This window comes from Jatropha curcas, chromosome 10, assembly GCF_041381405.1.
Source record: "Jatropha curcas cultivar XTBG-Jc1 chromosome 10, XTBG_Jcur_1.0, whole genome shotgun sequence".
Classification (NCBI taxonomy): domain Eukaryota; kingdom Viridiplantae; phylum Streptophyta; class Magnoliopsida; order Malpighiales; family Euphorbiaceae; genus Jatropha; species Jatropha curcas.
This window is the reverse complement of record NC_143160.1, coordinates 22,453,245-22,525,333: the sequence shown is the minus strand read 5'-3', so window position 1 is coordinate 22,525,333 and position 72,089 is coordinate 22,453,245. Positions and strand designations below refer to the sequence as shown.

Sequence of the window (72,089 nt, the reverse complement as noted above, 5' to 3'; positions counted from 1 at the left end):
TTCGGGCATATCAAACTGGGCATCGAAGATACCTTTTCAAAACCGACTGGAGCCGACAAAGCCGATCAAACCGAGCTAAGTAGGTGGCCAGATTAAAATCCTTCAGGCCGATCAAACCGAGCCTCGGAGGTGTCTTCAAAGCCAATCAAACTGAGTTTTAAAGTCATTCACATCAATGGAAACTGACTGGAGCCGACAAAGCCGATCAAACCGAGCTGAATAGGTGGCCAGATTAAAATCCTTCAGGCCGATCAAACCGAGCATCGGAGGTGTCTTCAAAGCCAATCAAACCGAGTTTTGAAGTCATTCACATCAATGGAAACTGACTGGAGCCGACAAAGCCGATCAAACCGAGCTGAATAGGTGGCCAGATTAAAATCCTTCAGGCCGATCAAACCGAGCCTCGGAGGTGTCTTCAAAGCCAATCAAACCGAGTTTTGAGGTCGTTCACAGATCAATGGAAATCGACTGGAGCCGACAAAGCCGATCAAACCGAGCTAAGTAGGTGGCCAGATTAAAATCCTTCAGGCCGATCAAACCGAGCCTCGGAGGTGTCTTCAAAGCCAATCAAACCGAGTTTTGAAGTCATTCGTAGATCAATGGAAACCGACAAAGCCGACCAAACTGAGCTTAGGAGGTGACCGGATGATTGATTCAGCATTTTTTTGAGCCGATCAAACTGAGTTTCGAGAGAATTGCCAGATAGAAGGCGCGTCAATGGGCCACTTTAACATTAATTGTTTATACAATTAATGATAAAGTGGGGGGGCAAACTGTTGATGCGTAATTTTATGCCCCGCCTAACCCGGTGATGATATGAGGACAAGGGATAAAGTTTCACGGTTAACCAGGAATGTTTGAACCAAAAAACCTGAATCAAACCATCTAAAGGAGCCTGACCCACGTTAGGGCTGCGTCATGCAGCTACAACCCGCGTGACACCACTGTTAGCTGCGTCACGCAGCTCTAACGGGTCTGACACCCTTGGCGCTCCCGTGCAACGGCCTGCACTGTTTGTATGGATACGCGGCAACAGTACGAAAAGTAAGTCGCGTCACGCAGCTTCTACCTGCGTGATGTGACTGCCCTGTTGCCCTAGCCATATAAATACTACATTACACAGCAAAAACGGGACTTTTTGACATTTTTAAGATTTTTGCTCTCGTTTCCCTCTAAGACATAATTTTCTGAGTTTAGGTATCAAAAAACGACTAAAGCTCTTTCTCAAGAACTCATCTGAGTAAATTTGGGATAGATCGAGTCATAGATATCTAGATTTAAAATCAAAGAAAAATAACAAAAAAAAGAGAAGATAAAAAAAGAGGAAAAGAGAAGAAAATCGTTTTGTTTTCGTAGAAGAACCTAGTGATTACATTCCTGTGACTGTGAAACATTACTTCCAGATCAATACCAACGTATGCAATCTTCAAATCTGAGGGTTAGGTAACAATCTTAACCTTTCTCTTTCATTTCTAGTATTTTACCTCTTAAAATCCCATTTTCACACTATTTGATTGGACTGTTATTGATAAAACACAAGTTTGCCTATTGTTGAACCCTTCTGGGTTGGTTCTAATCGCTTAAAACAAAAAGAATACATAAAAAGGGTAGGTTTGAAAGGTAGTTGCGGACTAGAGCAGCCGCGTCATGCAGCTATCACCTGCGTGCGCGACTGTTCGTGTCCAAAAATCCCTTATCTTGGATTAGACTACCTGCGTGACGCAGCTATTCAAGTACACAGTTTTTATTTCTTTCTATACTTTGTTTAGTGTTTCACTGTAAATAAATAATCGAAGTGTCTACGTGTTTCGAATAAACTATGAGGAGTTCCGTCACGCGGCTAGAAGTTCCGTCACGCAACTGTTCTTCATAGAACAGCTGCGTGACGCGACTGTTCTAATCTACAAGGCTGTAACTAGAGTTCCGTCACGCAACTGTTCTTCATAGAACAGCTGCGTGGCGCAACTGTTGCAAGCTCCAGAATAAGAGACGAGAGTTGCGTCACGCGACTATTCTTTGTAGGACAGCTGCGTGACGCGACTGTTTCCCAGCTTCAATTTACTTTTGGTATTTTATTTAAATTCCATGTCAATTAAGTATGTTTTAACCCTAATCCAGGAGATAATCAATTATGGGCAAACTAAGTTTTAATCAATTAAAGTTAATCAATTATTGATGATTATGAGCTTTTGAGGGATTAATTTTTTGTTATTTACTATTAATTATATTTTCAGACTCGGTTTGTGGCCTGCCTTTAACCATAAGGCAAGAGCGAGTCTTTTATTTTATTTGATATGTATTATGGATGGATGGTGGATGATATACTTTATTTGTGATGAATGCAATGGATGGACCTAATTGGGACGGTTAATTAATTTTTCACATAGGAACTCGGTTCGATTTATTTGGGTTGGGTTTAAATAATTGGCTTTTCTAAAATAAAATCAAATTAGAAATCGTAGGTTAAAAGAGGCCGGTTTTTTCGGGCGTCGGCTTCCAACGGGCCGACGTACCCAATTCCCTTACCTAGAATCGTACTTGGTACGCCTGACCAGTTTTATCTCAAATAAAAGGCCTTAAATAATATGGGTTAAAAATGGAGTCACTTTTATAAAATTAAAAAACGAAAACGGTCCCATTGCCGAAATAATGGGTGGCGACTAAAAATAATTTATAGGACCGATTTATCGGCATTCGCATCCAAAAGGTTTTTTTGCCACCGCTTTTCTAAATAAATACTTAAGAACACCAAACAAATAAATTTCGATTTTTCTCCAGGGAGGAAACAGTTAGCAGTTGTGCATGTGAGTCAGGGTATGTTGGTTACTAATCCATTAGGAGATGTAGTAAAAACCCACACAGTGGTCAAAGGATGTTTAATTGTTATTCATGGAAAAGAGTTTCCAGGAGATCTTATGGAGTTGCCATTTAGAGAATTTGATGTTATTCTGGGTATGGATTGGCTATCCAAACATCAGGCTATAGTTGATTGTGCAAAGAAAAGGGTGACATTATATACACCAGCAGGGGAAGAGATTACAGTAGTCGGGAAGCGGCGAGATTTTCTGGGTAATGTGATATCAGCCATGGCAGCAAAGAGATTAATTCAGAAGGGTTATGAAGCATACTTGGTATGTGCATTACAAGCAGAGAAAGAAAAGTCAAAAGTGCAAGACATACCAACAGTGTGTGATTATCCAGACGTATTTCCAGAAGAGTTACCAGGGTTACCACCAAGGAGGGAAGTGGAGTTTACCATAGATGTCTATCCTGGAGCAGCACCAGTATCAATTGCACCTTATAGAATGGCACCAGCAGAGCTAAAAGAGTTAAAGATTCAACTGCAGGAGTTATTGGATAAAGGCTTTATCAGACCCAGTGTATCACCTTGGGGAGCACCGGTATTATTTGTAAAGAAGAAAGAGGGATCACTCAGACTGTGCATTGACTATAGACAACTGAACAAACTGACCATCAAGAATAAGTATCCATTGCCTCGAATCGATGATTTATTTGATCAGCTAAAGGGTGCCGGCATGTTTTCTAAGATCGACCTCAGGTCGGGATACCATCAGTTGCGGATAAAGGAAGAAGATATCTCTAAGACTGCATTCAGGACCCGCTATGGTCACTATGAATTTTTAGTCATGCCATTCGGTCTCACAAATGCACCAGCGGTTTTCATGGATCTCATGAACCGCGTGTTTCATTCATATCTGGATCAGTTTGTGGTGGTGTTTATAGATGACATTTTGGTCTACTCCAGAGACAGGGTTGAACATGATAAACATTTGCGGATTGTACTTCAGACACTGAGGGATAAACAGTTGTATGCCAAGCTCAGTAAGTGTGAGTTTTGGCTAGAAGAAGTTTCTTTCTTAGGACATGTGGTGTCATCGGAGGGTATCAGAGTGGACCCTAAGAAGATTGAAGCTATTGTTGATTGGAGACCACCTAGGAATGTCACAGAAGTCCGAAGTTTTCTGGGTTTAGCCGGTTATTACCGAAGGTTCGTAAAGGGATTCTCCATCATTGCATCACCTTTAACAAGATTATTGAAGAAAGCAGTTGTATTCCAATGGGATGATAGATGTCAGCAGAGTTTTGACACTTTGAAGAAAAAGTTGACTGAAGCACCAGTGTTAACCCAGCCAGTGTCAGGTAAAAACTTTGAGATTTACATTGATGCCTCTCATACTGGGTTAGGATGTGTACTCATGCAAGACAGAAAAGTGGTAGCTTATGTCTCCAGACAATTGAAGCCACATGAATTGAATTATCCAACCCATGATTTAGAATTGGCAGCCATTGTTCTAGCGTTCAAAGTATGGCAGCATTATCTGTACGGTGAAAAGTGTTACATTTACACAGATCATCAGAGTTTAAAGTATTTACCGACACAAAAGAACTTGAATTCAAGACAACGGAAGTGGATGCAGCTTCTGGCTAATTATGATTATGTCATTAATTACCATCTGGGCAAAGCTAATGTGGTAGCGGATGCCCTTAGCCGGAAATCATTGTTTGCTTTGAGAGCAATGAGAATCAGTGTGGAGTTGCAACAGCAGGGAGTTATTCTAGCACATATGCAAGTACAGCCATCTTGGGTTCAGGAAGTTGCAGAAGCACAGAAGAAAGATGCACAAATAGCACTATGGATTAAACAAGTACAGGAAGACCATGGTGGGAAATTCAGATTGGATAGCAGTGGAGTATTGTTTTATGAAGATAGAGTTGTTGTACCACAGACAGGGGAGATCAGACAGAAGATTCTATATGAAGCTCATAACAGTCCATATACAATGCATCCAAGTAGTACCAAGATGTATCAAGATTTGAAGAAAGGCTATTGGTGGCCGGGCATGAAGAAAGACATAGGAAATGTTGTAACAAGATGTTTAAAATGTCAACAAGTAAAAGCAGAACATCAACTGCCAGCTGGGTTACTTCATCCAATAACAGTGCCAACGTGGAAATGGGATCAGATCACGATGGATTTTGTTACTGGCTTACCTCAGACGTAGCAGAAGCATGATACAGTATGGGTAATTGTAGACAGATTAACCAAATCTGCACACTTTCTACCAGTTAGGATGGACTATTCTCTGGACAAGTTAGCAGAAATTTATGTTAGAGAAATAGTTCGACTACATGGAGTTCCATCATCCATTATATCTGATCGTGATCCAAGGTTTACATCGAAGTTCTGGGGTAAACTGCAGGAAGCATTAGGAACAAAATTGCATTTCAGCACTGCATTTCATCCTCAAACAGATGGCCAATCAGAGAGAGTCATTCAAATCCTGGAAGACATGATGAGAGCATGTGTTATAGAATTTGAAGGCAGTTGGGACAAATATGTACCTCTCATGGAATTTGCCTACAACAACAGCTACCAATCGAGCATTAAGATGACACCATATGAAGCATTGTATGGTAGACAATGCAGGAAACCTGTGTGTTGGACAGAACTTAGTGAGAAGAAGATTTTGGGTCCAGATTTGGTTAGAGAAATAGAAGAGAAAGTGGAAATCATCAGAAAACGACTAAAAGAAGCAATTGATCGACAGAAGTCCTATGTTGATTTAAAGAGAAAGGATATTGAGTACTCGATCGGTGATAAAGTATTTCTAAAAGTTTCACCATGGAAAAAGATCCTAAGGTTTGGACGAAAGGGTAAGCTTAGCCCTAGGTTCATTGGTCCATACGAGATTGTTGAACGTGTAGGACCATTAGCCTATCGCCTAGCGTTACCTTCAACCTTAGATCGGATTCATAATGTCTTTCATGTATCCATGTTAAGGAGATACAGATCAGACCCATCACACGTGTTATCAGTAGAAGAGATTGAAATTCAGCCGGATCTCACTTATGAAGAAGAACCAGTTCAGATCCTAGCCAGAGAAATTAAAGAATTGTGGAACAAGAAAATAGCATTGGTAAAAGTTCTTTGGAGGAATCATAAGACAGAAGAAGCAACTTGGGAATCTGAAGACACCATGCGACAACAGTATCCGCAATTGTTCACAACAGGTAAACTTCGGGACGAAGTTTTTATTAAGGAGGAGAGAACTGTGACATCCTACTGAGTCGAGTCATTTCATAGAGGTGAGTTGAGTCGGGTTGAACCAAACCCGGTTGGGGTAGAATGGGATTAGAAGTGGATTTATTTGCATGAAGTAAAAAGATCAAAGTTTAGGACTTGCTTGCATCAAAATATAAAGCTTGGGTATTAAGTTGTAACCTGTTGACAATTGAGGTACCATTTAGTAAGTTTCACATAAAAATTCCTTGATATTTTGATGGCCTACCCGTGATACTCATTTCACTTTCCCATTTTCATCTTTATCTTCATCTTCTTCATCTCCTTCCTTTCCCTTCCTTTCTCCATCCATTTTCATGGTAGTTAAGCATTAAGGCAACCTCAATTTTCTCTAAGTAAGTAGAATTTCTTGAAGCTTTATGTTATTCAACCTCTAATTAAGTTATATTGTAGATAATTTATAAGAATTCTTATGTGCAGGAGAAGTGAGTTCAAAGATTGTAGAAAAAGGAAGCTAAAGAAGAGCTCCAGCTTTTTGGAGTGAAGGTTTGATATCTCTTGTCATTTACCATTTTCTTTGCATGAGAACTTGTGTGGTGTGTTGATAATGAGACAATATATTGCTTAATGTTGAGTGAGAGGACTGGAAATGGTGAAAAAGCATGGGATGAACTGAATAAATGAAGTAGATATTGAGTTATGCTGAAATAGGTTTTGCTGGAAAAAGAACCAGTGACTTCACCTTGATTTTGAACCCATTTAATGATGGAATTAGGAAGTTTCATAGAAGAGTTATTTGTTCCTCTATGTGTTATCTTTACATTGGTTTTTGAATCACCCAAATCGGAGTTATATATTGAGAGATATGACTAAAAGAGTACAGACTACGTAGGCTGGAAAACACGTCGCACGCTCGCGAATTTCATTGCGCGCTCGCGAATTGTGCCTGTAAACTCTCTGACTCTCATTTGGGGCTTTTTGCGCTCGCGACTTTCATTGCGCGCTCACGAATTTGGCCTATAAACTCTCTGACCCTCTTGTGGGCTTCTCGCGCTCGCGACTTTGCATGGCGCGCTCGCGACTTATGTTTTGATGCTCTTTTGGACTTCATTTTCTATGCAATTGTATTCCTTTGCTCAACTTGTATGCCTCCAATCATTTTAAAACATAAGACAACATGAGAACATGTATCAAAACAACATGCAAGCATGCAAATGATGTAAACAAGGTAAACAATATGGTTTATGAAGTCATGAAAACATTAATATGCTTTTGTGTTATACTATTGACATACCGCTATTATGCTCCATTGAGGTTAGGTAGAAACCACGTAGATAAGGCTATGTTGCGACATAGGATAGCAGATCTGCACCCCATACAGTTTGGTACTCCGGCTATAGGCCGTTGAGTGGATATGATTATATATGGGCCATAGCAGCCAAGTCATACAGTTTCATCCAATTTCATACAGTTTTTCTTATCACTTCGGTTTCACTATAACCTTATGGAGCCATACAGATATCTTGACATAACATTGCATGAATCATACAGTATTATAAACAGTAAGAAAGATCATCAAGGTAAAATGAAAGTATCATGATATGTGTGCTTATATGTGCCATATGTGCCTACATGGTTCTATCTACACATGTATGTGCTTAATTGTTTCTTTCTATGTTGAGATATCCATTGAGCTTTATTTGCTCAGCGAGTTACCTGTTTAACTCGCAGGTTTTGAGACTGGACCGTAGAGAGTCAGCTTACAACTGCTGCAGTTCATCTGTAGAAGACTCAGTCTTCAGGGTAGCTAACCATTTTGATGTGTATCTTTTGTCTATCTTTTTCATGGCATGTACAGGGCACACAGTTGGGCCCATTCCATTTTGAAAACTAGTATCATGTCTTGTAAATATTAAGTACATTATTAATGTAAACGACATCAGCATGATATTATATTCAATATACATTATGATATCAGCATGACAGGCCATAAAGTCAACCAGTTTGTAGCGTCTCGGTTCGGTTCATTCGGGTTAACGGGTGGACCGGGAAGGGATGTTACAATCTCCTCCATGGAATCATACTTGTACAGCTCTATTGCATTAGCTATATCCTTGTTAAGACCTCCCAAGAATCGGGCCATAATCATCTCCTCATCCTCCTCTATGTGTGCTTTAGCCATGCACATCTCCATGTCCTTATAGTAGTCTTCCACTGATTTGGCTCCTTAGGTAAGCCTATGGAGCTTCTGTTGCAACTCCCTAAAATAGTAAGCAGGCAAAAAATGTTTCCTCATGATCTCCTTCATGTCCTCCCAGTTGTTTATAGGTCGCCTTCCCACTTTTCTTCTACTCTAACTAAGTTGATCCCACCAAAACAGAGCATAGTCTTAGAACTCTAAGGCTGCAATCTTCGCCTTTTTCTCCTCAGCGTATCTGTTGCGGTCAAATATCATCTCAACTTTTCTCTCCCATTCCAAGTATTCAACTGCATTATTTCGACCTTTGAAAGGTGGCAACTTGAGTTTGATGTTACCCAAGTTACCATCTAATGGTGTGTCGGTCTCTTCGTCATTCTCCTCATAGAAGGCATCATTTCTGTAGAGACGGCCTCTACCAATCCCTCTCCCTCTGCCTCTATTGTTTCGGCCCCCTCTTGTCAACAAGGGCTTTCTATGCCAGTCATCATCTTCATCATACTCCTCATGCCAAGTTTGTTTAGAGTGCTCTTTGGAAATGGTAGCACCCCTTTTTGTGGCATTAGAGTCATGTTTCTCTGTCTTTTGCTCTTGCTGCTCTAATCTGTCATTAAAGCTCTCCATAAGCCTAATAATCCGACCTATCTCTCTAGAGAAAGCTTCTAAAATGGCTTGCAGTTTCAGGTCTTCAACTTTAAGAGGGTTGTCATTTTTGTTTCCAAATGAATCAGACATCCTGAAATAAGACAGCAAACACAAAACTAAAGAAAATGGTCAATGTATCACTCCCTTACGTATTTCTCTCTTTATTTGGCTTTTCTCAACTGTGGATTTCACTCCAGCCTTTTACCACTCTTTCCACTTGAATAATTGCACTTCAGAATCCTAAAGTTGCTACAAAAGTCAAGAGAAAGTTAGGAAAGCAAAGAATATAACCAAATAATGTGCAAAAGCTCTGGTAAGAAGACACAACATTTTGGATGGCAATACAAGAACAAGAAAGGTGTATTGCTTTAAATTAATAAACTAAAGTGTAGGAACAAGCAAATAACACTTTAGCAATGTTAAGAGGCAATGCGCAGGTGTGCTGGAACGGCACAGGCAAGTTTTGAACTTCCAGAGGCTAGCACGGGCGTGCTGAAAATGGCACGGGCGTGTTTGGATTTCCAGAAGCTAGCACGGGCATACTAGTAGGTGGCACGGGCGTGCTTCTTCTTAGTTTGCAAAATAGCTTGGACTTCCAGAGGCTATCACGGGCATGCTAGAAAACGGCACGGGCATGCTCCTTAATTTTGTAGGTTCCAAAATTACTATATATTGAAGTTCTAATTGCTCCACATCCAACAAATAACAGGATACTAAAATTAACAAAATAGACAATTATGGATAAGATAAATGAAGTTAATTCACTACAAAGCAAATTAACTATGGGCCTAATTAATATAATTATCAAAGCAAGTATTCAAGGGAAGAAAAAAAATACCCCAAGAATAGAATTGTAACACAATAATTCTAGAGGGTCGAGTCACTCTAGTGCTCAAACATAGTTGACAAAGTCAATTCTCAAATGTTTGCATATGATAGTGTAAAAAGAATTGAACAAAGCAAAAGAATTATGAACAACAAGTTTTTTTTTTTTTTTTCAATTCCAATTTGGATTGTAGCTAACCCACAACAGGGAGATTTTTTTTTTGTTGAAAATTTCTAACCCTAGGATAGATTGAAATCCATAACCAGATGCTCTGATACCAGATAATGGGACCCTAGCTAATTGAACAAGTACTCTTGCAATCAACAAGGAGAATCCAGCGGAGAACATACAATCATGGAAGTACCCGTCAAACCCTAAACCCCCAAGTTCTCTTGAAGAGAGAAAGAAAGGAATTTAATTCAAGAAAACAGAAACTTACCTTCAAATACTCTTGAAAACAAATCTGGAATTCTTGGCGCAATTAATCTTGTAGAACTCACAATCTTAATTACTAAGGAAAATAACTGGTTTGCATTCATTCAATGCAGAATACGGTTTCTTTGAAAGAAAAATCACATTTTTGATAATGATGTTTGCTGTATAGAATTAGCAACATAAAGTACTTATAATCCTTAAGCTAAACCTAATGAGCCTCTAATTAAGCTAGCCTAGGCCGAACCCATTAGGGCTTAAATGGGCTTAATTAAATACAAAGCCCAAGCTAACTAAAACAAGCCTAGCTTAAATATTACAAATCTAGGGCAGGCCCAACTTTGGAATATAAGTTCAACCAGCCTTACATTAAATAATTAAGTCCACTATAAAATAAAATAAACAAAATAGGATAGATGGGCCCATAGGCCTTACACGGCCCATACTTAAGCTTACAATGAAAAATCATTCTTCTAAATTTGCCTAAGTATAAAACATGTACAATGCATCAAGGGGTAGCCTCTTTACACGCTTCAAGCACCAAAACAAACTTAGGTGCTTCTTCAAGTTCAATCTCACATCTTGCGTAGTTATGATCTTGAAGCTCCAATGTGACTTGTTCTTGAACAAATGCATTCAAGGCTGCTTGTAGCTTAGTTGCACGAGCTCTTCTGATTGGCCCGACAGGTAGAGCTAAAGGGTCCTTCGCCTTGCTTCCTTGATCTATATCATTAGTATTCGTAGAGTAGAGGCTTATATCATAGAAGAAGATATATCAAGAACAGTAATATACAGATTTAAGAATTAACATTAACAAGTGGCTAAATTTGTAACTCAAAATTGAATGTTTAGGAGTTGTAGGTCGTTATGGCAAGTGGTGATGTTTGTTTGGTGCAATGTAATGGAGTACAATGACAAACTACAAACGGATCATTGGGGAAGTGAGACAATTATTTATCTATGTGTGATCCATTAGTCAAAATTTTGGCCTACAATTTTGCACTCATTTTCCTTTTTATATGTTGCATTGCATATTATATTTCTTTTTGACTTCAAATGTAATATATTTGTCCCTTTCATCGATTTTTAGATTACATGGTTTTTGACCTTTGTAGATTATAGTTGTGCCCAAAGCAAGAATGTGAAGCTGTCAGGATCCAAAACCATCGGCCGGATCTACACTAAAGCCCAGGTAAGCTTAAGGCCCCCGAAGCCCGTAGTAAGCCTAACTCACATTAATCCACCTCCTTAAAGTCAATTTTAGGAACAATAAGCCCATAATATGATGATATTAAAATCATACCATCAAATCATGTCTCTAGCCCAGCTTCCATTTTTCAAATAGTTCATAGCTCAGGCGTGTATGTCATATACCATTCACGTCGTCCATAATAAGGGCAAATTAGGCCGATCGTACTTTTAGAGAGTTAATTAGAAAATTCCACAGGTTTATTAAACAACACACTGATAACTTTTATATGGTGAATTGTAATACATGACTCTCTATTTGCGGAGCTCAATATAAAGATGAATACAATCTTATACACAATACAGTATACTTAAATGTTATCAAAAATTGGAAATTTCTACTTTAACTTTGCGGAGAAAGAAGCATAGATTATTTGAACCAGCACAGTGTCTACCTCCTGGAAAAAATTTAAGGAGGGTGGTTGAGTTTCACAAACTCAGTGAATAATATAAATAATGAATAAGCCAAATGATCACACAGGATGCTTTTCACATTTTTTTATGATGAACTCTCGTCCAGTCGATCACATGTCACAACATCAGCACCCATAAACAATATCACCTTCAAGTAATCACATCAAATGGATGTTGGTCAGTGGCGTCACAAAACCCTCGACAAGCCGTCCTCGCACATGGCCTCTCCTCTCATATGTGTGCACTAGGGAGCCAATCCCCCATATATGGCCAACCGGTCTAATCCTCACTTGATCAGTCCTCTCATTATTTTTTCATTCTCTCTTTTCTTTTCATTACCAACAGGAGGCCACCCTATGGTTTAACTATATTATCCATATCATATTTCATCAGATGTACGTGGAGGCGCTGATCTCACATACATGGCCAATGGTCCCAAACCGTCCTCATAATCCCATAGTGAACCACTTCATCCCAATTCCACCCAGAAAGAAGGCACATCATTATCATATCACAAGTAGTCCAAACAATTCATTCAATATAATAGATCATATGGATAGTTAATATGCAACATATGTGTAATCATGGTATATGATTATATAACATTTGCATAGTTATAATATTATATACTTATATGGTAGTTAACAATAACAATAATTATATTTCAACAATATTATTTTAATATATGAAGATAAAAGCTGAGTACTGGATATATTTAGATAGTATAGGATGAATGATATATGTATGCAGATAATGCTATGCATCATTTATTATTACTCACAGTGATAAAAGAAGAAGCAAGCCTTCATTTGGATTTTGATTAGCAGGAGCGGTAGACAAACTCGGACGATCTAGATAAAACACAAATATAAAGAAAAGACTGTATTAAACAGATGACTTTTCTTAAATAATAATTAACCTAACATATATCTGCTTAGATATTGGACTACTTTAATTAATCTAAATCTTATCGATATTTCTGATAGTATTTTCCCTCAAATAGAACTTTCAATTTGCTCAAGTATTAACTATTTAATACACTTATCGATTATCACTCACATAGCCCATCCATTGGGCAATCAGTAATGCAATCATCATAAGTAATAATTTTACTTCATCGAATCCCAAGACATCCCCAAATATTTTTACTTCATCTCAAAATAATTTACTTCCTTAATCAGTCACAAAATAATAGTTCTCTTATACACACAATATAAACAATCCTTTACTTAATTAACCTTACTAGAAATATATTCTTCTTTAATTAAATCCAGATTACTAAAAATAAGACTTCCTTCAGATTATCATTTTAACTCATGTAATATAATTCTAATTCCAAAATAATTGATACTCATCCAACAATGAGTTTCTTTTTAACTTAAATCACTTTTCGTCCTCAAGATGATTTGTATAACACTTAAGTGTCGAATTTGCTTTCTCATTTAGTCTATAGTTCTTAATAATGCGTAGCTCAATTTAAATCAAGGGACCAATATAATTTAATTACATTTCCAATTCTTTTCCTTTTCAATAATCATATTTCTTATGACCAAGTATTTAATTTATATGCTTTACCTAATTCATCTAAAATCTACATTAATTTCATATTTATCAAAATTCCCAATTTATTCACATGGTAATAATTATAATTTGCTTATTTTATTCTTAACTCTTAATTCTTTTAATCAAAATTAATTCAACTCAATAACAATAATTTCTGAATTTAAAATTTATATTGAATTTAATAAACTGAAACTTAAACTATATCGATTCAAAATCGGATTTCGGATTCAGGCTCAGTGGGTAATACTAAAGTTTCTACCTCTTGGGGTCTTGCCAGCCAGTCGTCGGACCACCATTCAAGATGGCCGGTAAATTGTGGTTGCTCAGACTTTGTCGTGACCTAAAATTATAGGCTAGACCGGCACTAGGGCCCAAGTAAGCTTAAGGCCCCTGAGGCCTGTAGTAAGCCTTAACTACCAAACTCATACACGCCACGCAAAATCCTAGTAGCAGTAAGCACACACACACACACACACACACACACACACATATATATATATATATATATAGTAATCACATGATCCTGGTCCAATCTCAAACATCTCGAATAAAATATAGTTCGGGCCCATTAGTAAGACACCTCGTTCACAATATGGGCTACTGATTCATATGTATTTAGATAAATAATAAGGACATTCATAGATTAGCATACCTTTTTAAATACAAGATTAGAGATATATAAATCCTACAACTGCGGAGTTCAGCAATAGTTAGAAGTAGTGAAGTTTTTACATATAACAATACATAAATTAGCTAATTACAAAAATTAGGAATTTACTTTTATAACCCTGCGGAGAAGATTGCAGAGCTTTAGTCGGATCAATGGGCTTCTACTTCCTAACAACTTAAATAAAAAAGAGTGAGTTTTGCAACTCAGTGAATAATAATAAATAATTCATAACATAAGCATTCACGCGCAATGCATCCTAAGATACTAAAGTGAACATATAACCAGTCAAGCATATGGTACAACATCAGCACTCACAAGTAATTTCACCTTCAAATAATCAAACAAGTCGAAATCAGCCAGTGGCACACCGAAATCCTGACAAGCGTCCTCCCATATGGCCTGCCCTCTCAAACATGTGCACCAGGGAGCCGACCCCTCATAAATGGCCGACCGGTCTAATTCTCACTTGACCAGCCCTCTCTATGTTTTATTCTCTCTTTTCTTTTCCATACCAACAGGCGGCCACCCTATGATTTTCTATATCATATATCATCAAATGCACATGGGGGCGCTAATCTCCCCATACATGGCCAACGGTATCGAAGATCGCCCTCACAAACCCATGGTGACCCACTTCATCCCAATTCCACTCAAACAATGCACAATAATTTCACAGCACAAGTAATCAAACAATTCACCCAGTATAATGCACCAAATCAATAATTATTATGCAACATAAAAGAATATAATTAATATGTAAGGAAATGTATATAAACATAGTCATATATTAATAATAACATAGTAATATAATAAAATAAATGCTAAGTTATCTTTTAATTATTCCTTTATAAAGTAAATAATATATGCATACAAATGATAGTATGCACTATTTATTATTACTCACAATGATAGAGAAAAGAAGGTGCTCTATCTCGGATTTTGATTTGGAGGAGCAGGAGACAGGTCCAGACGATCTAAAGAATTTAAGAATATAAGGAAAGAATTGCATCAGACAAAGGACTAATTTAAATAAAGAATTAGGGAATTAATCTAATAAACTATCTACGTATCTAACTACTAAAACTAGACTGGATTCTACCGAAATTTCGGGAACATCTCCCCTAAAAATTGGACCTTCCACTTCTTTAAATATCAACAATTTCATTAACTATCCATCCAATCCACACAGCCCATCCGTCGGGCAATCAATCAAGTTAAATTCCCATCCTCTTTTAATAGTCATATGACCACACAACCATAATTTTTAAATTATAAAAACCCTCAATTATAACTTAAAAATAATCTTCCAACTTATTACGACAATATTATTAATTCCTCTTACCTTACATCAATATAATTAGCTTCTTTAGTTAACTACCAAATAAATAAAATCTTCTATAAATATAAATATAAATAAATCTTATACCAATATTCTTTAAACAATACCTGCGCGTTAAATATCTCAAGTTTAACCACTTTATATCCGCTTATATACATATATATGTCATAATCCAAACGTAAACTTCTGACATGCTTTGCTTTCTCTAAACCAACATAAGAACCATCCCTTGTAATAGCTACCATTATACAAAACTTTGAGTTTTCCTCCAAAACTCATGTTTCACGCTATAATCAATTCATTCTTAACATAATTATTTGTATAATACCATTCCTCCTAAAAAGATAGAACTCATATAAATAATTAAGTTAGTTGCTGCCATAGATAAAAGATCCTTGATTTCTTTGCAAACATTTGTAGTTTAAGCGGATAATCTACATATTTCTATATAAGAATTCAAATTGTATACCTATTTAAAGAGCAAAAATTGAAATTCCTAATCATATTCATATAAATGGTAACTGCATATCCAAATTTCTACAATAGCTCAATTATATTCCTCAAATCCTTAAACTAAGATCAAATAACTCTTGAATAAAATTTAAGAGTCATAATATGGTTTACTTAGCTGCAAAACGGGCTGGAAATTGAAATTTTCCTGTTAAAAAGACCGGCAGTAGCAACAAGGCACCAACACAGTCACTACCGCTGCTGACTTGACCAGAAATGAGTGGAAAGGCGATCGGAGGCACGCTGGATGCGAGGAGAGAGCGTAGTCCAAATGGTCCTTGGCTGGACTCGTTGAAAAATGGAACGAGAAGCGTTGAAGGTGGCTACCGATTGGAAAAATGAAGTGTAGCTCATTGTCCATCCTCTTTCTCATTGAATCGCGAGCTACCAGTGACCAGAGGTGGAGCAACGGCATTTGAGGGGTGCTTGAGATGAGGTGGTTGGCTGGCTATGGGCTGGTGTCACCAGAAAATCGAGGAGACAACTGCAACGCGGCTTCCAGATAGAGGCAAAGTCGCAGCTCCTCCTGCGACATTGCATTCACCAAAAACGAAGGAAGAGAGGGAAGTAGAGGCTAGAGACGTGCGGTGAGGAGGCAATGGCGGCAGGGAGTGGTGGCGGAGGCACTCTGGTGGTTGAAAACATGAAAGGAGAAGAGGGGGAGGGTGAGGTCGGCGCTGAAGGGGATAGGGGGTTTCTAGGATAGTTTGGGTTAGGTTCTTGACTGAATTGATTTTATTCGGGTTTGGTTAGGTACAAATCGTGATTTTTGTATGATTTTCGAATTTCAATCGGTTTTATTTGGGTTTTCATTTAATTGTGGGTTTAGTTCAACTATATAAATTATACGTTTGCATATAACTGGTTAAATAAATTCATATGGTGTTAATTTATTAAATTTTTAAATGATAAATTTTTGAAAATAAAGTTGTTTTAGAATCAAGCCCTCTTCATGCTGTTTTGTTCAAATTTTACTCAAGAATTCATATTTGGTGTCGGTTGGGCGAGATCAACCCTCTGATCCGCCGGAACGGGCTCAACAGGAGCCAAGTGTCACCGTTAACATCGCCGTTGATCGACGAAAAGAGATCATAGCTTTCCTGTGTTGCAGCTCTCGCCGAAGTCACGAGCGAGGAGAGGATGTGACATTCAGCAGTGACCGGAGGAGGATCGACTTTGAGCGGCGATCGAACATCGAGGTCGAAGCTGCTGTTGTGTTCTCCAGAAACAAAAACAAAGGAAGAGAAAGGGAAAGGCTGGTAGTGTGATGGCAAGGAGTGGTGGCATCGCCTGGCTCAAGTGGTCAGAGAAATGGAAGAGAGAGAAGGGGGGAGAGTGCCTGACTGCCGCTCAATCGATGGAGAAGAAAGAAGAAGAAGAAAAGAAAGAAAAGAAAAAGAAGAGAAAGAAGCTTTTAGCGTGTGCTAGGTCTTTCCGGTTTAATTTGAACCGATTTGCTCTAAATCAAGATTTAATCCAATTTTTACTTGGTTTTGAAGATTTCAAACTGGTTTACGGGTCTGATTAAGCAATAATAAAATGTTTTATCATACAATCTCATGGTTAATATTAAAATTTTATTTTTAAATAAGAAATCTATGAAAATCAATTTTTGGGTTATTTCAATTCACCCCTTCTTAGGAAAATTCATCCTCAAATTGAAAATTTACTGAAGGAAAGAGAAGAAAACACATTTATTGAAGACGTAGATATAATTCAATTATCACATCATCAAAAAGAATAGTGAAGTGCTTGTAATATTGACTAGAATAAAAGTAAAGTGCAATCATTACTTTTACTCTTAGACCATTACTTCAAATACTTCTGCTTATATCAGAAAGGTATCCACCATCGCTACAAAAAATCGAGTTTTTGCTACCGATATTTACGATCGACACAAATCAATCGCAATTTTGCTACCGATTGGGATGATTGTGATAGTGAATATGTTACGACTGAGTTGCGACCAAATGGCGACAGAATTTGCGACTGATACTCAATCTGTCGTTAATTGTAGCGCTAATAATTTTCGCCAGTTTGTTTTCTATTTTGTGACAAGTTTAATACGGATTTGCGACCGATTTTGCGACAATGTATTTTTTCGTTGCAAAATTGTGCGCTTCAAATTCAGGACCAAATTTCTGCGAAGCATTAGTGACCGATTTGCAACTGATTGGTTGCGACTGACCATTGTGATCGCAAATCGATCGCAAATTTGCTGTAAAGTAAAATGCATCGCAGAGTTAAAAATTGCGACCGATCTGTCGGTCGCAAATTTTGGGGCTTTATTAAACGCCAGCGCCTTCCTTCTTCTATCTTCTCCTCCTTTCTTCTCCTCCTCCGTTCACAGCGCCGTTCCCAGCGGCTTGATGCCTCCTTCTCTGCTCCATTGCAGCACTGGTCGCTGGAGGATCCCTTCTCCTCGTCGTTCGCGGTCGTCAGTTCAGGTATGTTTCTTTTTTTTTTTTTTGGGAACTTCTATTTTTTTTTGTTGTTCTTGTAGTTGCATGACAAAAAATAAGTTTTTATTTAGTTGTTTTAGCTGTTGTAGTTGTGATTTAGTTGGTATTTTGCATTGTGTGTGTTATTAAAAAGAATGACAAAAGGAAAAAAGAAAATCAAGGCTATTGTAATGATAATTTGGAATTTTTTATAATTTAGGAAAAATTATATATGTAATTTAATCAATGTAATTTTATGTAATGCAATTTTAAAATTTTAGTTCATGTTGAATTGATTGAAAAATAAAAAATTACATCTTATTAATTAATGTTAAAAAAAGAACTAAATCAATTAATATATGTGTAAGTAAATAAATTTAATTGTGTAACTAAAATAAATGACAAATAAACATAATTGTGTAACTAAAATAAATGAAAAATAAACATAATTGTGAAACTAAAATAAATGACAAATAAATTTATTCGTTTTTTTGTAATTATGAAATAATGCATTTTATTTGTTATTATTGTTGTTATAATTCTTTCTTTTTTTTTTTTTGTTATGAAATGAATGATGCATTTGCGTTGGAGGCCTAGTAGTGGTCATTTTGCCTTTAGAGAATGTTGGTATGATATAGAAGTGTTTATTGAAGTGTGTTTTGATTTGAGATTTGATTGTGTTGTGCCGAAGTGCTGTCGAATTTTTTTAAAAAAATTTAAATATATCTAAATAATAAAAGAAACATAATAAATAATTCTCATGTTATTTGTGTCACGATCCGATTCCATGGGTCGGACCGGCACTAGGGCCCAGGTAAGCTTAAGGCCCCCGAGACCCGTAGTAAACCTGAAACACTAAAAATTTACTATCTCAATAGAATTTTAAACATTCAGCCCAAATTTATAGGAAAATAAACCTTAAAGATTTTATTAATCTCGGCCCAAATTTATCAGCTACCACATTCTACAGTTCGGGCCCAATTAACAATACATCACATTTTTAATATGGGCTCACAGAATAATTTCGTCTATGATAATACACGACTAAATGTAAATAAATTCTACAACTGCGGAGTCACTAACTGATAGATATACATAGATTTTTATACATATAGATACATGGCAAAATAATTATTGAACTAGGAAAATTTTCTTTCTAGACCTGCAGCGATGGAACATAGCTTAACCGAATTAAAGAAAAACTTACTTCCTGAAAAATTAAACAAGATATGTGAGCTTTCTAAGGAGTAACTATTATTGCACAACACACACATTCACACAAATGTGTAAATACATCAATCTAGTCATCCGACTAGTTATATGCTCATACAGTCAGTCACACAAATTGCATATCACCAGCACTCACAATTAATATCACCTTTAAATAATCACATCACGTGGAAATTAGTCAGTGACGTCACCTAAACCCCCGACGAGCCGTCCTCTCAAACAGCCCATCCTCTCAAACATGTGCACCCAGGGAGCCAATCCCCATATCTGGCCGACCGGTCTGATCCTCACTTGACCAGTCCTCTCAATATTTTATTTTACATTTTCTCTTTTCTTTTCCATATCATCAACATCATTTCATCAGTTCTTTAGGTGCACAAGGGGGCGCCGATCTCCCATTTACCCGGCCGACGGTCCCGTTTCATAGTTTCATCAGGATCCATATTTATCGACCGTCCTCACAAACCCATGGTGACCCACTTCATCTCAATTCCACACAAACAGAGCATAGCATTATCACAAGACAATTAATCAAACATTGCAATCAAATGCAGACATATTAATCAATTAAACATCGTAATGCAATGCACAATTAAACATCCAAAATCAATGCAAATAAATAAATAGATAGTATTAACAATAAACAACAATAATAAAATAAATAACAATAATAACAATAAAAATGAAAATAATTGAATAATTAAATAATTAAATGAATAATAAAGATAATAAATAATCAAAGCACTTTATTTACTAAATAACAAGTTATAGAATTAATTTAAATAAACTTATTGATTATGTGCAGTCTAGGTTCCACTGAAATTTCGGCAGCATTTCTCCTAAAAATTGGACTATCCACCTGTTTAGATAACACAGTATTATTATATATTAATCAATCAATACACACAGCCCATCCGTCAGGCAATCAATCAGCTATATTCCCATCCTCCTTTCAAAACAACTCAACCCGTCCGCCATAATCTTATTTTTTCAATCATTAGATCAATCAATTCAGACAGCCCATCAACTTCAAGCTACATATATCATCCATCACACTTACATATATACACTTAATAATTTCAACTAATTAACCTCCAAGCGTGATTCACTAATAGTGTTAATTGCCCTATAACTATTTACTTTAAATTATAATTTCTCCTAACAATATTTATTAAAATTCCTAAATTAACTTACGTAAATATTAGTTAGGAATTTTTATCTCAATATCAAACCTCCTAATTATAATTATGGTTCATTTAAGTTATTTGACAATGTTCTAAACTAATTTGCAATTACATTCTTCTAAAATCCTAAACCAGTTAACTAATCATGTTCGCTATCACAATTACGCACACTAACCAATCTTATTTATTTACAAAAGACTATAAATGTCCATATATGTTTAAGCTATTCCAATAACCTAATTTCTTATTATTCAATTCAATCTATTTAATAACTCAATTAAATTCATTAATCAATTAATTCTTTATATACAAAAATTGAGAATTTAGTCTTAGAACGTACCAATTGTGAATCGGGCGATGATTCCGTGATCAGCGTGAAGAGAGGAACATTCTGTCTCTCGGGGCCTCGCCGGAGTGTCGTCGGCCAGTCACCAGACCGCCGCCGCCAGCCACCGTGCACGGGGGCTGAAAAGTCATGGCCGCGCAGAACCGAACGCTCTCAACGCCATCTGGCTTGATTCTTCCCGAGGAGTTCGTTTTTGGCATTCGTTTTGCGAGATCGATTTTCTAGGTGGCCAAAATGAGCCCGACAGTCACCCCCTTCACTGCCGCTCTTACGGTTTCTTCCTACATGCTCCATCACCGGATTTGTTTGAAGGAAAGTGATCACATGGAGGAATGGAGTCGTCTGAGACTCTCCTTAAAGTCTCTCATCGCCGGAATCACTAGACTTCGCCGGAAAATCGAAGAGCAGGTGCGGTTGGTGGAGACAGCTTCAATCGCGCCGTTGGAGGTCCGATCGAGGCGAGGAAAGGCTAAGAAACGAACCGGCAACTCCAGGGAAGCCGATCAACACCTCCCTTGTGTAGAATGGTGGCCGGAAACGGCTGAGGGAGGAGGACCGGTGCTGCCGCTCCCGCTGAACCCAAAAAGAAGAAGAAGAAGGGAAGAAAAAGGAAATAAGTCGGTTTCTAGATCATTCCGGTTCGATTCGAACCGGTTTGGTCTAATTTAATTATTTGGCTCGATTTTTGCTCGGTTTGCAGGTTTTTCTCTTGGTTTTCAGATTATTCGCGTGGTTTTCAAAAAATCAATTTGATTTCCGGGTCCGATTCAATTTATTTTAATTATTTTAATTAGGTTTTGCAACACTTCCTCCATTAACTAAATGAAAATAAAAAAAAACATAATTAATAATCATATTTGGTTTTTAAGAAAATTAATTTATATATATACATAATAGATTAATTGCTGGAGTTTCATATTATTTCTCGAAAATTTAATTGTTCTCAATTCAAAATTTTCAACAATATATTTGGGCTTCAGCCCAATTTGCAAAACTTGAACTCAAATTAAGATTGTTCACTATTTACGGCCCATACCGTCAAAAATTCGAATTTTTGATTTAATAAAATTCTATAGTTTTGAAAATAAAATTACGGGGTGTTTCAATTTGCTACTTATTTCGAAACACTTTCCAAATTCTTAGTAAAATTAAAGTTGAAGAACATCCTTTTGTATAGTTAGTGAAAGTAAAGTGAGAAATAAAAAATTACATCTTATTAATTAATGTTAAAAAAAGAACTAAATCAATTAATATATGTGTAAGTAAATAAATATAATTGTGTAACTAAAATAAATGACAAATAAACATAATTGTGTAACTAAAACAAATGACAAATAAACATAACTAAAATAAATGACAAATAAATGTAATTGTGAAACTAAAATAAATGACAACTAAACATATTCGTTTTTTTTGTAATTAAGAAATAATGCATTTTATTTGTTATTATTGTTGTTATTATTCTTTTTTTTTTTTTTTTGTTATGAAATGAATGATGCGTTTGGGTTGGAGGCCTAGTAGTGGCCATTTTGGCTTTGGAGAATGTTGGTATGATATAGAAGTGTTTATTGAAGTGTGTTTTTATTTGAGATTTGATTGCGTTGTGCCGAAGTATTGAATAAATGAACTTAGTGAGTTTACATTTATATATAATTACACCTTATTATAGAAATAACCTTAGTAAGTTAGAAGTATAAATTGAACATTACATTTGGCATGTTTTAAGGATGGTTTAGACTAATGCAATTACATATAATTTGCCCTTTATTTACTGTTTGTTGTATATACTGGAACATATATAATATGTATTTACTTAATTATTATGATATGTATTGACAATGTATTTTATGTATCTATATATTTACTATATTTATTTATTCTTTGGGTTTTTTTCTATGTTTGTAGGTTTGATAGTTTCTTCTGTTAGTAACTCGATGGTTGTGTTTCCTTTTGCTAGTTATACATAAGTGAGTAGTTCTAGTATTTATGGTTCATCATTGGATTTTTTTTTTTTTTTTTTTTTTTTTTTTTTTTTTTTTTTTTTTTTTTTGCTTTTGAGGATACTGATTTTGGTAGTATTTCCCCAAAATTTGATGTTATGGTTAGTTTTGAGTTTCGCAGTAAAGAGTTTTTTGCAGAAATTGATGCATTTGATTACTTTGTATAGGAATTGTATTTTCCATGTTGTTCATTCAAGTCATGATTATTATATAACAAGGTGTTTGGATGATGGGTGTAGTTGGTTTATATGTGCATCCAAATCCTTTACTCAAGATATTTGGCTAGTAAGCAAGTATTTGAGCGAGCACACTTGTTCACGTCATGTTGGCAGTAATGGGCACTATCAAGCTACATGTCGTATTGTTGCTGAATTTTTAAAGCATGAGTTTAAGCTCGGTATGAATGAGAATGTGACTCTTAAAGATGTTATGAATCTCATTCAAGAGAGGCATAATGCTGGAATTGATTATTATAAAGCATGAAAGACTTTGCATTATGTTTTTGATGATATTAGAGGTTCTGCATAGGATTCTTATGCTTCCATACCTCAGTTGTGCTCTATTTTGGAGGAGAAAAATCCTAGTATGATTATTTTGTTTTTATTGTTGATGTATATGTGTATTTATGCATATCTACTTACATATTTATTTGGTATTTACCTATATCTATTCTTAGATATCTCCTTACATATTCATTTGGTGTTTACGTGTATCTATACTTAGTTTTTTAAATAGGTTTTGTTACATTTTTTAGAGAGATTTCTGGGAATATGTTTTTATATTTTTTTTTGTTGGCTACATCTATTCAGGGGTGGTCGAATTATATGCTTGTTATATCTGTTGATGGTACTTTTTTAAAGTCTTAATTTGGCAGTACTTTGCTCATGGTTGTTGCGTTCGATGGCAATAATCATATTTTTCCATTGGGTATTGCTATTGTTGAATCAGAGAATGTTGAATCAGAGAATGATAAATCATGGGAGTGGTTTTTTCTAAGTTGCGTTTGGCCGGCCATTGGAGATCGTAAAGAGTTAGTTATTGTATCATATCATAAATCGAGCATTCCTAAGGCTGTATCTATTATTTATCCTGATGCTTGTCATGCTATATGTTGTCAATATTTGCTTAGAAATATGAATTCGAAGTATAAAAGTTTGAAGGTTGATGGTTATTTCTGGAGTTGTGCATTTGCATATTATAAGAAAGATTTTGAATTTTTTTTTGGTAAGATGGAGTCATCGAGAAAAGGATAGAGTAAATATCTTTTTGAGGCTAGTTTAGAAACGTGGTCTCATGCCTTGTGTCCTCAGAAGAGATATGAGGTTATGACCATAAATTTTTATGAGTCTATGAATTTTATTTTGCTTGGAGCTAGGGAGCATCCTATTTTGTCTCTGGTGGAGTCTTATAGGGCATTGCTTCAATATTGATTTTATGAACGACATCTTGAGACTAGTTCAATGTTTACGAAGATAACTCTGAAGGCTAAGTCTCGTTTGGTTGATGCTGAAGCAGCTATGGAAAGGATGCTTGTAAGTTTCTTTTTATTTCCATAAACATTTATATATAATTGTATATACAATGTGAACTGCACCTTGCTTGAAGTGTAAATACATATACTTAATCGCATATACTAATGCAAGAGTATGTATTTTCTTTTTTATTTATATTTCTTTTTAATAGGTTGCTCCAGTTGGTGGAAACACGTATTAATTGATGGATTTGTGAGCAAAGTGGTTAATATTATGGATAAAACATGTAGTTGCAATGTTTGACAATTGAATGAGTTTCCTTGTGTGCATGTTATAAAGACATCTCAATCGTTCTGATTTTGTATCATCTTACTGCAAAACATCTACATATAAAGACACTTATAGTGTTGTTGTAATGTCATTTGATAATTTTTTTTGAGTTTGGATGTACACATTGATATTTCTAGTTCGATTAGGATTGCCACCTGAAGTGAAGCGACCAACAAAGAGGCTTAGAAAGTGACATATTCCATCTATTGGTGAAAAGTGGGGAAGGTATGAAGTGCAAGAAGCCGGGGCACAACAAACGAACATGCAATTTTTAGTTATTAGATCTACTGTTTTTTCATTTTAAATTATTTTATACAAGATATTTTTCTGATGAACCTTTTGATATGATATATTATAGTCTGAAGCATTTTATTTTTGTAAAAAGTTGTATATATGCATTTATTATTTAATGTTTAACTATTCATTTCATATTATGGATTTTTTATGACCTTGATCGGTGATTTAAAATTACAATTGCTTATATTTATCCTTGTATTTATTCGTATATACAAATCTGTTATTGTATGCACTGTTGATGTTTTTTAATCATTCTTTGTATTTTCATGTAGATACTATCTTTAAATTTTATAAATGTGACAATATACATACATATATTGTATATACTCGATGCAATTTACAAATTTATTACGTTTTTTCTCATGTTAAAGAGTTAGCCAATAGAAGTTTATAAGCAAATACAGATATACTTTATAACCAATATCAAATTATTTGCAAATATGTACCTCACAAAGGCTAGAATATACATATATCTACTTTATGTACCAATTCAAATTATTTGCAGATATGTATATGTAAAAAAAGGCTTGTATACATGTATTTACGTTATATTCCATTTGCATACTGTTTAAAGTTTTGAACAAGTTAATAAAAGGATTGTATCTTACCTCCTTTGCTTGAAGTGTCGTTGAGTGTTTCCCAATTTGTTTTCTTCTTCCAAGACCACCTCAACATTCTTGGTACGATTTTTTTCATTTTTTGCAATCGTATATATACATCATTCCTGATACAATATTGACAACACCTCAAATTGATAGAGATATACTATTAACCGTGCAGTATAGTATAGTTTAGATTTTTTTTTTCTTTGAATAATTATTTCTATGTATTTAGTTGAAGATTTGCGTTAAATGAATAAAATTTTCAGCAGATTTTATTATAATAGTGTTAGTATATGTTATATATATCTAACTTGATCAAGTAGAAAATTGTTGTTTTAAACTGACTTTTAAAATATATTATCTAGGACATTAGAAATAAGATTTATGTTCTTAATCTTGATTTAATTAATATGAGTAAGTATACATTGCTTTGTGCTTTATAATTCATTAAACAATGAGTTTCATTTATTGGGACAATAATTCTCGGTGAATTGGGCAAAGACAATTTGTATTTATAAAATATTAATTAATGATAAAATTCATGTCTCGGTTTAGAGAATGATGATGTATTTTAAGTAAGCTTATAATGTTTCATTGTGTAAACCCTACAGGTGAATTTTTAAACCGACACATGAAATAAAATAGCGACAATCTTAAAAATTAAAATTTTATTTAAATAAATTATCAGTAATTTATTTTATTTGACAAATATCTGTACTCTTTACATGGAGAACATAAACTATTATGTACTGAAAAATTAAATTAATAAGGAGTTTAATCATAAATTTTTAGTGGAATAATTTATGATTAATTATAATCAGAATATACTAGTCCTGTATGGGTTCTTATTATAATTTGTAGTGTTATTGTTCCTGTTATGCCTTAATTATTTGGACCGTATATGGGTTATGTATTTCAAATAATTAATAGATTAATTTTTTAATTAAAATTTTATTTAATTAAAAAAGGATAACATGTTTTTATTTTTAATAGATTAATTTTATTTATTAATTTTTTAATTAAAATAGGGATAATATGTTTTATTTAAAATATCAACCGCGTGGGTAACAGAATTATTAATCTTATCGTTTGTTTTCCACGCGGATAAGAGTGATTGTTATTTTTTTGAATACGCGTTGTTTTGAGATAACAGATTATTCAAAAAAAAAATGTAATAGTCTCTCAAGAAACAGATGTAATTGTGTTTTTTCTATCCACTCAGAAAAATAGGATTCATAAAATCAATTAAGATCACATGATAGAAAGCTGGAGGGTAACTTGAAGATATCTAAAAAAAACACAAGTAAGCGAATTTGTGCTACAACAAATTAATTCTTGTATGATTTGTGTTTAGTTTGCTTTTGTACTTGTTTCGATCTTACTTAATTTCCGCTAAATATTTCCTAGCTCCCATTAATTGATTCTAAACTAACATAAAGGTGGCCTCTTCACCTGTTATATTCTTTTTATCGTTTTTTCTTTCGATTATTTTATCTTTCATAAGGTACATGATGATTATATCTTGTATATAATTTAGTTTCTATTTGATTACTTGATTATATACATGATAAGTTTTTTTATTAATTGTTTAGATACAGATTTTATGAAATTTGTTTATTGATTTCTGGTGTATTTTTTTTAAGGAAATCAGTTACGCTGAAATCTGTATCATGAAAACAATTTAATTTTTTTAATTAAAAAATTTTTTTGTTAAATCTGGAGTCGCGTTCTTTGTGAAGAACACGAAGAACACGCAGCGCTGCTGACAAACCAGGACCTGGGCCAGAACAGGACGACCGGCAGCGCCGTTGACGGCGAGCCATGTGAAGGTCCCCGACGCAGGTTCACCTCCGACAGCGGCTGGTTCGTCGATTTTCGGTCTAAAATCAAACGAGTTTTTGGTCTGGAAATCAACGGTAGTGGATGGACTCTAGTGCTTCGCATGTTTTGCTCGACGGCGAAGCTTAAAGAAATCAACGAGTTTAATCATATTATTTAGTTTTTTTAAAGAAATCAATGATACTTAAAGTCTAAACTTATTATTTTCAAAAAAATTAAAGTCTAATCTTATAATTAATAATAATTTTTTTATTTTATCATCTATAATTATTTTATTAAATATACTTGGCTTTTAATGTTATCTTATCATATTAAAATTAGTTTAAGAAATATTATTCGCTTACAATATGAATATTATTTAAACAGGAATAAATTTTAATTTAAAGTTGTTATACGTAAAATCATATCTTAACATTATATAAATATTTAGAAAATATAAGAGAAAAATTATAATCATACTTAATATTATATAAAAATAATTAATGAGTATAAACAATGAGTTATACTCAATAATAATAACGTCACGTCACAAAAAATACTAGTATACCTAAGTGCATTCTGAATCAACATTTTATTAAAGAGAACTTATTCAGGAATTCATTCACTCTACTCTTTAAATTTATTTAGCATTAAAGTTTATTCAAAAATTAATTTAGCATTTCCATTCTAAGCTTACTTAGAAGTAGGCATGGCCAACGGTTCATTTTGAATCGGAATTGAACCGTACTGTAAATGAATCAAAATCAGACCAGATCCTTCGGTTCAAAATTTTGAACCAGAACTGGCGATTCAAGGGCCTATTAAGGTTCACATGAATGTTAGAATCTGAACCTGAACTGGCCCTGAACCAGCAGTTCTGATCCGGTTCGAACCGGGAATTTTCTATTTTTGTTTTCAAAATAATAATCACTTAGCCTATTTTATACATCTCTAAAAGTCTCAATAATCTTTTACTATATGATATACGTTACTTAAGATTTTTTTTTTTTTTTTTTAAATACACTTTACTTTAAAAGTTAAAAATCTAAAAAGTAAAATGGTTAAAAAAGAGAGAAATATTTAGTCTAAACTTATGTTGTTTTTAATTTTTTTTACCCTTTTAAATTATTTACTAAGTTTAAAATTATATTCTTTTGAAAAATTTTTCAAAATTTTCTTATAATTTATTTAATTAATAACATTTAAACAAAATAAAGTGACAACTTATTTGATTATTTTGTAAAACTAATTAATTTTATTCTTATATGAGTATGAGCATTCTAAAATTTATTTAAAATAAAATTTATAAATATTTTTTAAACTCATATTAATATTTTCAAAAGAAAGATGTAACGTTAGAATCGATTTTTTTAAAAAAAATATATATATATATATATATAACCGAAAACTGTGATCGAAACTGTTGGTTTATCAGAACCGACGGTTCAAGGGCTAATTTAGGTTTTACATTTTAAAAATTTTGAATCATTAATTTCGTGAACTGGAACCGGTGATTCAATGAACCGGCCATGCCTACTTAGAAGCTTTTACTCAAAATGTCCACCTGCTTCTTAACCTACGTTTCGTTCACTCAGCCAACGCCTTAGCAACACCAAAGCTTTCCACTCTCTACTCTACGATTTTTAAAAATTTTCAAACTTTTTAATAAAAGTTCCATCCTTTCAGGTTCTCAACCTATCGGTAGAAGCTTGCACCAATAAGCTCTACCCAATGTTCAAAAACTTCCTTTTCAATAGACACTTACATCTTTACCTTTAACTTCCCTAATATTACAACCCTTTGCCATGTATTCTACATTCATTAGTAAGTCCACATGGCTTGAGGCTTGTAGTAACAATTATTAAAACGACTGGCCACATGAACGCTCAATCTTTACCTATACATATAATGTTTGTGTTGTCAAATGCAGTCCATTTGGTTTTTGAAGATTATAACAGGCTTATTACTGTCAAATATTTATTTTAATTGCATTAAACATCTGTGAATTTCAAACCATAACAATTCTTGCAAGCAACAATTCAAATAAACAACATTCTCAAAGAAAAAAGAAAAAAGACAAATTAAAAAAAAAAAGGCAATGGAAGAAAAGCTATATGATTTAGGGGTCAGCAAATTTCTGGAAATAAAGTTATATTGCTTATGTATTGTATATCAAGCTTTTAGATAATTTTTATTCAAACAAAAAAAAAAGAAAAGAAAAAGCTTCCAAAGAACATTTGTTATGAAGCATGCTATCATAGAAAAGAAGCACCAATAAAATAAAAAAAAGCGAACAATGACAATAACCTTATCTTTAGAAAAATTCAATTTAATCAACTTTTAAAAACTAATTTAACCAATGAAGATACTCTATAAGTATAAGTTGTCATAAAATTAAATAAATAATGACAATAAGTTAATTTTTTTAAATAAATAATCAAAGTAAATATATAAATTCGTTCATGTACTTTCTACAAAAAAAAATCTTGTAATACACCAAGTGTCACGACCCGTTTCTGTGGGCCGGACCGGCACTAGGACCCAGGTAAACTTAAAGCCTCCGAGGCCCGTAGTAAACCTAAACTACTAAACTCAAGCATAGCACATCATTTAGTAGGAACAGTAAGCCCATACAAATTAGGATATAAATGTTACATAATTCGGCCCAATTTTAATTATCTCAAACAAGTGTAGTCTGGGCCTAATCATAATCAATCACATTCATAATATGGCATTCTGATTCACCTGCACCTAATAACACAACAAACTATATATAAGGTAACACATACGGCAAGCCCAATTGAAAATACATGACCCTACAACTGCGGAGTTCAACAATAGTTTGAAAATAGAGTAGTGCATATAATTAATAATACAATTCTCAACTTATAATAACAAAAGTTATAAATTTACTTTTGTAGCTCCGCGAGGAAAATGACAGAGCTTCTGTTGGATCAGCAACTTCCTACTACCTGAGAAGTTTGGAGAGAAGGGGGGGTGGGGGGTGAGTTTTGCAACTTAGTGAGTAATAATAAATAATACACACCACATACAGTCACGCAAAATGCACCCTAATATTCTAAAATGAGCATACTACAGTCATTCATATGGCACAACACTAGCACCCACAAGTAATGTCACCTTCAAGTAATCAAGTAAGTGGAAATTAGTCAGTGGCACCACCTGAAACCCCAACGAGCCGTCCTCATACATGGCTCGCCCTCTCGTACATGTGCACCAGGGAGCCGATCCCCCATACGGCCAACTGGTCTAATCCTCACTGACCAGTCCTCTCATTGTTTTTCCATTCTCTCTTCTTTTTTTTCCATATCAACAGGAGGCAACCCGGTGGTCTCCATCCAATCTAGATCATCAAGTGCTCACAACAAGAGGCCACCCTGCGGGCTACAATCAAATCTAGATTATCAGATACGCACAACAAGAAGTCATCCTGTGAATTTCCATATAATGTATATCATCGGTGCACAAGGGGGCGCCGATCTCCCATTTTTCCGGCCGACGGTCAAGTATCATATCATAACCGGATCCATATCACAGACCGTCCTCACAAACCCATGGTGGTCCACTTCATCCCAATTCCACACAAACAAAGCACAACATATTCACAGCACAAATAATCAAACAATTCTTTCAACGTATTACACCAAATCCATCCAAATATACAATTATACAATATAAAATAAATATGAGTTTAATATAAAAATATATATATAAGGTAAAAAAAAAAAATGCTATGCAAATGCATGTTGATCGGCATTATTTATTATCACTCACAGTGATGGAAAGCGAAGTTCTAGCTTTGATTCTGTCCTGGAGGAGCACTACATGGATCCGAGCGATCTAAAGAATTTAAGAATAGGACACGGAAAAAAAATGACTACGTCAGACAAATAGGAAATACAAGAATCGCTCAAGTAAATTATCTACATATTTGACTTCTATAAATAATTTAATTTCTGCCGAAATTTCGGCAACATCTCCCCTAAAAATTGAACTATCCACCTGTTAAAATATCAACAATATAACAAATATTCAACTCAATCCATACGGCCCATCCGTCGGGCAATCAAATAAAATTTTTCCCATCCTCCATCCAAAGAACAAGATCAACATTACCTTCAATTCTCAATTCCTTATTTCATTCCATTTATAATATTATTATCAAAATTCCTCAATAAATTATTTGGTACTAATTTTAAATTGGCTCTAATTAATCAAAGGATTTTAATTAATCAAAATTTATATTATAAATCAATTAATTACTCACAATTCCTAAATTAAATTAACTAAATTAATTAACTACAATAATAAAATCTATTTAATTATCTAAAATTACTAAAATTAAATTATACCCAATAAATATTGCTGCTGGAATTATTTGACCAGAAATGGAGGCTACACGTGCCGGAATGAAGAGCAGGTGGAGGCTAGTGGCCGGAGGTGCACTGGAGCAGCGGCAGGGCTGCTGTGGGATCGGCGGAGGTGACCGATCGACGTGCTGGAGCGGCGGCAGTGGCAGCAGCACCTTGACAGGGCTGTGGTGCTGCTGTAGGAGCGACAGAGGAGCAGCAGTCGCGATCTGAGCTTGCCGGCGCGATGTGGAGCTGCTCTGTGGAGGTGCGACTTGCGGCGGCGAGCTACAGCAATGGCGTGCGGTGGTCGATCTGCTCCAACCTGCAGGCGCAGCACAACGGTAGGGAAGAAGAAAGAAAGAAAAGAAAAGAAAAGGAAAGGAAAGAAAAGAAAGAAAAGAAGAAGAAGGAAAGAGGAAGTGGAGGAGGAGTGGTGGTTGGAGGTGGTGTCGCCGGTGGTCAAGAATCGCAGGAACGGGGGAGGGGGAGTGAGGTGTGTGCTAGAAATAGAGGAAAAAGAAAATTCTAGATGGTTTGGGTCGAACCGGTTCGATTCGATTCAATTCGGCCCAAATCTTCGATTTTCAATTGGTTTATGGCTTTTTCAATTGGTTTTCGGTTCGGTTTCTCACAGTGCTCGCACTAAAATATTACTATGAATTTTCCAGGCTGTCGGTACATTAAATTTAATTGAAAAATCTTTGAAAATATAAATTTGAGTTGTTTCACCAGGGGATTTGTCTTGTCTTAAAGTTAAGAACTTCGATAATATTGTAAACTTTTTAGAGTTTTTAATTTATATTTATAAATATTAGTTTGTTATGTGGTTGTACAACTTTTAGAAAAAAATAATTTTAATTTTTTTAACTATTCAATAAGTGTTTAATCCATCAATTTATCAAAATATTAAAATATTGAGGAAGTATAATTTGATAAATTGATGTACTTAATGGTCAATATAAAAATTGAAAATGCTGAAGATATTTTTATAAAAAGTAATAAGAGTAAATTTATGTATTTTACCGCTAAATTAATGTAAATAATATTGATTTAATACTACTTAAATTCAATTCCCATGCTCGATCATGATTAGTTTCCAATTATACTCTCATAACTGTCGTCAAATGCATTCGATAATTTTTTTAGACACTATGAATATTGAAAGGAAAAAAAAAATTATCCTTTTATTTGGAATAAATGAATTTCACAAAATTTGATGGAAGTTTCTTATAAATCCAAATCTTTGTGTTTGTATAAAAAAAATGAAGAATTCAATTCTATAGATTTAAATATAATTAAATGAAATTCTACAAAAAAAAAAAAAATTTCCAAATGAATTTCACAAACTTAAATGATTTGAAACTTTATTACAAAACTATTCATCTTACGTTTGTTTACCAAAAGCAGTGTTAATCTTTGTTTGGATCAGAATATTTTCTTAAAGAGAGGAAAATAACCATGAAAAAAATTCTAGATAAAGGCATTTATGAGGAAGAACAAAATATTAAAGAAAATAATATTTCACTAATTTTTTATTCAAGCCTACGTATTTTGAATTTCATCAATTTAAAAAGAAAATACTGTAAGAAATAAGAATTTCTATTTATCTTTATTAAATTACCCGAATATTATAGAATAACTAAAACCACATTTTATTATTTACTAGTCTTGACGTGTATTGCATTTTAACTATACTTTTTATTTGTACTTGTTTAATTTTTGTATGTCATTGCTTATTTTTACTTGTTTTTATTAATTATTATTATTATTAATATTAAATATTAATTATAATCTTCGTCTTATATTATTTAAATTTTTATAATATTAACATAAAATTTCAAATGAAATTAATGTGAATATAAAAAATATTGTAAAAAATTACTTTTTCTTTTTTTTATCTATCTCCTAAATAAAATATTATAATTATTGTCTTACATTATTTTGATTTTTATAATGTTATAAATTTCATATAAGATTAATATATACAGAATATTATAAAAAAAAGACTCTTTTTCTTTTTTTTTTAATATCCTTTCTAAATAAAATATTTTAAATTATAATAAAAACAGAATCAAATATTTAAAAAATAAAATATAAAAATTTTCAAAGTCTCATTATCATAATATATTAAAAATTAAATTTAAAAAAAGATAAAATTTAAAATTTCGAAATGATTAATTATCTATATGCATTTATTTAAAAAATAATTTTAATAAAATTATATGCCAATCAACTAATAAAATAATTCATTATTACTAAGATTATTTTAACATATTTAAAATTTAAATTTCATCAAGGCTATTATTAAAAATCTCATTATCCTATATTCACGTCTATCTATTTCTATATCCATATCTATATATAATATAAATAAATAAATAGATATAGAAAAATAAATAAAAGTACAATTGTCTATTTTTATAATAATAGTTTTTCCCCTCAAGTTTTACCCTCTACATAAATTTAATTTATTTTTGCCTTTTCATTATATGCAAATACATAGGTAAAAAATAACAATATACAGAAAAATGACAAAATTTCCCATTATTTTCATTACTGCATTGTTTTCCGTCCACTCCTTTCCAAATAAAGTGTCAAGTTATATAAAATAAAACAAATTAAAGAAAAGTACAGTTATATCGTCTTCTTGTTAGCTTCCGTATAACGGTGGGCAAAACGAGCTTTACTTCCATTTTCCTTTAGCTTCACGGCTCATTATCAAATCCCAAATTATCCATAATAAATTCCAAAATCTCCAATTATTTACCCTAAATTTATCTTTTTCCCCTCCAAAATTGCCACTATTCAATCCCCAATCAGTGACAAAACGTCTCTGTTTTACGAGAATTTTGTTTTTTTTTTCTCTTTAATTGGGTATGGCCGTGTTGCTAGAGGACATTGTGCAATCGGTAGAGCTATGGCTGAAGCTTATAAGGAAGAAACCGCAACCTTATGCGGATCCGAATCTCGACCCGGTTTTGTTGGTGCCTGGCGTCGCCGGTTCCATTCTAAAGGCGGTGGACAATGACAACGATAAAAGGGATGAACGCGTTTGGGTTCGAATTCTTAGAGCCGATTACACGTTTCGCACTAAGCTTTGGTCGCGCTTCAATCCTTCTACAGGTATATTGTTGCTGCTAAGATAATAATTTTGAATTTAAAAGATTTGCTCAAGTCAGTTTATCTGAAGTTTTCGTATAATTATTTTGATTATATGGAACAGGTAGAACTGAGTCTTTAGATCCAAACACAAGAATTGTGGTTCCTGAGGACAGATATGGATTATATGCAATTGATGTCTTGGATCCTGACCTGGTACCTTTTGTCTTCTTGCTTCTTATGCTTATGTAGTACAAGGTTTTAGTTTCATTTTGAAAACCTGCTTAACCTATTAAGTAGTACAGTTTGTCTTTTTTAACTTCTTTTTACCAACTATTAATCATATCAGCTGAACAAGTGTGGCTTAGATGCAATTAAACCCCAGAGAATATATTGAATGTAACAGTCACATTTTTGTTTTATTTACTAGTTTTTAGTTATGCATAGTGTTGAAAATAAACTATGAAGCATTTTCAAATATGTTTTTTTGGAATTTGTAGGTCATAGGACGCGATTGTGTTTACTATTTTCATGATATGATTGTTGAGATGATCACTTGGGGTTTTCAAGAGGGAAAAACTTTGTTTGGATTTGGCTATGATTTTCGCCAAAGTAATAGGTATGTACTGAACTACAATTTCTCATGAATGCTTGTGACATTTGAAGAATAAAGTTTATGCTAATATTTTGTAGTTGACAGAATAAAGTTTATGCTAGTATATTTTTTAGTGCATAATCTTTTCTTGCGTTGGCAAGATAGATTTGTTATTATAAAAGAACAAACAACACCTTCGTGCAACAGAGAAAATGGGGAAAAAACTCTGGTGCTTTTATTACTGGAAATTCCTGTTCAGCCTCTTGAAGAAAGTTATTTTCCTTTTCTTGTCCATTTCAAATTGTTTATCTAAAATCAAAAGTCAAAGCTGCATGCTTGTTCACTTTCCTGTATCATCTTTTGCTAGTGCTTTCAATTAAAATTGCTTATAAGAGATTGCAAAATTTGAAATTTAGTGATTGAAATTTACTATCTTATGTATTTTCTTAACTTTCTGCCGGGTCAAAGATGAAATTCTTTCTAAGACATAGAGTGTACATCTTTTCTGATTTCATCTTAAAACATGGACTGTTTGCTTCCTATATTTTGGCTTTTAAGATGTTTGGTTTTCTTTATCATTCAACTTTATAACCTTTCTTTTTTCGGTATGGCGCTCCACGAGCAAGGAGTGCCACGCACGAGCTTATGGTAGATGATTAAGCTGATATACAAAAGAACAGTTCTCATATATATATATATATATATATATATATATATATATATATATATATTTTGGAACCTGCAATTTTATAGTGTAGGAAATGATAAGCAGTCCACAGTGATGGTGCTCATAAGTTTAATATTTGCAGTACTTGACCAAAAAGTCTTTTGATTATTATTTTTTTTTTTTAATTTGTAATGAATATAAAAGATTTAAAATGTAACTGTTACAGTTTTATGAAATGTAGTGGGGAATAATGTTTAATAATTATGGTGTGTTTGCCTCATTTTACAACTATGATCAATTTGAGAAGCATGATGTACCTTAAAGAGAGAAAATCTAGTGCCAGATTGGCTGGAGTAGTGAGTCAAGGTATCTTTCCAAAAAGAGAATAAATGTAAAACTATATTTCAATCTCTCCTGTTGGAATCAATACTCGCGTGGTAGCTACAGTTAACCTTTTTGCAGACAATTGATTGATAATCATTGAAAATGAAACTTTTTTTATATATTTTATTTCTTGAAAGTTAGAGTGGCCGATTCACTAAACCAGTGTTTCTGGTTCAGTGGGCCGGCAAGGTTCAACAACAGTTGGAACCACTGGTTTTCTGTCTGGTTCCAATCTCAATACCCAGAAGAAAGGGTAAAACTCAATGTTCTGATTTTGCTTTTATATGATTGTTGGAAGTCTTTTTGTTCTCTTGATTTTGCTATCTGTTCAATGACGTTGGCTTTCTAATGGATATGTTTTCATAGGTTAATATGTATGCTTATGGTTTATTTGTAATTAGGTTGGCAGATACAATGGAGTGCTTTGCTAAAAAATTGGAGTCCATATATAATGCTTCTGGTGGGAAGAAGATTAACATCATAAGCCATTCTATGGGCGGTCTTCTAGTTAAATGTTTCATGTCCTTGCATACTGATGTAACAACCCTGCATTTTTTTTTCTGGCTTATCTTTTTCTTTTTTCATTTGTTCTTCTTCTTCTTCTTCTCTTCTCTGTCTAGTAGATGAACTTATGCTTTCCCTCTCTTTAATGAATACCTTGAATGCTTTTGCCTTTTTATCGCAGATTTTCGAGAAATATGTGAATAATTGGATTGCTATTGCTGCACCTTTCCGGGGTAAGTGAGTATTAGACAATTTGGTAACCACTGGATGGTCTTAGTGGCTGTGCTACTCTGCATCTTTCGGGCTCTGCAAAATCTGTACAGTTTCTGAAGTGATTAAACTTTTTTTTTTTTTTGTGGACAAGGTCCAACATCACCATGTTCAGACTTCTGGCTCATCCATTGCCTCAAGCTGAAAACATAAATTATATTTCTGCAAGTTTGTTGTAAAACTAGGAGTTAGAGTGTCTGAGTGAATGTTGTGGAACCTGAAAGAGAAGGATGGGAAAAAGAAGATAAAGCATAAAAAAGATGGACAGGAGATATTATTAGAAAGGAATAAAAGGGCTATTATTCACTAATTACAAGCCACTTCAAAAGTACAGATGGGTGACCTTGTGTAGGCAATGGAATCAATTGCATGATAGGGAATGGAATCAAGTCATCATGATAAAAATGAGAACTAGAAAATTTCAAATAAGAAAAACTATTTGCTGTAGTTTATTATTTGTTCAGTCATTACGTTTATTCAAATGTTTGGTTGGCCTTCTAATAAGAAGGGAGAGAGAACTGTAAAGAGAAGTGAAAGTGCTATACTTAAATAGAAATGATGCTGTTAATGGCATATCATTCATTCATATTAAGGTGGCATTTAACAGAACATTCAAAAATAGAATTTTGTTGCTGAAATTTAAGAATTGAAATATAAAACTGAATTGAAAAAAAACAATGATTTTAGTTATATTACCTAAAGAATTAGTAACGGTCTATGATGATGTTGGCTGCTGTGATGTTTGTGGTGGTGATTTTAATGGTAGAAATTGGGGAGGAAGGTGGGTGTGATAATTTGGTGATATGAAAGTGATGGAGGTTGTGATTGTGATGTTGGAGGTTGTAGTTGTGGTGATGCTGGTAATAAGTGACAACCATGGTAGTTGAATTGATGTTTATGGTATGGTGGTGATGATAGTATTAAACCATGTTAGCGCTTTTGTTAAAATTTAGGGAAATTTTTTTACTATTAATTAACACATTAACTATGATTTGTTTTACTGAGTATTCTTATTTGAATTTAATCAATGCAAAACCGAAAAAATTAATCCTGAGAAGTTTAATAGTTGCTTAACATGGATTATTGGACACATTTTAAGTAGATATGAACTTTCAATCTTCTTGTATCGCATATGGGAAAAATAATATTCTAGATATATGATAATCTAGAATTGCAATTTAAGTTTTTTGGTTGGACCACTTGCAGAATCTTTAAATGAAATATTTTCTATGCTTAAATATAAACATTAACTCCATGGCGTAAAATTTGTACTTCCATTAATGGATCACTTTATAGGAGTCTATTAAAATTTTGTCTGGGTTACTTTGCTCTATGTTTATTTTTAGTCTTCCATTTGCGCATCTATGATTATTTGGACAATTTATACTAAGATGTGATACTTGAATTTTGTTGAAATGAAGTTGCAAGTGTAATGTTGTATTTATCCAACAGGTGCACCTGGGTATGTCACATCAACTTTTCTTAATGGGATGTCATTTGTTGAAGGATGGGAGCAGAATTTTTTTATATCAAAGTGGAGCATGCATCAGCTGGTGAGAGTTCACCTATTTTGGCATTTTAAATTACTTGTTTATTAGAATTTCGTTTTTACGCTATCAGTAAATATTTAATTAGAACGATATTCAAAGTTGATTCTGTTAGGGCTGTTCTGTTATTTATTTACTCTATGACTTCAAGGTATGTTTTGTCATCTGGAATATTTTGACGGGCTTACCCATAATGGTTTTTTTTTTTTTTTTTTTTTTTTTTTTTTTTTTTTTCCTTTTAGAAACTATCTCTCAGTTCTGAATGATCACCTGATCTATCTATCAGAAGTTGTGGAAGAAAATGGGAACGTCGAAACGTTTCTTTCTATTTTTCTAATACTAAAAGCAATTTCATTCTTTTCTTGGCTTATATCTGCATTTTGACTTTCATCTTCTGAATGTGGCAAGAAATGGCCCACATTCAGATGTCACTTTGATCCACAAGAATGTATATTGTAGAGAATAGTTGGGTATTGCCCTCCATTTTTATGTTCACACATAGTATTGTTTTCTTCTCTCTGCTGAATAGTCAATGCCAACAATGATTTTCTCTCAATCTGATTTTTAAGATGCTGTCACTGCCTTCTCAAAGAAAATTCTCTCCTTTGGTGACTTAAAACGTATTATCTGCGTGAATAATGGATAAGCTCATTATTTATCTTTATGTATTATGTTGTGGTTTTTCAGCTCATTGAATGTCCATCAATATATGAATTAATGTCATGTCCACATTTTAATTGGCAATACATTCCTCTTCTGGAGATCTGGAAAGAGAAACAAGATAATGATGGCGGCTCTCAGATGATTCTAGAGTCATATTCTCCTGAAGAGATTATCGAAGTTTTCAAGGAAGCTCTTTCTACTAACACGGTGAGCTTAAAACCCATATAGTTTATATTGCTGATTTATAAGCTTTAGATGACCTTATCATGAAAATATATTTGTTTCTTCAGCTAAATGTCTGTAATCTTTGGACTATTGAGCTTTTTTTATATTTTAAGAACGTTATTTCACCTTCTCAAGAACTAACTATTTGTTATTAATAATTGATCAATAATATGTTTGATCTGATGTTTTTATTTAAGGTGCAAGAACCAAAAGAACCTATTTTGGTGCTTACATTACTTAACTTTTCTTTGGCAATCATGATCTAGAAATTATATTTATCCGAGAGACATGTTTAGGTTTCACATATTTTAGGCACTAAGCAGTTATTGTCATGAGTTATGTTAAAAAAAATTAAGAGATGTGCATGACTGTGTGTTTGGCCCGTAATGTATAAATTTTCTTATTTCAGGTCAATTATGATGGAACGGATATTCCTCTACCTTTTAACCTAGAGATCTTGAAATGGGCTAATGAAACAAAGAAGGTTTTGTCTTCTGCTAAAGTTCCTCCTCAAGTTAAATTCTACAATATATATGGGATCAACCTTGAGACTCCTCACAGTGTCTGGTAATGCTTGCTTTTATCCACGCTTCGCATAATCTCAGACCTCACCAATGAAACCCTAGCTTTGCAGGATAATAATATGAACAAATTGTCAAGATCAAAAAAGTTTTATTTTATGCTCACTAGTCAATGCCAAGTTTTTCTTTCTATTATTTTGGATGTATTCGAACTCTTTAATTTTTATATAGGGGACTGGTACTCATGCAATTTGGATTTTCTAGGCACATGACACAGTTGTTGAACATGAATTGAATAAGAGAAAGGAAAATAGTTTGGAAAGTTAGTGGTAGTAGCAGTCCATGGATCTTCTATTTGGTTTAATTTTCTTGTGCAAGTATATGAGACTGCTATTTCACTTGTGCTTGGGAACTTGGCTGCGTGCTTGAAGTTAAAATTTGTTGCACATGAATTCTAACTTTTAATTTCTCTAGACAATTAAGAGAACAAATACATATAGTCTACATAAAGTCTACAAGTTGATGTAATTTACCTGCGAATCAGAATAATATTTAAGTTGTAAAATCTTCACAGCTTCTATTTCTGGTGTTATCTTTGTGAGGTCTGATTCTCTAGTTATACCATTCTCCCCTGTTTTTTTTCTCTCTACCATTTGAGTCCATAGATTCTTGTTGACATTACATTGGCACTTTATCTATTATTAATTGATCCTCTGCAGCTATGGAAGTGAGGAGGCACCTGTCCGGGATGTCAAGGGACTGCGATTTTTCCAGGTCATTATTTTATACTCTGCACTTTATCTAATACTGTGTGGTTTCGGGGGCAATAATTTCAGTTGCTATCAGATGCTAGTTTTGTTTGAAGAAATTTGTGAATGCGAATATTTGGCGGTGAAAGTTGACTTTTGTGTGGAACCTGACTTATGTTTCAAATTTTCAGCCTACATATGTATGTGTTGATGGTGATGGGACAGTTCCTGCTGAATCAGCCAAGGTTTGCTCCACTTTCCTTTGTGTGACTCATTCAATTTGATATTTTCTGAATTATTGCTGAGAGTGAACTTTTTCATAGTTTTCTAACACTATTTTTTTGTCAATAATTTGTTGATGAGATATAAGGGGAAAAAATTTCATGTCCCTAAATTACAGGAAGCTAACACAGGTCTTTCTATTTTCAAGAACTAACTGCAGAGTCCCTAAATTATAATGAAACTAGCACAGGTCCCTCTGTCCTAAAAATCCATCATTTGTCCATCAATTCATATGGAGAAGATGGAAATAACCTTGTGTAGAAAAAAATTCTCTCCTAAATTATAGCGAAATTAAAACATAGGTTCCTAAATTATGCTTCCATTTCAAACTAAGGTTCCTATATTGACGGACGTTTTGGATTGAGGACCTATATGTTAGTTTCACTATCAGGAACCCCACACTCAATTCATGAAAATAGAAGGATCCATGTATGAGTTTAGCTATAATACAGGGATCCAAAAATTTTTTTCCCCCAAGATATAGTATGGTCTTTTTAATGTTTACTACCTTGTTTGTTGTCTAGTCTCAACTCTCAAAGTTACATGTCCCCATAGTTTGCCAAAAGTTATTACTTTGAAAAATGGACTAATTTATCTCTATGTTTCTCCCGTTATACACCTTTATCCTTTATAAAAAAACATTTTGCCTGTTAAGTGCCTTGTGAAAAGACAAAAGTACCCCTTTTCCTTCTCTACACTTAATTCTTATTCTCCTTCTGCATTAATGGAGATGAAAGTTGCAATGATGTGGGGTTGAGTAGCAATGGTGGATTTTGGTCATGAAGATGATAGAGATTTGAGTATGAGTGGGTTTAAGAGTATTTTTGTCTCTTTATAAGGCTCTTAATGGCAAAAGTTGTATTTTTTTGACTGAAGGACAATAGTGTATAATGGTAGAAAAGATAGGGATAAAGTTGTCTATTCTTCAAAACAGAAGGACAAATTAGTAACTTTTCGCAAAATACAAGAACGATTATAATTTCCCCTTGATATTTTACATTCCCGTTAGTGACTTGCTGGCCCAAGAGTTATACTTTTAGTACATTCCTTCACGTCCTAGATGAACAGTATGTGAAAATTGTTTGGCAAGTATTCCATTAAAATGGCTGAGGCTTTAACTTGGAACATTTTGCATCAACTGCTTTTTCTAATTGTAACAAAAGAAAAGACGATTTCTTCGGGGAAAAAAGATCTTTTTGCTTGAAACAGATGGAGACTTGTCATCAGGTGTTATTTTTGTTTTATTTTGTGTAGGATGGATAATATTTTACCCTTGACATTTAATCTATTTTTGTTTTCCTCTGAATAAAATTTCCTCTTGAACAAAATGCATTCTTGATGGCTTAAAGTTGACTTTTGTCAAAGGTCTTACTAAAACACTATTTTGTTTAGCTCCCAAAGAATTTTGTAGAAGCTTTTTTTTTTTTTTTCTTCTGTTGGATACTCTTCCATATGTCAAATCTAGGTATCTTGACTTTCTGAGCAAAAGACTTGATCTCTCTAAAGCCTGTTTCTCTTTTGTCTATTTCCAGGCAGATGGGCTCAATGCAGAAGCGCGGGTTGGTGTCCCTGCTGAGCACCGGGGAATTCTAAGCGATCACCATGTGTTTAGAATTCTTAAACACTGGCTAAAAGCAGGTGAACCGGATCCTTACTACAACCCGCTCAATGATTATGTGATTCTACCCACTTCTTTCGAAATTGGGATGCACAAAGAGAAAGGCTTGCAATTTACATCTCTCAAAGAGGAATGGGAAATCGTCTCAGGAGATCAAGTTGACAACAATAACATGGCTGACAGAAGGCTTGTAGTGAGTTCAAAATCTGTTTCTTGTGCCGGAGATGGTAAATCTTTACCGGAAGAAGCGTACGCGACTGTGATTGTTCATCCTCAGAATGAGGGTAAGCAACGGATTCAGCTAAATGCTGTTGGTGTGTCTGTTGATGCTTGAAATTGAATTATTGTTCGAGTTCCTGGTGCAAATTTGCTGGGTTGCTTGAGATGATGTTGTATGTAAATCTTGTAATGTGCATATATGTTGCTTGTAACCGTGACCATATCGTTGTTTATTGTATAAAAAGTTCTGCACTTGCACAGGAAAACTGCTGATAAACTCTCGCTTGCTCATCCAAATACTGTTCAGCTCGAGTGTTAACATTTAATGTAAGCATGGCCATACTATGGTTCCTAGTACCGGAACTGGTGGGAATTGGAATTGGAACTGGAGGTATACGGTTTGGTTCCGGTTCCAATATTTTGGGAATCGCAAACCAGCGGTTCCAAAAACCGGTCCGGTGCCAAAAATCGGTTGGAACCGGATGGAACCGTTGGTTTTCCGGCCGGTTAGAAATGCCGGTTTGAACTGGTTCGAACCGGTGATTCTATCCGTTACAAATGTGATGGTACTTAAAAAGTTATTGATTTTGAAGGATTTTATAAAATTATTGATTTTGTAGGATTTTAAATTGCAAAGTATGGATAAAAGAGTTCCTCACAAATTCATCCTCCAACCCAAAGATTTAAAAAAATCTTTTAAAATCTAACAGAGTTTTAATTTAATACTCCCTTATTAAAGATGGAAATAGAGTGGGTATTCGCAAATTTTAAATTACCTATATAGGTATTCATTTAAAATTTTACTACTCGCATTCGTTCTAAACTCATTTAAATATTCATTTAAGTTTTCATATTTGAACCCATTTAAATTTTACTATCTGTATATGTTTAAAATTTGTTTAAAGTACCTCTTAAATGGGTAGTATACCCGTAAATCTTAAACTATCAAAATTCGGACTTATTTGAAATACATTTTTACTAATAATGGATAGGTACCCGTAGCACTTTCAAATCTATTTAATATAGCGGTTAATGGGCAATGGATATCCATATATCTATATATATGTTCTATCTGTATCTATTATGGATAGTAATTTCGCTACCTATATCCGTTACGGGTAGTAATTTCATAATATTCGTTCTAAACCCATTTATAACTATCCATATTGTCTTTAAATGGATCGGACTGAAGCGGGTACCCTAAAATACTTGTATCACTTCCATCACTACCCTTAAGGTGTAGAATAATGTATTAATTATTGGATTAGTCTCAAATTAATTCATGTGTTGAGAATTTGATATTTTGACAAAAATTAATATTAATGCTGTTGTAAATTTTCAAAATTAATTTGATTATTTTTTTAAAAATTTTTATGGGTTGATTTCAATTAAATAATGATTCAATCAAATAAAAAAAATTGAAAAAACTTTGAAATAATTGAAAAACTGAAGAATACAATCTATCATTGTTGTGGAGAATCGCTAGACTAAATGAGTCGTAAGCATTGGGCCTATCTCAATGTCTGCCGCATCCTTACGTGAGCTCTGGCAGTTGGCATTGGTCTTGGCTAATGGTAGTCGCTGATTTTCTATTATATATATATATATATATATATATATATATATATATATATATATATATATATATATGGAATTTTCCGATGAGACGAGAAATATATGGTCTTCTGATCATATTATGACTATTTTGGGAGCACAGGGTGGCCGCTGCCGACGTTGGCAATTACAGGCCTTTCACTATTATTGGCAGTAAAATTATAATGAAGAAAAAAATCGATTTTGGAGAAGAAGACATATGTTACTTTTTGGTTCCCTCATTATTTTTCAGTTTTTCAATTGGACTCTAAAATCTTTTAATTTATTCAATTAAGTCCTGAAATTAATTTTTATTAAATATATAAAAATCATTGTAATTTTATCAAAGTCAATTAAAATCTACAAAAAAAGTCTCACCAATTCCATCAAACTTTATATAGAATTCTATTAGAATATGTAAAAATCTTAGGAAATTCTTCAATTTCATCAAACTCAACAATTCTTTTAAAATTTTACATAATCCTAATCAATACACCTCCTTAGTAATACAATTATATAATAAGTTTCACAAACTACAATATATTCTACTAGCAACATTTCAAAATTTGATATTTCACCAAACTAAATTAATTCAAAAGATTCATAATCACAAAATTGTTATTATTTACGAGTTGAGATGAGTTTGTGGATTTAACTAGTAAATTCGCAGTTCAGCCAAACCATGAAAATCATTAAAAATAATTGATTCAATCCAGCACATTATGCTTTGAAATTAGTAGAATTGAATCGAATCGAATAATTTAAGTTGGACCGAGTTAGAATGTGTCATCTGCAGTACTATTATATGCTGTTAATGTAAAATACCCCTTTTTATGCTTTATATGCGAAGAAAAAAAAAAAAGGACAATGTTATATTAGAGCTAGCTGCACCCACAAATAGGCTTGCTACTACATTTTGAATCCCATCAGAAGATGCAGATTCTGTCAGTCATTTCTGGCTATAGAAATGGACCGTACAATTCTCTCTTATCAACGGTACACTTCTCTCTCTCTCTCTCTCTCTCTCTCTCTCTCTTCCCTTGAAAGCTGCAATTTTTTCTAACTTCTAAACAGTTAATAAGGATATATGTGGTTGGAAGGGAAACGAGAAGCAAGTTATTGTGAAACAGAGGCATAAGGAGATGAAGTTTGTGAAGAGCTTGGCTCCACCTCTAATGGCTGCCCTTATAGCCTTATCTCCTATCTGCAACGCCCCAGGTATTCTTGTCCACTTGATTTTAGATTTCAATAATCCTGTCCTCTTCGCTATTTTAATGAATTTTATCTACTTCTTAGTTTTTCACAATTCAAAATTTTATTTTTAGAATTTTTGTAGTTAAAATAATGTTTTTAAGTTAAAAAATATTATAAAAAACTTTTAATATATATATATATATATATATATATATATAAAATTTAAACTATTAAGATAACTAAATTGCATTTCTTGGAAATTAGTTATTACATAGTGCTTAAACTATTAAAATAAAACCTATAAGAGTGACTTATATGGTAATGTATGCTTATAGTGAAATTTTCCACGAAGACGGTGATATGTGGAAAAGTATTTATGGAGAATGACAATTATAAATCTGAATGGGATTAATTTCATTCTAAATAAAATTTAAAATTTAGGTTTTGTTTGTTCTTATAAAATAATTTATAAAAAAATATTTTTCACAATTTTCTGTTGTTTTGGCAACGTTTAGAAAAATAAGTCAACGGAAAATATTTTCCTTATCAAAGGAAATTAATTCATTTTTAAAGAAAATGACTTCTCATTTTCAAAAGCATAAAATATTTTTCGGCTTTTAACAAACTTATTATAACTTTATAACTTCATATCTTTTTAATTTATTAATTATTGATATTCATTACCACTATTCATCATTCATCACCAGTCACCACCACCGGCTACCATCACTGATCACCGACGACTTTCGTAACTTACCATTTTTTTCATTATTCTTATATTTAATAATAATATTTTTAAAATACAAAATTTGTATTATTATTATTATTTGTCTTACGAGTTAATTTAATATTTTTAATTAATTTTTAATATTACAACCAAATAATAAAAAGTAAGTAATTTGGAGACAAATGGAACCTTAGGTACTCCCAAAAAAACTGTTAAAAAGGATTGAAAAATAAAAAAATAAAAAAAAGTTAAATTTCAGGTTAACTTGACTTGACTTAAACAACCTAGGCTATTTATTTTTTTATCAAAAAAGATTATAAGCATGACAAGTGTATTATATTACATTAGATTATATTTATTACATATGATTTATTAAAAATAAATTGGAAATTTTACAAAAAAGGAAAATACTCATCTACTAATCGAATTCTAATTATAAAAGAGGCTCTAATTTATGTGGATGCAGAGTCAGCAGCACAAACCACCGCAGATATACAAAAGGGTGCAACGCTGTTTAATCGTTCTTGCATTGGGTGTCACGACGGCGGTGGAAACATTATTCAACCGGTAACTGTTTTTCTTTTACTTTTACTTTTAACTTATTTATTTTATATGATTTTCAATAAATATTACTATTTTAAATTAGTTTCTTTAATATATCTAATACGTATAAATTATGATTCAATCATAGTTAACTATTCTAAAGTAAATCCTACTTAACTGAAATTAATAAAATTTTAATTATAAATTAATAAAATTAAATATTTTAAAATAATTTCTATAGCTTAAATATAAACCTTCAATGATAAAGATTATTATTGATAAATGTATTTTAAAAGAAAGTAAATAAATTTATTACAAATGCTATTTAATCCTTGCTTATTCATTTCATTTTAGGGTGCCACTCTTTTTCTGAAGGATTTACAAAGGTAAGCCATGAATTTTTTATACTTTAATTTAACAATTAAGTTATGGTTAACTATTATATTTTGATGACATACATAAATTTATCCTTGAACTTTGTTAATTTAATCTTATTGCATCTTCAATTTTTTATTTTGATCAATTAAATATTTCAACTTATAAAATTGCACTTATTAAACCTTTAGTTTTTAAATTTATTTTATTAAATACTTCAACTTGTAAAATTAGAACAATTAAACACTCATTAAAAAGTTAAAATTTATGAAAATTATTATTCCAAAAGTCATGCTAACTACATATCAAGTTGATATTTTATAGATAAAAGCCAAAAATCCTAAAAAATATTGATATTAGTGTCGAAAAGTGTGTAATATTACAAAAATTTACAACTTCAAATGCATGATAGGTCATTCGCAAAGTTCAGGGTGCCATAAGATTAAAGTTACAAAATTTAGGGGTAAATTTATGCATTTAGCCATTATATTTTAGTATAAGCAATAATAAATATTTGAATTTGGACTTTTAATTAAATGGTTATAGATTTATTACATTACTATTTTGTTTTTGATTAATTTGAAGGGCTGACGTAATATAATGCATGAATAATTAAGATCTAGTTGATTTCTAAAAAGGAAAAACCTATTGATTTTATTTTTATCTAATTTTTTTATTATAAACAAAATTTTACATTAAATGAATTTAATTGTGTTTTTCATTTTTCAATTTAAAACAATAATTCTCAACTCAACTTGAATTGTCCCATGGTTTTAAAATTTGATTATATTTTCAGATTTTTATTAATATAGATGGTTTATAAATTATATTATAGGCAAAATTAATGGAAAATCATATACAATATTATATTCTAAAAAATTAATAGAAAGATACATATAAAAAAGTTAAATTATGATAAAGAGTATAAACAACATGGCATGTTTTTAAATACTAGCATCATCAAAGATTGCTGTTAAAAAAATTTTGAAAGCATATTAGACAGTTAGAAAGGTGACTTAAAATTGTAAGGCCTTGTTTGGAAACAGTATTTGAACTAGTGTTTAGTGTTTTAATTGGATCAAAACACTATCTTAATTAATTATAATGTTCGGTAATACAATTTCGTGTTTAGAGTTTGAGACCGTATTTCATAAAATGTTATTTTTATCATCAACGTTTAGCGTTTTATAATTTTTTTATCATATATATACCTATCATTTGTCTTCACCTTGTTCCCCACTTTCGTATCCTTTTTTGTTGTTTTATATTAAATGGCTGATAAAACAGTTATTTGTATCAAACACTTTTATTCTAAATCGCTATATAAATAGCTAACTACTAACTACTAATATCTAACAGCTAACCACTAGTAAAATAACTAACAACTATTAAAACAGCTAACAACTATTAGAACAATCAAAATTACCGAACAGACCCTAAATTCTAAAGAAAAAAAAAATACAAAATTAATCATTAATAATAACTAAATTTGATAATAGATTAGAGAAATAAAAATGGGTGCAAAAAATAACAAACAAGAGAACAATAATAACCGAGATTGCTCCACAAACGGAAAAGCGTTTCCTTAGTATGGCTATATATATATATATTTTTTTAAATTTTGAATTTTAAAAGCATATATATGTATTATGTTTTATACTAAAAAAAAAAAAAAATGGAATGTTTCTACGCACAGGAATGGAGTGGAGACAGAAGAAGAAATATATCGCATTACTTACTTCGGTAAGGGAAGAATGCCGGTGAGTTTCCACATTCAGTATTTAAACTTTTACCCTTCTTTTATTATTTTTTATGGTCTAATTTGTTGCAAAAGTTTCTGTTTTTTTTATAGTATCTTATATGTATTTGTTTTTCCCCAACTTAGAAAAACTAATATTAATTATATTAAAAAGAATTAGGATATTATTGACAAAATAATTTCACTTAACAAGTAGAAAAATTCTCAACTTTGCGATTTTTTTCAACTGCATCATAATTTAAACTTTTTGCAAAACGCATCTTGAAATGAAAGCTGCAAAGTATTTTACACCCAAAATTAAATTAGAATTGAGATTTATATTAAAAAAAAGTATCTATGAGACATATTTATCCACATTTAAGTTTAGATTAAGTTAATAAGATATGCTACATACTAAAAAATGCCTTTGTTTTTAGATATGGTTATATAATACATTATATTTTATTTTAATGGTTTGATGAATATACCCTGAAGCAATTATGTAGCTTTATTAGGATTAATTTCACCAGAAATACCTTCGTTATAAAGACAATCACATTGTCGTAATTAAAATTCAATTTGTCACCTAAATATAAGTAAATTTCTATTGTTATCTCAATAGAAGTTGATGTACGTTTATGTGACAAATTGAGTTAGGGGCAAGACAATGTGATTATCTCTATAATTTAGGTATATGACGGCTGAAATTAACCGGGCTTTATTATGTTTAAGTTTTCTACCAAATGCGGTCTTGTTGTATTACATTGCAGGGATTTGGGGAGAATTGCAGTCCAAGGGGTCAATGTACTTTTGGGCCACGTTTGCAGGACCAAGAGATTAAGATGTTGGCCGAATTTGTGAAGTCACAAGCTGATCTAGGCTGGCCTACTATGGAAAATATTCAAGATTGATTTTTTTTTTTTTTTTAACCACTGATATTTGAACTTATTAATAGAGACCGCTTAATTTGGTTCGGGGCTTAATTACAATTAAAGTTCCCCATCCCTCTCTGCAGATGCATTTAGTAGTGATCGAACTCAAAAGCTCTTCCCATGTATTCAGTCTGTATTAATTTTTTCGATTTTTCTTGTCTGTATTAATTTTTTCGATTTTTCTTTTTCTCATGTAATAAAATTGATTAGTTAAGATACTGTTTGTATTTAAAAAAAAAAAAAAAAAAAAAAAAAAAAAAGAGTAGATGGGATACATTTGAATTTAAAAAACGATTAACGATGACTTCTGATCCAAAAAATGATATTTTATTTTATTTTATATACTTAATGGAAAATGTAAAATTTTCCTTCAACAAGGTTGTGTTTCACCAAAAGTATTTTTCTCAGTTATCCTTTTATTAGAAAAATAATTAATTTGGCCAATTTCTCAGAAAAATATTTCTTTATTTTTTTTAACTTTTATTTTATCTATTAAACAGTTTAACTTCTAAAGTTGAACTTATCAAATACTTTATTTGATCCTTTTAAACACTTTAATTTATAAAATTAACTCGATTAAATATTTATTGAATATTTATTGAATAGTTAAAAATATAAAAATTATTATTCAAAAGTTATATTCAAAATATAAAAATTATATTAACGATATACAAAGGCTTTTACTTCAATAGAGAATCAAAGAATTCTATACCGATACAAAAGTCTATTTTTATAACATATGTTACTATAGCAGGTCACAATGACTTTGTTTTATTTTTCTTTTTTAAATGCGTTAAGATATTTTAACTACAAAATATAGTTTTCGATTTACATAAATTAAAGTTTATGAAATTCATAGTATATAAATTTTTATATAATTTAAATTTTTAATCAATAAATGTTAAAATTATAAAATTTTATATATACATAAAGTAATATTTTATTTATGAAAATTATAAAAATAATTTAACGTAAGAATAATTTTTCAAGTTAAATTTAAAATCTATAAACTTGCGTGAGTAGACATTTTAAATTAAATAAAAATCATAAATGAATATTTTCATGGATAAATATATAATATGGATGTTTTCAAAAAAGAAAAGATGAATTTAGAATAAAAAACTAATAATTAAACTACAAATTAAAAGTAAAAAAATTATTATTTATATTCCTTTATTTTACAGTTAAAAATTATAAATTAAATTAAGATTAAGTAAAAATACAATAGTATATATAATATATAAAATTTTGACCGCAATAGTTCTAAAAATTGATTTAGCAAAGAACAAAAAAAAAAAAAAAAAAGATCATTATAAATTTTTTAACAGTAATGACATTTTTTTTCGCTTGATTATTATTATATATTTTTAAATCAAATAGATGTGACATTAGTAGGCATATTAAAATACATGACATATAATTTGATTATATACATTGGAAAAATTAGTTTATTATTAAATAAAATTAGAGAAAAAATTTAAATCAAACATTTGAGTTATGTAATTTGACTTTCTTAATTTTTAAAAATGCATAGAAAGATAATAAAATGTTGTTATTATACAATAATATAAAACAAGAGAGAATAAAGAGAAGGAATGGAGAGCAAAAGATGAAAGTGATTTTTATTGATGAAAAGCCACACATAATTAAGGAATAAACTTCTAAATTAAATAGACTTGTAGACTGATTTTGAATATAGACTTCTAGCTTACAAGGACATCCACTAATTTCATAACAGTTGTATGTGTATATATATAGTATATTTTCATTTGAATAAATTCATTATCAATATTTTAATAATAAAATAAATTATTATTATTAAGATTGTAAACGATTTATTTTGGATCAATGAATTTAATGTTAGATAATTATTTCTTTTTGTTTTTTATAAATATTGGGAAGAGTATTTGAAACAACCCGAATTTTTTATTTTCAAAAGTTATTCAATTAAATTTAATGAACTGACAGTCTGAAAATTAATATAAATATTTTAGTGCGAATGCTATGAGAAATCGAATCGAAAACCGATTGAAAAAGCCAAAAACCAGTTAGAAATCGAAGATTTGGGCCGAATCGAACCGGTTCGACCCAAACCATCTTGAAAGCTCTTCTCCTCTCTATATTCAACGCTCACCCCTCACCTCTCACACACTTCCAGTCAGTCACCGGTGACCCACAGCCTCCCCAGCCACCACCCTCCTCCCTCTCTTCTCTTTTTCTTTTTCTTCTTCTTCTTCTTCTTCTTTCTTTTCTTTCTTTCTTTCCTTTTCCTTCCTTCTTCCCTGCGTCTGTCTTTGTGTGACTGGCGAGAGACAGAAGGTTCGCTGTGCGCCACCCAGCCCTCGCCGCCACTCCACGCCTCCAGTCGCACCGCCTCCGTCGCCTCGCTGCTCCTCCGCGCGCCACTGCCAGCAGCTCCACTCGCTGCCAGATCGTGCAGCGTCAGCTCCTTCTGCCCTCGATCGAGCAAGCGCCGCGCCTCACCCAGCTCATCACGCCATCGCCACTGCCACTGCTGCCGCTCCAGCACGTCGACCGGTCGCCCCCGCCGGCGTCACAGCAGCTCTGCTGCTGCTCCAGTGCACCTCCGGCCACCAGCCTCCATTTCCGGTCAAATAATTCCAGCAGCTTTTGTTTTTTTTTTTATAGGTATAATTAAATAGATAATCAATTTTAATAATTTTAGATAAATAATTTAATAATATTAGATAATTAAATATATTTTAGTTAATTAATTTAATATTAATAATGATAGTTAATTAAATTTAGTTAGTTTACTTTTAATGATGTTAGTTGAATTAGTTAATGTTAATAATATTAGTTAATTAAATTAAGTTTATTAATTGTAGTTAATTAATTTAGTAATGAATTAATTTTATTATTTGTAATTAATGAGTTTAGTTAAGTTTAGTTAAGTTAATGTTAGTGATGATTAGTTAATTAAATTAAACTTATTGTTTTGTAGTGAATTAATGTAATTAATTTAATTTGATAAATGTGAGTAGTTAATAGCTTTGTAATTTTAGTGTGATTTAATTAAAATAGTTTAAATATAATGTTATTGTAATATATGATTTGGATTCTGTGGTGATTTTGAGATTGATGGAGGATGGAAATTTGATTGATTGATTGCCCGATGGATGGGTTGTGTGGTTTGGAAATATTAGATATATTGTTGATATTTTAACAGGTAGATAGTCCAATTTTTAAGGGAGATACTGCCGAAATTTCTGTAGAAAATAAAATAAATTTGAATAGAAAATAAAATAAGAAATAAAATATAATTCAAACGAAAACAAATAAAATAGAGTTAGATAGAAAGATAAAATTTTAGTACAGAAAAGAAATTAGATATTGAGATTAAATTACGTAGAAAAATTTAGAATATAAAATAAAATTCTTAGAAGGGTAATGAGGTGTTTTGTCTGATAGAATTATTTCTTTTTGTGTCATTCTTACTTTGCTTAGATCGCCCGGGTCCATCTAGTGCTCCTCCAGGACAGAATCAAAGCTAGAACTTCGCTCTCCATCACTGTGAGTAATAATAAATAATGCAGATCAACATGCATTGATAATCAAAATACCATTGATATACCCATGGAGTGAAGAAGGTCATACAATAATACATCAAGGAAGGAATATGGACTTCTTCGGGTTTGGGTTTATAATGGGTTTTAAAGAACTGATACAAATAAAGGATATCATGAGGAATGATTTCCTCTGAAATTCCCTTAAATTGCCACCATCGTTTAAACCAATTTGGGATTTTTAAATCAGTGCGTATATTTTGATCAAAATATATTAACCATGAATGAGTAGTGGTGGGATTTTGAAGACAAAATATCGTATCCCATGCTTTTTTATAATCAAAATAATTATAACTCATATTATATTTATGTAATCCTTTAAATTTTACTGGTGTTACTAAAGAAGGTACGGGCCAATCCTTAGGATGGATGACGCGTTTTATTTTTATAGAAGAATAAGAAATTATTCCATTTTTATCAAAATTATGTTTGATGTTTACTGAATCAGTATCTAATAATATATTATTATAATAAGCCTGAGGTTTTGATAAGTCTGTAGGCATAAAAAACCAATTCTCAGGATAATAGTTTTTTATAATTTGCCAAGGATTGGTATGATTATATCCATCCTCAACTTCGATTTCAAAATCAAATAAATTTTTATCAAACCATTTATGTATACTACCAGTAGATTTATATTGGATTTTTGGCAAATCCACAGCCATCAACGGATTTGATAACTCTTTACTGTCTACCGTTTGAGACAGAGTAGCCGTATCATAAGCGGATACGATCGCTTTAGATTTAGAAGACATACCTGGGTCCTCTGTGGAAGAGGATGCCATACCCTGCAGGGCTTTAATGACTTCGGGAGATTGAGAAAGTTCCTCAATCCATTTTTTAAGATCTTTAGGAGGAGTGGTTTTAGTGTTTAAGGTTTTAAGGTCTTCAGAGTGCTCAGAAAGAGCTTTAGTTGGGGAGCCGGAATCTTGTTTAATTTCTTTCCCTTTATCCTTCTTTCTTCCCATGGTTCTGTAAGAATTCTCTAGTTAGAAAGTCTGGAATATTATTATCATTGCCTTTAATATATTCTATGTCAAATTCAAAAATACTTAAAAGTGCTTGCCATCTAGCAAAAATTTGTTTAGAAGCAAGGTTTTGGACATCTTTCTGCAGAACATCTTTTGCAGATTGACAATCAATACGAAGTAAAAATTTTTGATTTAAAAGATCAGATTGAAATTTATTTATACAAATAACAATACTCAAAATTTCTTTTTTAATAGTAGAATAATTTAATTGAGTTGGAGTCCAATGACCTGAAGTATATTGGATTATCCTTTCTTTACCATTTACTTTTTGTTTTAAAATGCCTCCATAACCAATATTAGAAGCATCAGTTTCAACAATTTTAAAAGCATTAGGATCAGGAATATATAAGTAAGGAATTTCTTTTACCAATGATTTTATCTTTTTTATTAATTGAGTATGCTGAGTTGTCCAAGGACCAGCATTTTTACAAAGTCTATTATGTAATGGTTTTATCATGCAATTTAAATTGGGATAAAAATCAATTACATAATTTAAACAACCAAGAAAACGTTGTAATTGGGGTTTATTAGTAATTTCATCAGGAAATTTTTCACCAAAAACAAGTGCTCTTTCTATAGGTTGAATCTTACCTTGTTCAATATAATGGCCTAAAAATCTAATTTTAGTTTTGAATAGATCCATCTTTGTTTTACTAAGTGCTAAACCATTTTGCCTAATTACCATACAAAAAGTTTTTAAGTGTTTAAAATGATCATCAATAGTTTGACTAAATATTAACACATCATCAATGTATACTATACAAAATTTACTATAGGGATTAAATATGTCATTCATGATCCTCTGAAATTCAGAAGGAGCATTTTTTAATCCAAAAGGCATTACATTCCATTCATATTGACCAAATGGAACTGTGAATGCTGTTTTATATCTGTCTTTAGGATCAATTTGAATCTGCCAATAACCAGATTTCATATCAAATTTACTAAAAATATTTGCATTGTATAATTTCTTTAATAGGTCTTTTTTATTAGGAATTGGATATCTGATCCATTTTAAAGCTGTATTTAATGGTTTATAATTTATTACTAGTCTTGGAACACCTCGTTCAATTTCAGCATTTTTATTGACATAAAAAGCTGCACATGACCAAGGACTTCTAGATTTACAAATTAATTTTTTATTGATTAAATCTTGAATTTCTATTTTACAATGCTCAATTAATTCAGGGTTCATCTGAATTGGTCGAGCTTTAGTTTTAATAGTTTTTTCATCAAAATCTTTTTCATATGGTAAATCTACCATATGTTGTTTACGATCCCAAAATGCACTTGGATGCTCAGCACATAGTTCTTTTTCCATTAATGTTTGAAGATTTTGAATTTTATGTTTAACAAGATCTCTGCCTAATTGAGTTTGAATTCTATTTAAATGGATATTGTTATTTAAATCTTTTATATTTTCTTCTTTTGATTTTATTAAAGAATTGATTTCTAATATTTTAACTGAATGAGCTTTTAACAAATTTAATTGTTTTGTTTTAGGTTTTTCTGTAAATTCTAATCTAGCTCTACTATTTCTTATTTTGAATTTAATACAATCTTCTTTTACTGAGTATGGTGTTATTAGGTTTATAAAAGGAGTACCTAAAATGACCATATAATTTATTTGAGGAGATAGCAAAAATACTGTGTTTATTTCTAATTCTTGATTTATGATTATTGCATCTGTCTTTCCTATAATTTCAAGTTTAGATTTATTGGCTGTACTTAATTTTTCACTAGTTTTTAACCAATATCTTTTAGGAACTAGATCAGATTTTATACAGTTTAAATCTGCACCTGTGTCAAAGAGTGCAATTGCATCTATCACAAAATCATTTATTTGAATGTTTATTTTTACTAAATATTTTCGTGAAGTGATTTCTTGTAATAAATTGAGAAAATTACAATCTACATCTTCATCTAATTCATTTATTTTTAAATTATTATCTGGTTCGTCTTCTTCTGAAGAAGAACTGGAAATAAGTTGAGATTCTAATATTTTTATTTTTTTAGAATTTTGTTGAAGTTGGGTTTTTAATTCTTTTACTTCATTTTTTAGCATCTTAATTTCTTTATATAATTCTTTAGTAGAGTCATCTATATCGACCTTTTTAGGTTGATTTTTATTTAAAATGGTAGTTAAATCATAAATATTAGACTGAATTTTAGGAGTAATATTTTTTACTTCATCTACGTCTTCAAAACTGTTTATTAGTTTTTTAAGAAGTTTAGCTTTAGTTTCTTGATCTTCAATATCATTAACTACTGTTAATAAATTGCTTTGATCTTTAGATAACATGTTTAAAGAAAATTTTGATGAACTAGAAGAACTTGAAGTAGTTCCTAATTCATCAATTTGATTTTCACTTTCATTAGCCTCAGATTCCGAAGAATCCGGATCCATATAGAGTTCGTATATTTTACTTAAAACATTTTCTTCCAAATTTAATTCATGTAATCTTTTATTAAATTTACAAAATTTAGATGTATGCCCTTTTTTACCACAATTGTAACAAGTTAAATTTTTATAAGAAGTTTTAGTGGTAGATTTAGAAGGTTGTTTATTTTTGTTTCTATAAGAAGATTTTGTTCTCTTTTTACTATAAAATTTATCTTGACTAGGTGTATATCTATATTGTTTTTTAGAGTATTTATTTCTATAATATTTTTTAGGTTTATTTGTTTTAGAACATTGACCATCACATCGTTGGTTTGATACGAAATTATAATCAAATTGCTTACAAAATGATCCTAATTCTTTTTTAGTTTTTTGCATTTCATATTTTATTTTTCTTTGAAGTTTTAGATCATGACATATTTGTAAACCTTCCTTTTGAATTATACTAATTAATTGTCCATAGGTTAACTTATTATAAGGTATAGGTTGACCATGTTGTTGTTTAATATGATTTCTAACTTTTTCTCCCAAGAAATAAGGTAACCCAGCTAAAAACTTTTCTTTCCAAAAACTTTGATTAGAGTCTTCCCTTAACATTAATCTAGTGAGAAAAGTCGTTTTATAATTTTGAAAATCACCTAAATGTTTACATTTTAAATTACTAAGTAATTCGGCATTTTTATCTTTTAAGTGAGATGGATCTCCTATAAAATGAAGTGAAATGGTGAGAATTAAAGATGACACCGCATCTTGAATTACTTCACCATTTTCATCATATATAGGTTCACCTTCATCATTTATTTGAATTGAATTTAGAATTTCTAAATGTTGTTGGTCAGTGAGATGATAATCCCACCATCCTTTAAGTTGGCCGGTAAATCCAGCAATTAAGATTTCTGCTATAGCTTTATCAGAAATGATTGACTGTGTTTTATAAGCATTTGCAGCCATTGTCATCTGTTGCAAAATACTTAAGATATTATATTCACTTAAACCATCTATGTTCCATTCATAGATTGTTGAAGCATTATATTTAAATTGAGATATAGTATTAGGTTTATCAACAATTCCTAAGTCTGGTGCTCTATTTACTATTTCTCTATGATGATTTATAGGATTGATTTCAAATTGTTGAATATTTTCTGAGTCAGGTTCACTAACATCAGAGTTGGTGTTTTCTTCAATTATATTTATGTTTCTTGATGCTGATGATTGAGGAGTATCCTGAGCTACATGTTGGGTAGTCGCAGATCTAACTTGAATTTTACTTAATTGATCTTTTAGTGTATTTACAAATTCATTTTTACTAGATTGAGAAATTTGGTAAGGTTTAAACATATGAGTTTTTACCTTTTCTTTACCTTTTATAGTCTCATTTACAATTGGTTTATCTTCTAATAAATTTTCTATTCGTTTTAATTGTGTATTTAAACAAATTAAACTGGCATTACTAAAATTATTTTGTTCAATTAATTTATTATTTGTATCATTTTCCCTTATATTTTTAAATGGAGCACAGACAATTTCATGATCTTGATGTTTTAATTTACTAATTGTTTTAGGTGGAAAATCACTTTTAATTGTCTGATCATTTACTATCCATTCTGGTCTTTTATCTCTTACAGTAATTGGATTTAAACTTTTATTAGAAGAATGTTCTTTAATAAATTTATACCAATCAAAGAATTTAATGTCAGTTTGATTATTTAATTTATAATCTAAATATTCATATTTTAATTCTTCAAAAGTATATTGTTTTAATATCTGTTTCATTTTAAGTAAATTTTTAATTTTAGATACTTCTTTTATTAAACTTTTTTCTATATCGTCTTTATTAAGTACATTTAATTCCCTGTTGAGTTCATTAACATTTTCAGTTATGGCTGAAGCTGTTGGTGATACTGGAGGTGTATTTACTAAATTTGATTGTTGATTAACATAATTATCTACAGGATTATAAACTGCCTGTGGTATAGAATTACTATAATCAACACCTTTCATTTTTAAATTTGGAATATCAGAAGTAGAAAATCTTGGTTTTACTAATGTTTGAATTATTGGTTTAGGCTCAGTCTCTTTATACTTAGCATAAATAACAGAAGGTATGGATGAAGTAGGTTTATCATTTTCATCTGTAGTTACAGAGGAAGATGACCCTGCATACCTCATACTTTGACTTCTATTAAATTTTAAAGTTACTTTACCATCTTCAAATTGTTCAATTTTTTGCAAATTGATGTTTGGTTTTACTTTATCAATAACTGGAGGAGGTACAACCCCTTCTAAAATCCATTCATCTGGAAGTGTTATATCCTTCCATTGGATGGTTTTAGGAATTACTGTGTTCGTTTTAGTCAAATCTGTTTGAAGAAATCTTGTTTCACCAATTTTAGGTTGTAGTTTATATTTAGTACCAAAAGCTGAATTCATTGCCTTATAATGAATTTTATAAATTAAAGCTATAGGAATTGATCCTTGCTTCATTTTATAATTATGAGTTTTAATTTCCAAAACTATACTTTCTAAAATATTTAAATCATTTAATGAGACAGTCATATCTGGATAGACCTCAAAGGAGATCGGACCTTCACTTAAGCTAGTCTCAACTGATCCTAATAAAGAATCTTGAAAATTTAAAAATCTAGCGTCTCTTACTACTGCAAGAATACTAGTATTTAATCCTTCTCTGGTTAAAGGTTTTATTCCCACTTGAATTAATCCTATATGAATATATTTATATTTTTTACTTTTATGATGTTGCAAAGTTTTAGAAGATAAAAGAGTTATTCTTTCAAAAGGTTTACTTAATTGAAAATCTCTTTCTTCGGTTTTAATTACATAGTCAGTTTTAAATAAATTAAATTTAGAAATTTTATAAATTTGTTCTTTATCAACTTTAGGAATTTCCCATTCATCAATTGCTTTACTAAAATCTTGTAAAATTAATTCATTTCTATTTATTACCCTTTTAATTTCTGAAGAATCTGAGTCATCAGATTTAATACTACTTACTGATCTACACAATAAAGGATCCATTTTAATATATCAAAGAAGTTTTGACAATCCGGTTATACCCTTCCAGGTTATACCCATTCGATGCCCGTCATGGGTCTTATACTATTTCTGGGTTCAGTAGGAATAGGGTTCAGTGGACAATGCCAACACCAAATTGATATACTTCAAATGAACACTTTATTAATGTTAAACAATAAGAAGTTTTAAACTGATTGGCTCTGATACCAACAAAAGATATAAGGATCGATTATCGATTTAATAATAACAAGTTCTTATTTAAAACTTATAGTCAAGTCTTATAGTCAAGTCTTATAATAAAGAATCTTTAAATCTAAAAGTCTTTAAGTCTTTATTCAAAACAAAGACTTCTTACACGTCTTTAAGTTTTATAACAAAACAACAAACAAGTCTTTATCCTAGTCAAGTCTTTATGTAACAAATCTTTACAAGTCATAAATATGAAGATTTGATTTTAAATAAAATCATATATATGTATAGCACTAAGATTATTACTAGGATTTAAATAAATACAGATACAAATATTTAAAGATAAATCATAACTGTGAACTAAAATGCTATGATTAATTGGATTTATATGAATACTTATATAATTCATTAATTATAAAATCAACATACAATTTAAACAATTTTTCTGATGTGGAAGATCAGACTAAGCTGCATCCACAGAGCATACTTATCACAAATAAAATCAATTTACCAAATAATTTTTGTCAATCAACTCAACCAATTTTAATTAATTTATTTTAATTGAGGTTTAGGGTTCCTGCAACCTTAACCTGGGATCCCCAGAATTAAGTCAGAGTGTGGAGGGAGAAGAGAAAGGTGCCGTAAACACGGACTTATATTCGTAGCAGTTTAAGATAAAATACAAACTTTATTTAATTACAAAATACAAATACAAGATTTAAAAACTTACAACAATTTTACTTTAGACTTTCTCCAACTTGAACTCTTACAACTCGAACTAGGAGCACAGAAGGAGAGAGGGATTATAGGTAATAACTAAAACTAAAACTTATGCCTTCACAAGGGGAGAGGCTCCCTTTTAATAGGAAAATTGGCGAATCTTTACTATTAATGAATAGTTCCTTGTCTGCCACTGCTCTGATACCAACAAAAGATATAAGGATCGATTATCGATTTAATAATAACAAGTTCTTATTTAAAACTTATAGTCAAGTCTTATAAAAATTTAACTTGTTACAATTGTGGTAAAAAAGGGCATACATCTAAATTTTGTAAATTTAATAAAAGATTACATGAATTAAATTTGGAAGAAAATGTTTTAAGTAAAATATACGAACTCTATATGGATCCGGATTCTTCGGAATCTGAGGCTAATGAAAGTGAAAATCAAATTGATGAATTAGGAACTACTTCAAGTTCTTCTAGTTCATCAAAATTTTCTTTAAACATGTTATCTAAAGATCAAAGCAATTTATTAACAGTAGTTAATGATATTGAAGATCAAGAAACTAAAGCTAAACTTCTTAAAAAACTAATAAACAGTTTTGAAGACGTAGATGAAGTAAAAAATATTACTCCTAAAATTCAGTCTAATATTTATGATTTAACTACCATTTTAAATAAAAATCAACCTAAAAAGGTCGATATAGATGACTCTACTAAAGAATTATATAAAGAAATTAAGATGCTAAAAAATGAAGTAAAAGAATTAAAAACCCAACTTCAACAAAATTCTAAAAAAATAAAAATATTAGAATCTCAACTTATTTCCAGTTCTTCTTCAGAAGAAGACGAACCAGATAATAATTTAAAAATAAATGAATTAGATGAAGATGTAGATTGTAATTTTCTCAATTTATTACAAGAAATCACTTCACGAAAATATTTAGTAAAAATAAACATTCAAATAAATGATTTTGTGATAGATGCAATTGCACTCTTTGACACAGGTGCAGATTTAAACTGTATAAAATCTGATCTAGTTCCTAAAAGATATTGGTTAAAAACTAGTGAAAAATTAAGTACAGCCAATAAATCTAAACTTGAAATTATAGGAAAGACAGATGCAATAATCATAAATCAAGAATTAGAAATAAACACAGTATTTTTGCTATCTCCTCAAATAAATTATATGGTCATTTTAGGTACTCCTTTTATAAACCTAATAACACCATACTCAGTAAAAGAAGATTGTATTAAATTCAAAATAAGAAATAGTAGAGCTAGATTAGAATTTACAGAAAAACCTAAAACAAAACAATTAAATTTGTTAAAAGCTCATTCAGTTAAAATATTAGAAATCAATTCTTTAATAAAATCAAAAGAAGAAAATATAAAAGATTTAAATAACAATATCCATTTAAATAGAATTCAAACTCAATTAGGCAGAGATCTTGTTAAACATAAAATTCAAAATCTTCAAACATTAATGGAAAAAGAACTATGTGCTGAGCATCCAAGTGCATTTTGGGATCGTAAACAACATATGGTAGATTTACCATATGAAAAAGATTTTGATGAAAAAACTATTAAAACTAAAGCTCGACCAATTCAGATGAACCCTGAATTAATTGAGCATTGTAAAATAGAAATTCAAGATTTAATCAATAAAAAATTAATTTGTAAATCTAGAAGTCCTTGGTCATGTGCAGCTTTTTATGTCAATAAAAATGCTGAAATTGAACGAGGTGTTCCAAGACTAGTAATAAATTATAAACCATTAAATACAGCTTTAAAATGGATCAGATATCCAATTCCTAATAAAAAAGACCTATTAAAGAAATTATACAATGCAAATATTTTTAGTAAATTTGATATGAAATCTGGTTATTGGCAGATTCAAATTGATCCTAAAGACAGATATAAAACAGCATTCACAGTTCCATTTGGTCAATATGAATGGAATGTAATGCCTTTTGGATTAAAAAATGCTCCTTCTGAATTTCAGAGGATCATGAATGACATATTTAATCCCTATAGTAAATTTTGTATAGTATACATTGATGATGTGTTAATATTTAGTCAAACTATTGATGATCATTTTAAACACTTAAAAACTTTTTGTATGGTAATTAGGCAAAATGGTTTAGCACTTAGTAAAACAAAGATGGATCTATTCAAAACTAAAATTAGATTTTTAGGCCATTATATTGAACAAGGTAAGATTCAACCTATAGAAAGAGCACTTGTTTTTGGTGAAAAATTTCCTGATGAAATTACTAATAAACCCCAATTACAACGTTTTCTTGGTTGTTTAAATTATGTAATTGATTTTTATCCCAATTTAAATTGCATGATAAAACCATTACATAATAGACTTTGTAAAAATGCTGGTCCTTGGACAACTCAGCATACTCAATTAATAAAAAAGATAAAATCATTGGTAAAAGAAATTCCTTACTTATATATTCCTGATCCTAATGCTTTTAAAATTGTTGAAACTGATGCTTCTAATATTGGTTATGGAGGCATTTTAAAACAAAAAGTAAATGGTAAAGAAAGGATAATCCAATATACTTCAGGTCATTGGACTCCAACTCAATTAAATTATTCTACTATTAAAAAAGAAATTTTGAGTATTGTTATTTGTATAAATAAATTTCAATCTGATCTTTTAAATCAAAAATTTTTACTTCGTATTGATTGTCAATCTGCAAAAGATGTTCTGCAGAAAGATGTCCAAAACCTTGCTTCTAAACAAATTTTTGCTAGATGGCAAGCACTTTTAAGTATTTTTGAATTTGACATAGAATATATTAAAGGCAATGATAATAATATTCCAGACTTTCTAACTAGAGAATTCTTACAGAACCATGGGAAGAAAGAAGGATAAAGGGAAAGAAATTAAACAAGATTCCGGCTCCCCAACTAAAGCTCTTTCTGAGCACTCTGAAGACCTTAAAACCTTAAACACTAAAACCACTCCTCCTAAAGATCTTAAAAAATGGATTGAGGAACTTTCTCAATCTCCCGAAGTCATTAAAGCCCTGCAGGGTATGGCATCCTCTTCCACAGAGGACCCAGGTATGTCTTCTAAATCTAAAGCGATCGTATCCGCTTATGATACGGCTACTCTGTCTCAAACGGTAGACAGTAAAGAGTTATCAAATCCGTTGATGGCTGTGGATTTGCCAAAAATCCAATATAAATCTACTGGTAGTATACATAAATGGTTTGATAAAAATTTATTTGATTTTGAAATCGAAGTTGAGGATGGATATAATCATACCAATCCTTGGCAAATTATAAAAAACTATTATCCTGAGAATTGGTTTTTTATGCCTACAGACTTATCAAAACCTCAGGCTTATTATAATAATATATTATTAGATACTGATTCAGTAAACATCAAACATAATTTTGATAAAAATGGAATAATTTCTTATTCTTCTATAAAAATAAAACGCGTCATCCATCCTAAGGATTGGCCCGTACCTTCTTTAGTAACACCAGTAAAATTTAAAGGATTACATAAATATAATATGAGTTATAATTATTTTGATTATAAAAAAGCATGGGATACGATATTTTGTCTTCAAAATCCCACCACTACTCATTCATGGTTAATATATTTTGATCAAAATATACGCACTGATTTAAAAATCCCAAATTGGTTTAAACGATGGTGGCAATTTAAGGGAATTTCAGAGGAAATCATTCCTCATGATATCCTTTATTTGTATCAGTTCTTTAAAACCCATTATAAACCCAAACCCGAAGAAGTCCATATTCCTTCCTTGATGTATTATTGTATGACCTTCTTCACTCCATGGGTATATCAATGGTATTTTGATTATCAGTATGTTCCAGGAAGTCAAATTCCCATGATAGTAAAAAGACATAAAATAAAATGGTGGGGATCATTCAAGAATTCCACCACTGAACATAAAATTAGTCAATGGATCCACAATAAATTATCCAGCCCATCTAAACCAGCTTTAACCTATGCCCATACATTAGCTATTCAGGATAATCCCCAGTTTGGTATCCAAAAAGCCCAATGTCAGGCTCGGTTAGCTGCAGCTAAAACAGCAGAAGAATATAGATTGATCTGTCAAGAGATGTCTGAACAACTCTCAACCAGTTCAAATCAGCCTATAAAACCATCCACCAGTAAAGCCCACAGTGCATCCTCCAGTAAATCTTCAAACACTACACACCATAAAAGCAAGGGTAAAATCGTTTTACCATCATCCTCATCATCTAGTTCATCTAGTGATGAAAGTGATGATAGCGATATCATAAAAATCCGAAGCAAAGCAAGTCAAAAGCAAAAAGATAAAGACAAGAAAGGCAAAGCTAAAGGAAAAAGAAAAGAAAAAAATAAAAAGAAAAGCAAAGAAAAAGGACACGTTAACTTCTTCCTCCTCATCATGTTCCGACACATTGTAAAAGAAGCATTTGCAACAGTAAAAGTTAAGTCACCAAGTCATTTTCAAATAGTAAAAGCCAAGGCATCTCCAACAGTAAAGGCCAAGGCATCTCCAACAGTAAAGGCCAAGGCATCTTCCTCAACCAGTGGCAGACAAGGAACTATTCATTAATAGTAAAGATTCGCCAATTTTCCTATTAAAAGGGAGCCTCTCCCCTTGTGAAGGCATAAGTTTTAGTTTTAGTTATTACCTATAATCCCTCTCTCCTTCTGTGCTCCTAGTTCGAGTTGTAAGAGTTCAAGTTGGAGAAAGTCTAAAGTAAAATTGTTGTAAGTTTTTAAATCTTGTATTTGTATTTTGTAATTAAATAAAGTTTGTATTTTATCTTAAACTGCTACGAATATAAGTCCGTGTTTACGGCACCTTTCTCTTCTCCCTCCACACTCTGACTTAATTCTGGGGATCCCAGGTTAAGGTTGCAGGAACCCTAAACCTCAATTAAAATAAATTAATTAAAATTGGTTGAGTTGATTGACAAAAATTATTTGGTAAATTGATTTTATTTGTGATAAGTATGCTCTGTGGATGCAGCTTAGTCTGATCTTCCACATCAGAAAAATTGTTTAAATTGTATGTTGATTTTATAATTAATGAATTATATAAGTATTCATATAAATCCAATTAATCATAGCATTTTAGTTCACAGTTATGATTTATCTTTAAATATTTGTATCTGTATTTATTTAAATCCTAGTAATAATCTTAGTGCTATACATATATATGATTTTATTTAAAATCAAATCTTCATATTTATGACTTGTAAAGATTTGTTACATAAAGACTTGACTAGGATAAAGACTTGTTTGTTGTTTTGTTATAAAACTTAAAGACGTGTAAGAAGTCTTTGTTTTGAATAAAGACTTAAAGACTTTTAGATTTAAAGATTCTTTATTATAAGACTTGACTATAAGACTTGACTATAAGTTTTAAATAAGAACTTGTTATTATTAAATCGATAATCGATCCTTATATCTTTTGTTGGTATCAGAGCCTGAGCCTAAACCAATAAAAGATTTGTTACATAAAGACTTGACTAGGATATTATTATCATTGCCTTTAATGATATATATATATATATATATATATATATATTTTTATATTAAGCTCATATTTATTTTATATTGTATAATTGCATATTTTTGATGGATTTGGTGTAATACATTGAAAGAATTGTTTGATTATTTGTGCTGTGAATATGTTGTGCTTTGTTTGTGTGGAATTGGGATGAAGTGGACCACCATGGGTTTGTGAGGACGGTCTGTGATACGGATCCGGTTATGATATGATACTTGACCGTCGGCCGGGAAAATGGGAGATCGGCGCCCCCTTGTGCACCTGATGATATACATTATATGGAAATTCACAGGATGACTTCTTGTAGTTGCGCACCTGATAATCTAGATTTGATTGTAGCTCGCAGGGTGGCCTCCTGTTGTGAGCACTTGATGATCTAGATTGGATGGAGACCACCGGGTTGCCTCCTGTTGATATGGAAAGAAAAGAGAGAATGGAAAAACAATGAGAGGACTGGTCAGTGAGGATTAGACCAGTTGGCCGTATGGGGGATCGGCTCCCTGGTGCACATGTATGAGAGGGCGAGCCATGTGTGAGGACGGCTCGTTGGGGTTTTAGGTGGTGCCACTGACTAATTTCCACTTACTTGATTATTTGAAGGTGACATTACTTGTGGGTGCTAGTGTTGTGCCATATGAATGACTGTAGCATGCTCATTTTAGAAAATTGGGTGCATTTTGCGTGAATGTGTGTGGTGTGTATTATTTATTATTATTCACTGAGTTGCAAAACTCACCCCCCTTCTCTCCAAACTTCTCAGGTAGTAGGAAGTCGCTGATCCAACTGAAGCTCTGTCATTTTCCTCGCGGAGCTACAAAAGTAAACTTATAACTTTTGTTATTATAATTTGAGAATTGTATTATTAATTATATACACTACTCTAGTTTCAATTATCGTTGAACTCCGTAGTTGTAGGGTCGTGTATTTTCAATTGGGATTACCGTATGTGTTACCTTATATGTATGGTTTGTTATGTTATTAGGTGCAGGTGGACCAGTATGCCATATTATGAATGTGATTGATTATGATTAGGCCCAAACTAAACTTGTTTGTGATAATTAAAAATTTGGCCGAGTTATGTAACATTTATATCCTAACTTGTATGGGCTTACTGTTCCTATTGAATGATGTGCTATGCTTGAGTTGAGTGGTTTAGGCTTACTACGGGCCTCGAGGGCCTTAAGCTTACTTGGGCCCTAGTGCCGGTCCGGCCCACGGAAATGGGTCGTGACAGTATTTTATATTCAAATTAAAAGAATTATATTAAATAGCTTATTTGTAAGCTACTTTATAGGTAACAAGTTACTTTGTAAATTCTCAATCTATCGGTGTACATTTAAGTATTTCAAATCTAACGGTGAAAAGAAGATTTTGTATTAATAAAAAAATTTTGAATTCTTTACTGTAGTCTTGTCCATATATAAATTTAGTATTTTATATATAAAAGTAAAATCTTAAAAAGAATTCATTTTCTTTGATCTATCTATCACTGGTACCCGCTGTTTCTATTTTATATTTTTACAAATTAAATTTTTTGTTTTTTATAACTATTGAGTGTGAAAATATTTTTAAAAAGAAAAATCAATTTTCACGAACAAATGAGTGTTAAAATATATGTGTGTGTCATGCCAAAGAAGGGTTTTCCCATTTCTATGTGAATAATCTCTCCTTTGAGTATAATTTCTCTTCTTTGTTACTCCCTCTGTTCTCTTACTTTAGAGAAAATTTTCATTTAGGATATTTATTTTATATAGAGAATTTTACTTTAAATTGAAATTTTAAGAAGGATGTCAAAAGAAGTCTAAAACACCCTTGAATAACCTTTGTTGCTGCCTTTTTTCAGCTTAATTAATGAGTATAGTGGCAGACAAAAGGTGAGTTGGACAATTTATGATCTTATGTTTTCAAAGCATGAATAACTACATTTATGAGCGGTTTGATAGAAATGTGCTCGACTTTACGATTTTGAGCATGAATAAGAATTTATGCACTGGCCAAGTTTCATAATATGGCCACACATTTTAATTGTTACGCGCTACTTATAAACAAAGTCGGTATGTTCATATTACACCTCATAAATTTGCGCGCAAATTTCAAATTTATCGAACAAATTGAATTGAAAGTCTTTTATGGACTATGTTATAAGTGCATTTAACATGCATTTCTCTACTCCACGTCCCATAGAAGTGTTCTCAACTTCATGCATATGAACACAAATATGACTATTTTTCTTGTGAATTTTTCATAATAAGGTCACAGATTTATATTGTTGTATCGTACTTTTTAAAATTGTCTTTAAGCCGAGAATGCACCTTACTAATATGGGCACAAATTTTCGTCCCAGAAAACAAACTCAATGCTCTTCTTTCTAAACTTAGCATATGATGGGTTCGTGATGTCTATAGACAGTTTTTTCTTACTAGTGCCCTATTTTCGTCCCAACAAACTTCTTGCAAATCACATGAATGATGAGTTTGAGTTGGAGGCCTAGTAGTGGCCATTTTGACTTCAGAGAATGTTGGGATGATATAGAAATGTTTATATTAGCGTGTTTTGACTTGAGAATTGATTATGTTATGCTGAAGTGCTGCCGAAATTTTTTTAAAAACTGAATATGAGGAATCGTACACTTACTGATATTACAGTAAGTTTATATATATATATATATATATATATATATATATATATATATATAACCTTAGTTAGAAATAATAACCTTAGTGAGTTTATATATATATAGTTACCCTTATTATAGAAATAACCTTAGTAAGTTAGAAATGTAAATGGAACATTACTTTTGGCATGTTTTAAGGATGATTTAGGACTAATGCAATTATATATAATTTGCCCTTTATAAACAGAGTGTTAATTACATAAAACAATGCAGACTAATCGAGATTGGATGTAATGGAGGTAGGAGGTCAATGGGGTATTAAGAAAAGAATTATTACAAGGATTGGAATCGTTTATACAATTTGTAGTTGGTAATCCCAGTTGTATGGATGGTAATAAGTTGAGGTGTCCATGTAATCACAAGAATTGTCAAAATAGAACCTTCTTAGGTATCGATACAATTAAACTTCATTTATGCAAAAATGGATTCGTGGAAAATTATTACGAATGGATACATCATGGTGAACCTCGAGTATCCAGTGGGTCAAGCCACTCTATTTTTGTAAGTTTAGAAGGTCAGCTTTATCAATTTTAGTATGGTAATCGATGCGGGTAGAGCAGAATTTCATTGGGATAATATGGAGAAATCGCCAAACTGTGCAGCAAAACAATTGTTTGATACGCTAAGTGCAGCTAACAGTGAACTGTGACCTGGATGGAAGAATCATTCAATTATATCTGTAGTGGCATGATTACTGCCCATGAAAGCGGAGAACCATTTTTTAGAAAGGTGTTATGATGATTTTATGCAGTTAGCAAAAGAAATGTTGTCTGAAGGCCATTCAATGGTAGATAATTTTACAAGACAAAAAAATTAGTTCGGGGATTAGGATTACCCGTGAAAAAGATTGATTGTTGTCGAAATAATTGTATGATATACTGGGGTGTTGACTCTGAATTAAGAGAATGCAAGTTTTCTAATCTTCCAAGATATCAACGGCGAGATCAATGGACTAGTAGAGTACAAAGAGAGAAGGCTTTTAAGAAGATGTATTATTTCCCTCTTGTTCCTCGCCTGCAAAGGTTATATGCATCTAAGGCGACAGCCGAACACATGAGATGGCATGCTTTGCATGAATATGAGGATGGTATAATGACTCATCCATCAGACTCTGAAGCCAGGAAACACTTTGATAACAATCATCATGTGTTTGCTACTGATATGAGAAATGTGAGATTGGGGCTTTGTACTGATGGATTTCAGGCGTTTGGCCAATCAGGACAACAATATTCATCATGGCCTATCATTGTCACACCATATAATCTACCACCCTCAATGTGTATGAAAGATGAATACATGTTTTTGTGTGTTATTGTACCTGGCCTTAATAATCCGAAATACAAAATTATGTGTTTTTGCAACCTTTGATTGCCGAACTTAACTATTTATGGGAGTATGGGTTTGAAATGTTCGATATTGCGGCCAATCAGAATTTCATAATGCGAGCTGCTTTGCTTTGGACCATCAGTGATTTTTCAGCATTTGGAATGTTATCTGGGTGAAGTACGACATGCAAATTGGCTTGTCCTCATTGCATGGAAAACACTAATGCATTTACACTAAAAAATGGAGGTAAACAATGTTGGTTTGATTGTCATTGCAAATTCTTACCAGAATCTCACCCTTGGAGGCGAAATCGATAATGCTTTAAAAAGAACACGACTATTGCTAATCCCCCTCTACTTGTGAAGTCTAGAGCTGAAATATTACAAGAAATTGAAGATCTGGGCTTATGAAAGTTACAGAGTTAGGGGTAGAAGAGGTAAATGGTAGAATTGGTTAGAATAGCGGATGGAAAAAGTAAAGCATCTTCTAGGATTTGCCATACTAGAGTTCAATTCTTATCCGTCATAACCTTGATGTGATGCATATAGAAAAAATGTATTTGAAAATCTGTTCAACACTGTTATGAACATTGAGGGGGAAATCCAAAGATAATGCAAAAGCAAAAGCAGACATGAAGGAAATTTATCATTGACCAGAACTCGAGCAATCTGTATTTAGTGGAAAGTTTCCAAAGGCATGTTATTCTTTAGATAAACCCCAAAGGCAATTATTATGCAAATGGGTCCGATCATTAAGGTTTCTAGATAGATACTGTTCAAATATGGTTAGATGTGTCGACATGAGGAAATACAAATTGTTTGGCATGAAAAGCCATGACTGTCATGTTTTCATGCAAAGATTGATTCCTGTGGCATTCTGGGAATTATTGCCAGGGAAAATTTAGAAGCAATGACAGAATTGAGTCTCTTTTTCAAGTAATTGATGATGACTGTAATCCGATGTGATGATATGAACCAATTAGTGATATGCAAATTGGAGCGAATTTTTCCACCCAGCTTCTTTGATTCTATGGAGCATCTGCCGGTTCATTTGCCCTATGAATCTCGTATAGCAGGACCAGTACAATATAGATGGATGTATCCATTTGAGAGGTGAATCACTAAGATCCCATTCTA

The 72,089-nt window shown here is 31.9% G+C and overlaps 2 protein-coding genes and 1 long non-coding RNA gene across 4 annotated transcripts; 2 read left to right on the top strand and 1 right to left on the bottom strand.

Annotated features, from left to right (window-relative positions):
• Positions 1–30,013: 30,013 nt before the first annotated feature.
• On the bottom strand, positions 30,014–32,453 carry LOC105635548 (uncharacterized). The gene is made up of 3 exons (XR_001046921.4): positions 31,981–32,453; positions 31,403–31,468; positions 30,014–30,579 (listed from the first exon to the last, which is right to left on the bottom strand). It is a non-coding gene; the product is annotated as an uncharacterized LOC105635548 (long non-coding RNA).
• A 2,259-nt stretch (positions 32,454–34,712) lies between these two features.
• LOC105635549 (alpha/beta-Hydrolases superfamily protein) lies at positions 34,713–43,589 on the top strand. The gene is made up of 11 exons (XM_012218620.4): positions 34,713–35,103; positions 35,204–35,295; positions 35,580–35,698; positions 37,127–37,262; positions 37,411–37,462; positions 38,952–39,052; positions 39,734–39,916; positions 40,344–40,501; positions 41,175–41,229; positions 41,396–41,449; positions 43,019–43,589. The coding sequence occupies exons 1-11, from the start codon at positions 34,857–34,859 to the stop codon at positions 43,436–43,438; spliced, it is 1,617 nt and encodes a 538-aa protein (XP_012074010.1). The 5' UTR covers positions 34,713–34,856; the 3' UTR covers positions 43,439–43,589.
• Positions 43,590–45,752: 2,163 nt separating this feature from the next.
• On the top strand, positions 45,753–50,639 carry CYTC6A (Cytochrome c). Of its 2 annotated transcripts, none has more exons than XM_012218624.4 (6): positions 45,753–45,912; positions 46,017–46,134; positions 47,304–47,404; positions 47,735–47,766; positions 49,452–49,515; positions 50,264–50,639. In XM_012218624.4, the coding sequence occupies exons 1-6, from the start codon at positions 45,850–45,852 to the stop codon at positions 50,402–50,404; spliced, it is 519 nt and encodes a 172-aa protein (XP_012074014.1). In that variant the 5' UTR covers positions 45,753–45,849; the 3' UTR covers positions 50,405–50,639. The 2 variants fall into 2 exon arrangements, with proteins under 2 accessions (XP_012074014.1, XP_012074013.1); XM_012218623.4 differs by having other exon boundaries at positions 45,764–45,912; positions 45,999–46,134.
• The last annotated feature ends 21,450 nt before the right edge of the window (positions 50,640–72,089 follow it).

Excerpts from the sequence above, each read along its gene's own strand:
- LOC105635549 (XM_012218620.4), top strand. The coding sequence starts at position 34,857 with ATGGCCGTGTTGCTAGAGGACATTGTGCAATCGGTAGAGCTATGGCTG. Across the intron at positions 37,263-37,410 it reads TCATGTCCTTGCATACTGAT|ATTTTCGAGAAATATGTGAA; the intron begins GTAACAACCCTG and ends TTTTTATCGCAG. Across the intron at positions 41,450-43,018 it reads TTCCTGCTGAATCAGCCAAG|GCAGATGGGCTCAATGCAGA; the intron begins GTTTGCTCCACT and ends GTCTATTTCCAG.
- CYTC6A (XM_012218623.4), top strand. The coding sequence starts at position 45,850 with ATGCAGATTCTGTCAGTCATTTCTGGCTATAGAAATGGACCGTACAAT. Across the intron at positions 47,405-47,734 it reads GTGGAAACATTATTCAACCG|GGTGCCACTCTTTTTCTGAA; the intron begins GTAACTGTTTTT and ends ATTTCATTTTAG. Across the intron at positions 47,767-49,451 it reads TTTCTGAAGGATTTACAAAG|GAATGGAGTGGAGACAGAAG; the intron begins GTAAGCCATGAA and ends TTCTACGCACAG.